At 37.1% G+C, this 72,089-nt stretch overlaps 2 protein-coding genes and 2 pseudogenes across 2 annotated transcripts; 2 read left to right on the top strand and 2 right to left on the bottom strand.

Annotated features, from left to right (window-relative positions):
- Positions 1-2,973: 2,973 nt before the first annotated feature.
- LOC143690614 (olfactory receptor 6C3-like) lies at positions 2,974-3,921 on the bottom strand. Its single transcript, XM_077168256.1, has one exon. It carries the CDS (start codon positions 3,919-3,921, stop codon positions 2,974-2,976), a length of 948 nt encoding a protein of 315 aa, XP_077024371.1.
- A 17,189-nt stretch (positions 3,922-21,110) lies between these two features.
- Positions 21,111-22,046, top strand: LOC143690030 (olfactory receptor 6C3-like; annotated as a pseudogene).
- A 12,312-nt stretch (positions 22,047-34,358) lies between these two features.
- On the top strand, positions 34,359-35,291 carry LOC143690029 (olfactory receptor 6C2-like). Its single transcript, XM_077168038.1, has one exon. The coding sequence runs from the start codon at positions 34,359-34,361 to the stop codon at positions 35,289-35,291; it is 933 nt and encodes a 310-aa protein (XP_077024153.1).
- A 20,105-nt stretch (positions 35,292-55,396) lies between these two features.
- LOC143690613 (olfactory receptor 6C3-like) lies at positions 55,397-56,339 on the bottom strand (annotated as a pseudogene).
- Between the last annotated feature and the right edge of the window lie 15,750 nt (positions 56,340-72,089).

Genomic DNA, 72,089 nt, shown 5'->3' with positions numbered 1-72,089 from the left:
AAAAATCTGTTCCTTAACTTTGCATTTGATACTGTAAAAAATATATTACAGAGTGTATTTTGCTTCATATTTATCCTGTTTGGTGTTCTCTGAACTTCTTGAATTACCAATTCACATGTTTTGCTAAGTTTTTGAAATTCTCTATCATTATTTCTTTGACTAGTCCTTCTGACACTTTCTCCCTTTCTTCTTCTGGAACCCCCATAATACATATATAAGTGTACTTGATTGCATCCCCTAGCTGACTTTGGCTATTTTTGCTTTTAATATTTCTTTTTCTTTCTACTCCTGAGCCTGAATCACTTCAAGTGTCTTGTCTTCAATTTCACTGACTCTTCTGCCAGCTCCACTGTGTTCTCTAAACTGTCTTGGATGTTTTTCACTTTTGTTATTGTGGTTTTCAACTCAAATAGTTCTACAAGATCCCTTCATAATTTACTATGTCTTCACTTAGATACTCATATGTTCATTGCTTTCTGAGGCCTTTCTTTGTACTTTCCTTCATCTCTATGATCGTTTTTTTATCATATTTTCAAAGTTTTTGTTCAGTGTGTCCACATTTTTGTCTCCTTCATTGGTGTTTTCTATTTTTTCTTTTTTTTCCTTTTCCTTTGATGGGTCAAGATTTCCTATTCCTTCATCTTGTACTCATTTATTGCAGTGTATATTTTAATATTTAAAAATGCTAACTCTGGGATTGATTTGTTGGGTTTTTCATTGTTGGTTTTGTAATCTGCCCATGATAAGACAGAGCTTTTCTTGAGCTTCAGCACACCTATTAGGAAAGTACGCCCAGGTGAATGCATTGTGTAGGATTTTCCCTCTATTTCTGAGCCTGTGTCTTTGTCCCAGCAGTATTGGAGTTCTCCTATTTACCAGAATTTGTTTGCCCCTCTGTTTCCCAGAGGACAAATCACCTCCTCCTATGTATCTGAAGCCAGCAGACTATTGTTCTAGACTCTTCACCCTTCTATTTTCTTACACTCCTTTCATTGTCTCACACTGCTTATGCCTGGAGGGCACATTCTTGGATGATAGTTACCACAGAGAGGATTTTTCTAAGTTGGTTTCTCTCAGCCAAAACAGTGCCAAGGAACGCTGAATGGGGTGCAGAGTAGGCCTATGGGTCCTTTGGGGGTTTCAGGAACAGTGCTTTCTTAGTTTGAAAGCTGCCAGAATGTGATACACCAGACCAGGAATGGCTTTAAAAGTGAAATTTAATAACTTACAACTTCACAGCTCTATGCCTATGAAAAATGTCCAAACCAACACATCCAGATACCTCAATTCAAGAAAAGCCAATGTGTCTGGGAAACTTCTGTCAGCTGGAAAGGCACACTGGTCCCTTGCCAGGTCCTTGCTCCTGGGCTCCATTGCTTTCAGCCTCTGTTCCTATGGGGGTGCCTCACTTTAGGTAGCACAGAAAGTTGTTGAAAGGGTTCAATGTGTTATTCTCACAAGCAGTGTAGACAACCAAAGCTACAGGCTGAGTCCCCAGACTTGGGGGTTGTTCATATAAAACTTAACCCCACAAAGGATAGGTCAAGCCTACTTAAAATTAGGCCTAAGAGTCACCCCCAAGAGAACCTCTTTTGTGCTCAGATGCGGCCTCTCTCTCCAAACAACACAACAAACAAACTCACCACCATCCCCCTGTCTACATGAGACATGGCATCCAAGGATGTGGACCTTCCTGGCAATGTGGGACAGAATTCCTAGAATGAGCTATGACTCAGCATCAAGGGATTGAGAAAAACCCTAGAATGAGCTGAGATTCAGCATCAAGGGATTGAGAAAACCTTCTTGACCAAAAAAGGGGAGCACAAAATGAGACAAAGTGTCAATGGCTGAGAGATTCCCAAGTGGAGAGGTTATCCTGGAGGCTATTCTTATTCATTAAGTAGTTAACACCTTGTTGTTCAACATGTAACTGAGAGTCTGAAGGGAACTGCCTCAAAATGTAGAGCTGTGTTCCAGCAACCATATTTCTTGATGATGATTGTATAATGATATAGCTTTCACAATGTGACTGTGTGATTGTGAAAACCTTGTGTCTGATGCTCCTTTTATCTACTTTGCCAACAGATGAGTAAAACATCGGAATGAAAATAAATAATAGGGGGAACAAATGTTAAAATAAATTTAGTTTGAAATGCTAGTGATCAATGAAAGGGAGGGGGTAAGGGGTATGGTATGTATAATTTTTTTTCTGTTTTCATTTTATTTCTTTTTCTGAATTGATTCAAATGTTCTAAGAAATGATCATGATGATGAATATGCAACTATGTGATGATATTGTGAATTACTGATTATATATTCAGAAAGGAATGATGATATGTAAAAAAAAGGGTTCAATGTCAAATGTAAAGAAAACAATTACAGGTCTGGAACTCAGTTATGTTGAAAAGAAGGCTACTCCGTTTTCACCTCCTCCTCTTCCTTTTCTTCCTCCTCCTCATTTTTATCATCATTATAATGAATATGTTTTAAAATCTGAATACATGATTTTCTAATCCTTTAAAAACATTTATGTGGATATTCACACATTATCCCACCCCCTTGCATTGTGATTATTTGATTTTACAGAAATGCTAAGTGAAATGAGCATTTCCTACTAGCTTTATTTCTATTACCTGGTAAGAATAGAAGTATAAAAAGTCCATACCAATTTTAACATGCTTTCTATAACAATAAATGCCCCATGTCTCTTGCCAAGAAAATCACTTCTATTCAAGCCCATAATCCTAAACCCAGATTTGTTTACTTCATTCAAATTCATTTGAATAAAATATTTGAATTTGTGAAATATTCAGAGACAATATTCAGCAGAATCAAATGCATTGAGTGCAAAGTGTGAAGAATTTTAATATGGAAATGGAAAAAGGAATAAAACATAACTGAGGTGAAGCAAACAGATTTAGGAAGACATACATAACAGAAAACATTAGCAAGAACTTTATTCATTTCATACTACTAATACTTTAATTTAGCAGAGAAAAACTTAACCTTTTGGATAGTGGCCTTAAAGGCTTGCTTCACTTGCTGGTTTCTCAGAGTATATATGAATGGGTTCATCATAGGAGCCACAGAAGTATTGAGAATGGCTACTCCTTTGATCAAGGATGCCCTTTCTGTGGCTGAAGGGTTGGCGTACATGAATATGCAGCTTCCATAAGAGATGGAAATGACAATCATGTGAGAGGAACACGTGGAAAATGCCTTTTTCCTCTGACTGGCAGAAGGGAGTTTCAAGATTGTTCTAATGATGAACATGTAGGAGAGAATTACTAATGCCAATGTAAAAAGTAGAATCACTATTGCAGAATAAAAACCAATCACTTCCAGGAGCCACGTGTCTGAACAGGATAATTGCAAGAGAGGGAAATAGTCACAAGCAAAGTGATCAATGACATTGGAGCCACAGTAATCTAACTGAAGAAATAAAATAATTGGTGGGAAAATATTTAGAAATCCTGCCAGCCAAGCACAAAGTACAAGCAGCGTGCAGACTCTCTGGTTCATGATGGTTGTATAATGCAGGGGTTTGCAGATGGCCACATAGCGGTCATAGGACATGGCTGTTAGAAGGTAAAATTCAGTTGCACCCATGAAGATGGAGAAAAATAGCTGAGCTATACAATTATTATATGAAACAGTTTTGTCTCTGGTTACAAATGTGCTGAGGAATCGAGGGATACAGACCGTTGTAAATGATATTTCTAATACAGAGAAGTTCCTGAGGAAGAAATACATAGGGACCTGCAGATGGGGATCCACCAAGGTGAGCGTGATGATGGTTACATTTCCAGTGATGCTTAATATATACATGATCATTAAAAAGAGGAAAATCACAGCCTGAAGCTCAGGGTCATCTGATAGCCCTAAAAGAATGAATTCCCTGGGTACTGTGTGGTTTGTCATTGCTGATATATGTATTTTATATACATGTATATTTTTTTCTTTAGAAAACAAGAGGATGAAATTGTTTAGATATCCATGATTATTAATCTGTGAAATCAAACAATGCATGTTCTTTTCCAGCAATCCACTCTAATCACAGTTACCTGTCGTTTAAGCAAAAAATAAATAAGTATTGATGTCTCTTCCTTGAAAGTATCCTAACACACTAAACCATGGCTAAAAATTTCTGTTACTAACATTTTTAAAAAAGTCAGTTCTTCTCATATTTGTTTAAAAATGAAGCATCCAATTATTCTTAAAACATTGAGTTCCTTTTGTAAAACATGTGAAAATGTGCTGATCAAGATTTTTTCCTTTTCCTCTATATTATAAAGGAGAACTTACATTCTAGAAAATCTAGGTACTGTGTTTGAAAGGACTACAGATACTATTCAGTCTTAATTCCACATTTTATATTGGGGAAACTCTGACCAGGTAGTTTAGGAAACTTTCACAAGGTCAAACAAGTTGTCATCTAGTAATGGTATCACTTTAGAAACCACATTTTTATCTGTGAGAATGATGCTTTGACATTCTCTCTTATTATGTAAGGGTTAAATTGATACTGTCACACACACCAGACAGGCACAAATGCATATGCATGTGGAGGGAGTATATTTTTCTCCTTTTCTGATAAAAGATAAAAAGAACAAGAAAGAGAAATTCCCTGTACTAAAGTAGATCATTGTATAGAAAAAGTTTAATTCATACAATGGAGCAATAGGTTTTAAAAGTATTGCTATAATAAATAAACAAATAGATGGTCAAAATAACATTTCTGTGGTCTCACTGTTACGAAACAATTTACGGAAGCAAATTCACAGAGAATCTCAAATATGGGTTACTGGGGTGCGGAAGGGGTAGGAATGAGGAGTTAAAGTTTCTACTCTGCAGTTTCTATTTGGGTTGATCATAAAGTTTGGGTAATCACTGGTGGTGATGGTAGCACAACATCGTGAGCATGATTATACCCTGAATTATACATGTGAATGTGGTTACAAGGGGAATCTAACTTATATGTATTTTACTAGAAGAAATTTTTTTTAAATGTTCATAAGCAGTGAACCCTAAATGATGGACTACAATTAATAGTACAATTATAAATATGTCCTTTCATGAATTGTTAGAAATACCAAACTAACCTAATGTGTTTGTAACAGGGTTGTATATGTGAACAGTATTTTATGCATTATTTTTGTAAACCTAATTTTCTAACAAAAAAAGACATTTACTGTTTAACAATCGTTCATATAAGGTTTGCTTTCTTATAAACCTATTTTCATCACAGCATAATGTTTAAATTTAGAAAAATATAAATTTAGAATACAATACTTATTGCTGTGCTCCTGCTTTGGGACTCCTTAATAGTGATCTCGGCAATAAACATTTATTTATCAATATCCAAAGGGATTTAAGTCCACAGCAATAGCACAAATAATATTTTATCATGTTCAAAATAAATGAAATACATAAACATATTGAAGAATAATACACTTACTTACTTCCTGTTCTTCTTGATGATTTAGCCAGAATCTGTACTGACTGCCTAACCATGCATATAATTCCAGAGCTGATTAGATGAGTTAATAATTTATTTATTCCCACATTGTATTCTCAATATAAGTATGATAACTAAGCTTTGCATTAGTTTTCAGAGCTTACAGTTTGTCTTACTTCTATATTCATCATATTTGATCCACACTATTCTGCATTCCTGATATTATAAAATTGTTTGAGCATTTTAATATGGCACAGCTCATTCCTGGTTTCCCTTCTTCACCTAAGCTCCATGTACCAACACAATACTTTTTTCCCTTTTTTCATATAATAAACAAAAAATTGATTGGAATGTTTTCTTTGCATTCATTCAGGCATTTTAAGTAAATATTATAATTCTGTGATTATACATTACTGAAATAAAAGTAATATATTCCTTAGGTTTCAGATGGAGACTGCAAATGTTGCTTTGAAAAATATAAATTGAAGACTGTTGTTCCTTGTGTGTCTCACACAAATGGAACTGGGCTTATTTGCATCTCTCTTTTTGGCTCAGGGGAATTCATTAAGTAAACAAAGACTGCCAAGAAGAGACATCATTAAAAAATGCTGAAGAATCATTAACAGTGATCTTTTCTATAAGTACTTTTAAGAAAATGTGATTGTTAAGGACAATGAGACAAATGTATAAATCATGTGACACAGTGGTATTTGCTTGTAGTAGGATGTGGCATTTGTGTTTTCAATAACTGAATAAGGTGTCCACGTTTAAGTTTTAGAAATTCAGCCCCTGTCCTTTCTTATGTATGTGTGCATTGGATGCCAGAAATGCGGGTCATTGATCAAACTGAATGATGAGAACTTTTGAAAGTGAGGTCAAAGTAATAGGAAGAATGAGCAAAACTTTGAGGTTGTCTGTAGCAGCATAAAGAAACAGGAGTTTAATGAGTTTGTAATTGACATAAGATTAAAATGGCCACTGAAAATATTTGTTCAACATATTTTAGTAGTTATGGTAATACTGATTTTCCATATATGAAAATTATATTCCTTATTTAGACTTGAATAGTCTAAATAATTATTGTTTGGGCATTTTATTTATTTATCTGTTTAACAACAATACATATAGCAATATTTGAAAAGATTTTATTGCTTACCAGATATTGAGTAAACACAACTAATAGTATCTCATTTGTGACACAGAAAATATGAGTGAAGTATACTGTACTGATAAGGATATTGAGGCAAGAAAAAGTAAAGTGTCTTGTCTCAATCATATGTATATTTGTAAGCAATGTCGTCCTGCCAAATTTTTCTTAGAGGCAAGAAGGTTGAGTTTACATTATTTGAAATGTCCACATTATTCATGTTTCTTTTCCACAAAATCTTTAATCAAACTCAGAGATGCTAAATCTCTTGTCTCTCTTCCTCAATCATTCTCTCACTATGTTTTTACCTTTTCGTCTTGATCCCTGCTTCATATCACCTCTCTAGCTTTTCTTCGGGCCTTCCCATATTCCATATTTAGTTTGGAGTAATTCATCTCTGGCACACACCTGTGTACAAGCTAGTAGGATACCTGTTTATTTTTAATAATATATTCAATTATTTTCAAGGTATTTTGAGAATGGTGAGTGCTTATGCTTTATCTAATGAAATGTAATTCAGCTGCATTTCAATTTTAAGTAATTTTGAATAATTCAAAATCCAAAAATAAAGTTTATTAAATTGAAATGGTTAAAGACCCAATTATTTTAAGTCTTTCTTGTGGACTGCTGATTTGACATCATGCTATTAAGAATGTTCAGTGTTTGTTTCTAATTGATTCTAGTGATATTTTGTCACTCCACATTGAAGATGTCAATTAACCCTTTAATTATGGAGGCTGTTCATTTAATCACAATACTATTATTGTTGTTATGCAAATTAAATTTGATATCTCCGAATTGGAGCTTATTGGCAAGTTTTATTGGGCCTTATATAGTGTTCAGGTATGAGCCAAATAGTTAAAAAACATTTAGAAATGATTAAATTACATTTTTACAATTGTAGAAAGCTTTGTATCTTTGGAAAGTTTTACTCTTATATGGAGTGAATTAATATGTATTGTGTCCTAGGAATATAATAAGCTCAGGCACATGCTCATATGCACCTGCTCAGAACCTTTCACTAAATGACCACTTTATTACATACATGGTACAAAGGCACTAAAATCAAGGGAAGAGATTCCATCATGGTGGGTCTCCCAGGGAGGACAACTACTTGTCAGAGGCAATGGATGGCAGTTCCACACACACCATTTCCTGTTGGAAAGTAGAGTCAATTCTGCATTGCCCAGAGAATGTGGATTTTTATAATTCCAATAGGAGGGGGCCCTGCCATGGAGAGTTCCCATCTTGAGAATCAGCAGGGGCTACTTGTTCCCAGTTTCAAGGTTAAGATATTGTCAGGTCATTTCCTTAGACATAATGCCTCCTGTGAGTGGAATGGCACCAGGTTGAAACATCTGCATACAATAGAAAAAGGGGTGGATGTGTAGCTGAGGGCTGGGTGATAGCCCCTAGGTATGACCCTTATAGAGCTCAAAATGAAAATCTTAATAATATGAGTTATTACTGATATTATTTACTTCATTAAAACTCTTCACACACCAAATACAAACAGTGGCCAAACAGCCTTATGTAAAGAAAAAATAGAAACCCTCCTAATTTAATGTTTAAATTAAAGTGATGACCAAGCTCGATTTTATATGTAGTAATTTTTTGCTTTTGATAGCTACTTTATTTATATTTAGTTATGATTGTCACTTCATTAAGCACATAAATTAATGGGTTATATGCTTTGTTATGTTAACTTTCCACATACATGAGAAAGTTATAAAATGTAGCCACTTACTATTGGAAGGAAAACTTCACAAAAACATTTATTCAAATATATCACTGAGCCACAGAAAATATCATATCAAATATCTACCAACATTCCTTTCTTCATGTGTTTATTACAAATTGGTATTGAGTATGTGGTAATTTTGAAATCCCACTAGCCAATGCCAGAAGTCTCTGTGATCAGATTATTTTGATTGCTGCTTTGAGTCAGCTACCCGTTATTGTGACTACACTCACTTTCTCTATGGTGATTAACTGTCACCACTTGGTGTAAACAAATTTGAGATCCAATCATCTCACTGTGTTTAAAGATTCTAGCCCAAACAACTGTAGTTCTAACAGTAATATTTGACCTACAGAGAAGGTGTCTACAGAGCTCTCCAGGAATGAAGGAATTAGTCTCACAAATTTATTTTTCAAGGTTCTATTGAAAGGTGTGTATTGGACATTCTTCGGGTGTGTGAGCAGATCTTCCATGATAAATCCACTGTAATACTCTAATCTCTCTAAGCTTCTGGATCTCCTCATCTATGTTATACTAGGGTAGTTCTAGCATTTTGATCTCAGGTAATATTGACCACATTGTGTTTGGTTTTTGTTTTTTTTTTTTGGCATAAGCAGGCTCCTGGAAAGGAACCCAAAATGTTGGCAACCTTTTCATACATGTTGCCAACAATCTAAACAAACTATTAATGCCCTTTCTAATCTCTTGAGCTACAACAATGAATGCACAATCCCTGCTTAGTGGGTTATATCTATAAATTCAGCTTGTTTTAATGTTATATTCCATGATTCCCACACATATTCCCCTGATTTCTGTTTATATGGATTGGAAAATCATGCAGTTCTTTTGAAGTATAGTGTACCTCTTCTTGGGTCACATTTTGTACCTCACCTTTCAGGGCCTGTTTGGACTTTATTCTAATTATAGATTTTGAGGAAAAGAGGGGAGGTGTGTATGGATCATGAAAAGAAATAGAAGTGTCTTTCAAGACAATTACCTCAGGGCATTCCATTGCAGTTTGATTTGATGAAACAGGATTAGTCGACCCAGACTGAGGAGTGAGGGCTGTTTCCCCAGGGGAAATGGTTGTAGGTTTAGCAGGTACTGAAGGGTTAGTATCATTAAGTGCAGGTTAGATGGCAATCTCCTCTAGAGAGCTTAGAGACCAGGTAGCTGTTTCCTCAAGGCATGCTGGATGCTGGAAATCTCTTTCTTAGGCCACCCATTATGGGTCTATATATGAAAGACTCAGCAGATTCCACAGATCTGGTCTCCTGATCACCATGATTATCAAGCCACACATCACCCATGTTTCAGGATCTCATTTTTTTCCCATCAGAGTCCTTACTTTAATAGCAGAGACTATACAAAGTTGAAACTTTAGTTTACATTATAAATCTGCTACTTGCACAATAAGATTGTGTCTGGTTTTTAGAGATCTCAGGTCTGAGGCCACAGAAAATCAGATTTCCTTACAGGGCTTACAAGGAAACTTTTGCATTGTTCATATGGTGGTTCAAATATGAAGACTTAAGCTCATCCCCTTCCCTCATTACTGTATCCAGCATATCTAACAACAACCAGACAACATCATTATACCTCACAAAACTCCATAAAGACATCAAAAACAGTCTCAGCCATAGCTTTGCCTCATATAAGCAAACATTTAGCATGATCTAATAATGATACTTTGGGTATGTCTTTTGCCAACTAACCCCATGAACTGTCAGTACCATCTTGATTAGGGAAAAAAGTCATTAGGGCCTTTTAATCTAGTCAGACTAGATAACCAATTGGAAAAACCAATTTTTAGATTCTGTTTCTCAAGAAACACCCCACTCTCCATACCAAGCTGTGTTACTCAAGGTTCCTTAGAGAAACAGAACCAACAGGAAAGATTTGTAAATATGAGATATTTTAAAGCTGTTTCATGCAACTGTGGGAATGGAAAAGTTCAGAATCTGTAGAGCAGACTGTGAAGTGGATGGCTCTGATGAAGAGTCTGTACACACTCCATAGGAGAATCTCACTGGCTGAAGAAGCTGTGAAAATGTCTCTTCTCTCCCTAAAAACCTCAATTGATTGGATGATTTCTTTGTGGGGGACATTCCTTAGTTGATCAGAGATGCAATTGGCCACAGATGCCATCAGCTGACTGATGATTTAATACACCAGCCTCCTGGTTTATTAACCAGCCATGAAATATCCTTGCAACAATGGCCAGGCTAGTGCTTGCCTGAACAGACCACTGGGTATAATCACATAGCCAAGTTCACACCAGAAACTAACCAGTACATATGTCAACCTGAATCTAAAAAAGTGCACCACCCCTTAGATTCCATCCTAAATATCTCCCTTAGTTCTTAGATTAAGGAAACAGATTTGAGATTGCCTCCTTTCTCCCTGCCAGTCTACCACATATTTAAGCTCTTTTTTAAAATTCCTTCTGTTATGCTATTGGTTTCTGTGGATATCGAGCAGCAAGTACATCTCTTGGTATGCCTGTTTGAAAGGGTTTATGTATGCTAAAAAAAGTCATGTCAGATCTTTCCATCAAGTCTTGTCAGCGCAACCATTTCTTTTAATCCCTACTCAATAATGTAGATTGGAAATGTGATTAAGATATCTCCACTGAAATGTGATTTGCCCAATTGCGGGTATTAGCTTTTCATTAGAAGGAGCTGTGACTCCACCCATTCCACATGTCTTCATTAGTTCACTGGAATCCTTTAAAAGAGGAAGCATTCTTGGGGAAAGTGTCATAATAATGGGAAAGGAACAGAGCAGAGTCACAAGAACAACTAAAGCTTCAGAGACATGAGAACTTCAGAGGTCACCAGGCAATGACTTTTGGAGATGAAGGAGAATGTCTCTGGGAGAGCTTCAGCAACAGGCCTGAAGAGGAAGCTAGAAGAGGTTGCCATGTTCACCATGTGCTTCCCAGTTGAGAGAGAAAGTCTATCTTCATCAGTATTCTTGAAAAAGTTACCTTTCCTTGGATGCATTAATTTGGAAATTTTTATAGACTTACTTTAATTGGGAAATTTTCACAGCCTATAACCTAGTAACTTAATTAAATTTCCCTTTTAAAAGTCATTTCTGGTATATTGCATTCCAGCAGCCAGCAAACTAGAACACTTGGTAACATCATTCAGGAGATGCAAACAAATCTTTAATCAAAAGCAACTTCTAACCAGGTGTGATGTTGGTAATTACATATACAAACTCTAAATTGGTGAGATTGTGGAGAAATTGAAACCTTCACATGTTGCCATAAAAAATGTAAAATTGTGTAGCCATTTTTGGAAAACAGTCTGTAAATTCCTCAAACACTAAACACCAAGGTGTCATTGGTAAGATTGAAGAGTAAGAAGTTCCGAATGCATACCACCCAAAAGAAACATTGATAAAACATTCAGTAAGTGTAAGAACCTACTATCTGAGATCTCTGGCAAACAGTCAACAGTGCACAGCAAGCAAGTGGATGTGGATTCAGGAAAAAAGGCAAGGCAAAAATAGTAGGAGAGTTGCATGGCCTTTTGATTTCTCTGATACCACCTCTTTCCACCATCTGTGGGATGGCAGCCTATGTTCTCAGTGAAGGGCCCTGGTATCTAGAATGAGCAAAGGACCTGAAATCTGTTTTTTTGTGTGTGTGTTGACCCTTGAAAAATTGATTCACAGCACTGGTATTTTTCACTAAACCCAGAACTTAACCTGGAATATAGAAACAGTTTGGAGAAGTAGCATTGAACTGAAGAAAGTGCAGCCACCAGAGCTGAAAGATTTCAGTTGACGCATACAATGGAGCATCTGTGGTTCAGGAACAAAAAGCTGGGGAAAGAGTTTTTTCTGGAAATTAGGAATTGAGTAATATTTGGTATGGTGGGGAAGTTTCACTTCCCTGTTAATGCCCAGACCAGGGGATCTAGAAGCTTATTATCAGCTGGAGTCAGCTTTGAAAGAGAGCCCGTGCATAGGGTCAACTCCTGAGACTGGGAGAGATTTGGTTTGCTAGTTGGATGTTGGTTGTTGTTGTTTCCGAGTTCGTAATATTCAAGGTAATCTCAGTTGAAATACTAGCTGAATACAGACTAAAGGAACAGAGACTTCAGCAAGCAATCAAATGATGCAGAATACAGACTTTGCAAAGATAGTTTAGTAAAATTATGAATATACAACTATAGCCTTAAACAGTTGTAAAAAATAAATAAATAAAGGAATTTCTGGAGAAGGGCAAGAAACTCATTGAACCTGATTGCAAGGTTTAACACATCAAAATGTTCAAATGTCTGTAATCAACAAAAAATATCACAAGGCATAAAAAGAAAGGACCCTTTCAAAGTAACTAAATAACCTAAAAATTCATGCCTAAGAAGGAAGTGTATACTCTGGAAGTGCTAACTAGAGGTGTTAAGTTGAATCCCTTATAGGAATACATGGTCAAAGAACCAAACAAAATCAGAAAATAATACATTATCCAAAGATGAAATTCAATAAAAATGTCTACATTTTTAAGAGAACCAAGAGACATTGTGGAGCTTAAAGTATAACCGAAACTTTAAACGACACTACAGCTGGACAATGGCAGATTTGGGCATTTAGAAAAAAGAATCAGAGAGGTGAATATATGAAAATTGATTTTTTTCAGTCTTAGAAGCAGGAATCAAAAAAGGCTTTCAAAAATATGAATAGAATGAAATATAAAAATCATAAAAATGGACATGTAGGACAGTATAACACACATTAACATATATGCTATGGAAGTCCAAGAAGGGAAGAGAAACCAGAAGCAAAAAGAATATTTGAAGAACTAATGCAAAAGTCTACCCAAACTTGATGGAAAGACATCCTATGAAAATGGAAGAAAATAATTTCAAGTCATATATGATCAGTTTAATTTCCAAAATGTATAAAGAACATCTACAACTCAATAACAAAAAACAAACAACCCACTTAAAAAGCAGTTAAAAGGGAACCAAAAGCAGCCAGTAAAGGAAAATTAAATTTGAAAAAATAGCATCAAAAGACTTGAATAGATATTTCTTTACATATGGCCAACATACACATGAAAATATGGTCAACATCATTAATCATTAGGTAAATGCAAATAAAAACCACAGAAAAATACCACTTCACACCGATTAGGTTTATTATTATTAAAAAAAAAAGATAAAGGAAAATAATACATTGAAAAGAATGTGAAGAAATTGGAACCCTTGTACATTGCTGGTGAAAATGTAAAATGATACAGCCACTAAGAAAAACTACATGGCAGTGCCTCAAAAACTTAAACATAGAACTGTAAAAATGACATGGCAACCCCACTCCTGGGTATAGGTCCCAAATAATTGAAAACAGGGATTCAAACAGATGCTTGTACACCAAAATTTATGGCAGACCTTTTAACAATAGATCAATTTAACAGATGTATAAAGGATGAATAAGAAAAAAATAAGTGGATAAAATAGACATTTCACCAAAGATGATATGCAAATGGCCAAGAAGCACATGAAAAGATGCTGAACATCAGAGATATAGAAATCAAAACTTTAAGAGGTAACTCATACCCACTAGGGTGGCTATAATCAAAAAGTCAGATAACAAGTATTGTCAAGTTCATGGGGAAGTGGGACCTTTATGTACTGCTGGTAGGAAAGTAAAATGGTCTGGCCGCTTTGGAATATAGTCTGGCAGTTTTCCAAATTATTATGCATAGACATCATATGACCTAGATTTCCCCTCCTAGGTGTACACATATGAGAAATAAAAACATATGTCAATGCAAAACTTGTATGTGGATATTTATAGCCACATTGTTCATTGTTTCCAAACGATGGGAACACCCCAAATGACCATCAATTGATGAATGGACAAAAAAATGTGGCATTGCCATACACTTGAGTATTATTTAGCCATAAAATGGAATGAAGTATTGATGCATGATACAACGTGGATAAATTTTGTAATTATACTAACAGAAAGAAGCCAATCACAACACACAAAAATTATCTGATTCCACTCATATGAAAGTACTAAATAAGGAAACCTATGAAGAACATGCACTATTGAGTACTTAGATTATGGGGGTGGTCATATAAGGATGGTAGGTAATAGTTAAAGGATACTGGGTTTTCTTCTCGAGGTGATAAAAAATTCTAAAATTTAGCTTGGTGATGGTTTCATAAATCTGTGATTATAGTTAAACCACTGAATTGTACACACAAATGTCTGAGTTGTATGGTATTTAAATTATACTTCAATAATACTTTTAAAAATGAAAACTCTTCCAGCTAATTAATGAGGAAGAGATGATAGATTAAAAATATAATGATTTGAGGTACCTAATGAATTAAGGTATGCTTAATTAATGGATGCTTGGATCAAAAATGTATATTAAAAAGCACCTCCTGTTGTAGGTATAATATTTCAATTTATGAGAAGTCTTGAAAAATCAAATAACTAAATCCAAAATTTGATTAATCTTCTAAGTTTAGTTAGCAATTATGAGAAATCATGAGGATAGAAAAATACATTGGGTGAAACAATGGGGTCCAATAAATAAAATCCAAACTGTGGGCAAATCTCTAAAGACAAATGACAGGTTTGCTGGTGAAAGAAAATGGCAGTGACTAACGAAAACAGATGAAAAGAAATTATAAATCAAACCCATTTATTAAGCAATGAGAATGTATGGGACATATTGGAATTTTAAATCAAACCAATTTAAAAATACTCTGGTATTTATGAAGCAGTGGGGAATTCACCACTTATAGAATAATTGAAAGTAATTATTGCTACAGTTAATTGCAGTAATGATGTTGATGCTATTTTAGAATACTTATTTTTCAGAAATTGTTGCTGAAATATTTAAAGATGAATTTATATAATCTCCTGGATTTAAATAAAATAACATTGGCTGTGAGGGACTAATTATGTATATAGTTGAAGAAATATTGTCAGAAGTTGGTAACATGAAATATGTGGGTTCACAATACCATGGCATCCCATTTTATTTATTCTTGACATTCAATAATAAAAGCATAAAATAAATTATTTTATTGAAAAAGTGAATTAGGTAACAACATCAGTGAAAAAACAAATGAGAAAAAATAACCGAAAACATTTCAGGCATTTAAAATACTATTTCCTTATAAATTTAAGATGTCCACATTTGTGTGATTCTGGAAATGTAGAAAATTATTATGAAGAAAATAATTACTCAGAACTCTACAGCCAAGGAGATAGGCTAAGATAACATTTAAAAATATTTATGCGCACATTTTTTAAAATGCATTTCTTTTCCACCGTATTATATATATGCAATGTACCCCAAAGTATATGCATAATTAATTTTTTATTTATAGGCATAGCAATAAAAAATCAGTGCTTTTATCACATACCTTGTTAAAAGTTACCTTTTCCAAGAATTGCAAAGAATAGCATTTGAATACATCTAGAAAAGTGGTTATTGAAAAACTTCAATGTAGAGCATTCCAAAACACAATTGAAAAACTAGGAAGCACATTTAAATAAAACAAGATATCAGTTTAGGACATGAGGATATTCCGAATGACATAGTGAAATAGTCTACATTTAATTTTAATGCACCATAATCAAAATAACGAATTGTCATTTTGAAACCCTCTCTTTTGTAATTCAGCTGAAATGCTAGATGTCCACACTATCCTCTGCAGAGACAGGTCATGCAGCAAAGTTCTGAAAGATGAAAAACTTCATGAAGAGAAAGATTAAGTGGAAAAGAGCCAAAGCTCCACCGGTTAGTTTTCAATTGAATACAGTTGCAAAAGGAAACAGAATTGAACAGAGTCCATGCAGAATTAGGAAAGATTTAAATTATTGTTTTTTTAATCATTAAGCTTTGGAGTGGTTTATTACAAAATCTAAAAACAAAAGCCCTGGCTTTGGAAATAGGCAGAAAACAGTGGCTGCAAAGACAGCAAGCATATTGTTACTGAAGGAGATTAGATGCTAAAAGCTGGAGGAAGAAAGTTCCTTTTTATGTATTAAGCAAAAACACAGTGAGATTGTCATCTGTGGAAACATGGAAGATAGTAGAAAATGTGCTTAAGAAATCTGTGAATCTAACAAAGAAAAATTTGAACCAGGACATTGAAATTGCCAATTGTCTTTTTTTAATAGCATAAAGTGAAAATGATTAATAATGATGAAAATCATGAACTGAGGAAGAGACTATCCAATTTGTAAGAAGACTTTAGAGGAATTATTTTTAGCAGCACTATTGACCTTACTGAGTTGAAAAATAAAACTTTTTATCAATTCCTATCTGACCAGACAACAAAACAAAATCTTCTCAATATAAGACGTGATCTCAGGGGAAAGTCAAAATCCTGGGCAGCTGGTAAAATGTAGCCTCATGGTAAAGAGTAGTTTAAGAATTCCTCAGTAATGCCTTATGTTAAGCACTCAGAAAAATTTAAAAAGAAACCCATAGATGCTTTGAACAAGACAAAATTCTTTCAAGAATTTTAATGGAATTAAAATAAAAATTTCTACTGCCCAAGGTAGAAAAAGACCTGTGGTGAACAGATCTGTGGGAGTTGTTTTTGTAAATTGAATGAGGTATAAAGTTATATTCATATGTGATATTTTGATATTGAGAAGACAGAGTTCAAAATAAAAAGGAGTTCTGGACCTCTAAATTTCTATAGGCAGGAAACTGACTGAAAAAATTCTCAATTGTTGAAAAAAGAAGGGATTGCTTTAGTTTAAAAAATGCTGTTGGAATGTGATATATCAGAAATGGAACAATTTTTAAAAAGGGAATTTAATAAGTTATAAGTTTACAGTTCCAAGGCCATAAAAATGTCAAAATTAAGGTACCCAGGAAAAGATACCTTGACTCCAGAAAGGTTGATGGCTCCAGAACACCTCTGTCAGCTGGGAAAGCACCTGGCTGGTGTCTGCTGGTCCTTGGCTTCTGGTTTCAAACATCTTTCCCTGGAGCATGTTCTTTCACATCTCCAAATATCTCTGTCTGTGTCAGCTCTCTAGCCACTGTTCTCCAAGCATCTGCGTTTCCTCCAAAGTATTCCCCTTTAAAACGTCCAGAGTAAACTAATCAAGACCCACCTTGAATCAGTGGAGTCAAATCTCCATTTAAACAAAAGATCACACCCACAATCAGGTGTGCCACATATCCATGGAAACAGTTTATTTAAAAGGTCATGCTCACAACTGAGTGTATCACATCACCATAGAAACAATTCAATCACAGTTTCCACCCTAAACAATAACTCAGTCCACAAGAGATTAGATTAGAAATGAAAACATGTCTTTTCTGGGTTACCTAACAATTTCAAACCAGCACAGGAAGGGATGCTATTTCTTATAGAAAAAGAACATAGACTCAAGAGGGCAGAACCAATAATCCAGAAAGAGGATCCAAGAGCTTCTATATGGGATGATTTCTCATTACAAAGAGAAAGTTGGGTTTTCATCTCAGAACATTCCCAGCTACCAAAGATGGGAAGGGAGCAAAATATGCCTGCAGGATTTCAGCATTACTGAAAATCAGTGACTACGATGTGTATATGGACATTTCCCCTTTTTGGAATGGAAAATACATTATGGATATACTGTCTAGGTTCCTCCATTATATGTTGGTTACATTAGGAGAAAGAAATTTTGTCCTTTTGGTGCAAAAACTTTGCTCCTGAAGAACTCAACTGCAAAGTTTGGTCTACATAAAAATGGATGTGATTTTGATAAGATTGAGCTTGGTTCCATAAACTGCTACCATGCAAGCATAAACTTGATAAGCACGTGGTTACTTACGATTCTGTATTTGGAACATTTCCTTTTGTAATACCCTCCCATGCTGTGAGAACATCTAAAACAACTGCCTGGAGAAGAGGACATTGTGGGGAGCCCATGTAGAATGAGAAATCATTTGGAAAGAGAAGTCAGGTGAAGGAGAACTGAGGCTTCCCAGATGAGCTCCCAATCAAATCCCCCCAATCAAAAAAAATGATATATCACTGTTATTTTAAGCCTTCATGCTTTGGGTTTGTTATTGATCCATACATATGTAAAACAATAAGCAAGATGATGCATGGTTTTCATCAGAGAAGTATTATGATTGGTGAGACGTTACTGCACATTTGCCTTCCATGGATAGTGATAGTATTTCCTATTGCTTATTAACTGGGTTTTTGTGTTAAAGCAAAAGATTATATTACTATTGCTACAAAACTGACCTTTAAGAATGATGTAGACAAGGTAATGATATGCCCTATGATAAAATGCCACTTCTGCCAAAATAGTCCTTTCCTGGGTGTTAAGTAAATATGCGTTATATATACAAAGTCCCAGATTTGAGTTATGCTCATACTTTTCTTTGATTTTCTCCATTCTCTTCTAATTCATCTCTTTCTTTCCATAATTAAAAAAAAAGCTTGCATCCCAGACGTGATTTACTTATATGATTTTATAAATCCATTATTTAAGTGTATATATGAAACAACCATTTATTTTATGATTAACAATATAAAGAACTTAACTTACATCAAGCCATTTTACTGATTAATGTCTAGTTTACCTAATTATATACTCAGTATAAGGTTTGTTATTATCTGATTACTTATTATTCTATATATATACATTTATTGCTAAAATATTTCAAAAATAAAAAATAAAGAACTACAGTCCCATTATCCAGAATTTCAAAGGAAGAAATGCTTAATGTTTGGTGGTATTTCTCTCTAGAATTGTAAAAGAGGTGAATAAATTTAAATACCAGGAAAAGGACACATAGACAAAATTGACACTGCAATTAAATATTACTTATTATAAAAATGATTAAATGAATTAACTTATACAAAAGTGTTTTCTTAAAATTTGTGAGCACAATATGTACATTATGATACATGTAATTTCAACTTAGATTTATTAAATAACTTTCACTTTCTTATGACCCAGCATTTAACAGAGCATTAGGGTCATCAAACAACGAAAAAAACACATATAGAAAACTTTTATATTTCTAATGCCGATAATGAAATACAAATTAGATGATACATTCTACTTCTGTAAGAAAGCATATTTTGTACATGTTTTATTACTTATGGTATATTAAGCATGGAATATTAAGTATGAAGTATTAACTGATTTTTAAGATTAATGATAGCAAACATTATGTGTAAGTAATAAGTTTAGGTTCTCTGTGGGATACTAAGAGGAGCATAACTCTTTTCAAGGGAGGTCTACTGCAGAAAGGAGTTTACAGGCTACTGAGAAATTCAAGGATGGCTTCCAGAAATCCTTCATGCTCTAAGAATAGCAGAGGGGTGACTGCCTTGTTCTCAGGAGTTCACTGAACAATCTGGGCCCAGATTAATACAAGCAAGGCTTGGAGAATTTGAGATATATAATATAATATATACACAACCAGAGGGAAGCCAGATTCTAATTTAAAAATCCATACATGTAATATATAACATTGTCATATCTCAGACTTCTCTTTAAATATTATTTTAGTTCTTGAACTTCTAGATCTACATTAGTAATGGGAGTATGGTATACTTCCACATCTTCTATAAGTTTCAGATATTTCATTTTTCCTTCTTGAAGCTTTTCCCTTGAGTAATCTTAAAATAAAGAAAAAATTAATCAAATTTGATTAGTGCAAACTTTCCTAGTTTTTGGCAGGACAAATGATTTTACATTCTATCCTTCTCAGAAAGAATTTGACTATCTAAAATCTGGGGGTGTGTATTCAGATTTTAGTAGACTCTAGAGAACTATAATCCAGCAGAGTGCTTGAATATCTGGGACTAATCGAGTATGTTAGGACAAATGAAAGAAGTTATTTCTTTTTATTTCTGGAATATCCTCATAGATGTGTGGCATCATGTAAAATATAAATGTGGGATAGAATTACAAGTGAATAATCATTTATCTAAAAGTTTAATAATATTTAAAGGGGGGCATTCATATGGAAAATGCTCTGGTCTATAATTTGTGTGACAAAGAGATTCTAAATTCTCATGTAAAATGAAAGTAGATAATACTTCATCTCTTGATATATATAATTATATGCATTTCTAGCCATCCATATGAAATGTCAAACATCAAAGATTTGCATGCAATACTATGACTAAGTGAATATGTTCCCTATTTGCTTAATAATTAGTTTACACATTCTATCTTATAGTAATTACATTCTATATTTAATGTTCTCATATTTGTTGGTAATTAGAATCATAAACGTTAGTACTAAAGTTATTTATATCATTTACTAAGTAAATCATACCTTGAGTTCTTCTACCATGGTGATAATAATGAGTTGCTATTTCAGTCTTCTAAGTTTCACTTTTGTCTTTTGATGGAATTAAGATAACACGTTTGTATTTTGAGGAAGGAGTATGACTTAATATATAACTGAAAAGAAAGAAAGATACATTTCCTATGACTTTTTCTAAATTAATAATATTTTACATAAACTGGACAAAGAGTGTTATTGATTTTATCCAACATCTCAAAATGATATGGTCTATTGAGCGAAGATTCCCTAACTTCTCCTGCTAGATTACAAGAGAAATAAAAAAGGATTATTTATGAAAATGTACTGAAATGTAATGCCAGCAAGATATTCAAAGTAAAATAACATTGACATTGATGACATAATATTTTAGAATTGTATTGATGAAGATGATGCCTATCTTGGTGAATTTCCCTTTAAAATTTTAAATAACTTTAAAGAAGGCAAAAGAGAGAGAGAAATGAACAGCCACATAGTGATCACACAGTTCATCCTTTACAGCCTTCCTGATGGTCCTGACCTTCAGACTGGGCTTTTCCTCTTTTTATTCATCACGTATGTATTAAGCATCACTAGGAACCTGACTATCACCATCCTAACCTTGGTGGACTCCCATCTCCAGACTCCAATGTATTTCTTCCTCCGGAACTTCTCCTTCTTAGAAATCTCATTTACAACTGTATGTATTCCTAGGTTCCTGGGAACAATTATCACTAGATAAGACCATTTCCTATAACAATTGTGCAGCCCAACTCTTTTTCTTTATCTTCCTGGGAGTTACTGAATTTTACATTCTAATAACCATGCCCTGTGACCGCTATGTGGCCATTTGCAAGCCCCTTCACTATACAACCATCATGAACAACAAGGTCTACATCCTGCATGTGCTCTGTGCATGGCTGGGAGGGTCTCTGACCATTTTCCCACCCCTTATGCTTCTCCTTCAGCTGGATCACTGTGCTTCCAACATTATTGATCACTTTGCATGTGACTGTTTTCCCTCTTTACAGCTCTTTTGCTCTGAAATCTGGTTCCTAGAAGTATTTAGTTTTTAGTTTGCTTCAGTAGCTTTGTTGTTCACTTTGGCCTTAGTGATACTGCCCTATATGAACACTGTCAAGTCAAATTTGAGATTCCCATCTGCCAGTCAGAGAAAGAATACTTTCTCCACATGTTCCTCTCACGGGATTGTCATTTTTATCTCTTATGGAAGCTGTATATGCATGTATGCTAATCCCTCTGCAACAGAAAGACATTGTTGATGAAAGCAATAACTATTCTCAACACCTCTGTTGTCCCTATGTTGAATCCCTTCATTTACACACTCAGGAACTGGCAAGTAAAACAAATCTTCAAGGACATGGTCCATAAAGTAGTATTTTCTGCAAGTAAGTGAAATATTTGAGGGGAAAATAAAGAACACTGTAAACAGCAATTAACTAAAACTTGAAACTCCTAAACTATGCACTTGTAGGCTTGTTCTTATGTATTTTCTTTCTTTTTGATATTACAATCAATTTGAACTTTTCTCCACCTCTTTCTTCTAATTCCACTTTGTATTAGTTTGTTAAGCTTCCAGAATGCAATATACAAGAAACAGTATGGCTTTTAAAAAGGGAATTTAATTTCATTTCTTGTGCCCCCAAATTTGCCCAAACTAAGGCATCTTAATTCAAGAAAGACTGATGTTATCTGAAACACCCTTGTCAGCTGGGAAGGCACATGGTGGGCATTTGCTGATTACTTGCTCTTGGGACCCATAGCTTTCAGTTTCTTGAATGAAGCAAGACCAGATATGCCTAAAAGATAAACAACCAAAGGTATGTGGTAAAGGCCTGTTCCTGTTTAATAATCCTTGGCAGTACATTCAACTGCACATCAAAAGACAGCAGTGTGTCAGAACCCTAGGGGTTCCAGAAAAATAAATGATTTTTGAAATCTCTAAATGTTAATCTGAGTTACATGCATGAGAATAGATTTTAATAGTGTGGGGCAATGGTGGAAGGAGCATAAACCTGGATCAAGCTGAATTTATTAATATGGGTTCTCTAGGTAGAGATTTTGTGTGAATGATTTAGCTCAAGACTTTAGAAAGACCTTTAATAGCATGTTTGATTAGTTTACTGAATCATGGAACAAAAGATAGAATAGAATAAATGAACTTGAAAGTGCAGAACTCTCTTGTGGTACAAAGAGGACAGCATCCAAGACTCAGGGAAATTATACTGCTAGAGTGGATTACCATGCAAAACCTTCTCAATCAACCCCAGAGAGTCCAAAGAACACACCTTTCACAAAAATTGTGAAAAACATAATTTTAATGAGAGGCCCAGGTCCTTGAAGAGCTCTCTATTTGCCCTATTTTGTAGCTCAAAACTACATGGAAGGGTAATACTGTCACTGTATTGTGAGCTTTAAATGCAGTAGGGATGATTAGGGCCTAGGGCAGCAGGTTCCAGGGAGTAGCACTTAATCACCAAAGACAAGGTGGTCATGGTTACCATAATGGATAACCGATCAAGGCAGTATTCAGATTCTGACCCTCAGAGATCTACAATGTTGGATAGTTGATCATGATAACCCTAAAAGAAAAATAAATGGGTAGTCCATGGAATTCTTTCTTAACCTATGTATGGAGAAGAGTTGCTGGTCAAGAAAAGAAAAGTCTAACTGGACTCATGAAAACAGTGAGTCATGACCCTTCAATTAATTCCCGGACTTGAGGCAGTTTAAACCCAGGCATACAGGGAAGGATAAGTCTCCTTCAGGAAGGGCCTCATGAAACTGAAAAAAAATTCATATTATTAATCTTTCCCTCATTCTTCTCCAAAAGAAATTACAACTTTTTTCCAGGGAAACTGTGCACTGAGGGAAAGAAAATGATCATAATTTTCAGGAATTATTGCATGCAAGCTCTGAATTGGCATTAATTCCAGGAGACTCACTGTGGTCCACAATTATAGTTAGGGTTTATGGAGGTCAAATGATCAACAGAGTTTTAGTTCTGATCTATCTCACAGTGGACTTCATGTGCCTGAAATAACCCTGTGGTTATTGCCTCACTTACAGGATGCATAACAGTAACTGTAACATATGTAATATATGCAAATTTAATTATTATTATATATTATATATGCTGGCAGAATTGTAGGAAATTAACACATCCTCTAGATCTAGGATTCGGAATTGATCTATTGCTTCTTTCTCCATACCTGTAAGTAAAGGTCATCAGAAGCATTATGTATTACCTGGTGCTTTAGTGTGCTAGCTGCCAGAATGTGGTATAACAGAAATGCAACAGCCTTTAAAAAGGGGAATTTACTAAGCTGCTATTATACAATTCTAAGGCCATGAAAATGCCCAATATTAAAGCAAGGCTATACAAATATCCAATCTGAGGCATCCAGGGAAAGATATCTTGGTTCTAGAAAGGCAATGAAGCTCAGGGTTTCTCTCTCTATTGGAGAGGCACATGGAGAATGTGGCGATGTCTGCTAGGATTCTCTCTAGGCTTCTTACATCGTGGAACATTCTGGGGGATATTTTTCTCCTTCACCCCCAAATGTTTCCAGCTGTGTGGGCTCTGATAGCTCTTGTGGTTCTGAAGTTTTTCCAAAATAGTTCCCTCTTTTAAGAGAGAAATTTTAAGAGGGATCTTTTAAGAGGGCTCCAATAAGCAATCCCACCTTGTGTAGGTGGAGACACACCTCCATGGAACCCATCTAATCAAAAGTTACCAGCTATACTTGGTGGGGGTCACATCTCCATGGAAACAATCAAAAAGCTGCCACCCAACAATATTGAATGTGGATTAAAGGACAGGGCTTTTCTGGGGTATACCATGGATTCAAGCCAGCGTATTCTACCCTTTGGATCCCAAAAAAGACATGTTCTTTCCTAAAGCAAAATGCATTCTTTCAGGTCTTAGAAAAATAACTTTACATGGAGAAGAAAATTTTGACCTGGGGGGTCCTCAGCATCTTTTGTAGAACCAGAGTGGGAATAAGATAAACAATCACAAGGTTTACAGTGAAGGACCTTTGAGAGCCCCAGACATGCCAATGCCATTCCCACCAGAAAGTGAATGAAGCAAGACCAGATATGCTTATAAGATAAACAACTGCAGGTATCTGGTGAAGGCCTGTTCCTGCTTGGTAACCCTTGATGGTACATGCAATCACACATCAAAAGGCAGCAGTGTGTCAGAACCCCAGCACAAATCAGACTATAAGCCAACAAGCCCCCTATCCAATCAAGGAACAGAACATCATCTAGTGGACCTTCTCCCTTATCGACACAGTTTTCTTTTTAAAAATACAGCTCTCAGAAAGAGAGCCAGATCCATTTTCTTTCCTTTTGCTGGCTCCCGCCTGCTTTCTTCTTGTTTTCCCTGTCAATAAATCTATTATGCTTTGGCTCACCGTCCTGCACAGATTCCTTAATGATGCCGACCCAACGTAATCATTCCATAACAATATCAAAAAGTCTTAAACCATGCCAGTAACAGTAAAAATACAATACAAAGTCAGAAATAGTACAAAATCTCATCAAGGTCAGTTACAGGCATGGTCTGTCCTAAGGCAAAATTCTCCCCTGGCACTGGCTCTGCCAAACTCAGAACAAGTTATTTGCTGCCAGCATATGAAGGAGGGGCAGTCATAGGATAAATACCCCTATTTCCATAAGGAGAAGTTGGAAGGAACACAGGGGATACTGGGCCCAATATTTTCAAAAACTTCGAGGGCTAATTCCATTAGGTTTCTAAGTCTGAGAGTCATTTATTTTCAGGGCTTTAGAAAGCAGCAGTCCCAACCTTCCCAAGGGCCTACACAGCAGATCCACCTCTCTCTGAATGCAACCATGGGGGACACTGGGGAAACCACTTTTTTTCTCAGCTGTACCCTCTCCAAGCATTGGGGAGCTGCACTTGGGTTCTCTGCCATCTCCAGGTAAATACACTCAACCCTTCCATGTGGTGGCAACCAGGCTCTCTCCAGTCCCCAAAGAATGTACTCCACCCTCTCCAAGGCCAGAGGCAACACAACTCTTTCACTGCAATGAGGTAGCTAGCCCATCCTCTGTCTTCAGTGCAAACCCACCCCCTTCAAGTACTTGGGTGGGTCCTGCTCTCCTGGCTTGAGATTTCTTGACTTCAGATCCCAGCATCCATGGTTCTGTTTTACCATTACTTTGCCCCTTTTTTGAGTCTTTTAATCCAGAGTGGAAGTAGTTCTGTTTATGCAGGCCCCTCAGCACTCTTGTTGGTTTTCTATGTAGCAAAGCAAGGATCATGCCCATCAGACAGAAGGAGTTTCCACAAGTCCTTCCTGGATAAGTCCACCTCTAATCCTGGCTTTCTCTGAAATGGCTGACTGGTTACACATTTGTCTTAATCCTCATATGGGGCACCATTCTCTGGAAGATTCACCTTTCCTAGAAGCCCAGAATTTTCCAGACCATCAGTTTCTGGTTTCTTTATACCCAAGAATTCAGTTCCCAGCTTATCTCTTTCCTATAGTATTTCACTATAAGTTACAAGGATAATCCAGGAAGTACTTTCCACATTGAATTTGGAAATTTCTTTTGCCAAATGTCCAAGCCCATGACTCTTAAAATTTACCTTCCAGCCAAAGCCATTAGTCAATTTTGCCAAATCATCTGCCTTTTTAAAACAAGGATCACTTTCCTTCCAGATTGCAATAACACACACCTCATTTCTATCTGAAGCTTCGTCAGAGGTATCTTTGGAGTCCACATTTCCCAACAATCTCTTCAAAGCATTCTAGGTGGTCTCTATCAAGCTCCTTAGAACTCTTTCAGAGTCTTCCCTTTATCCATATAAAAAGGCTCTCTAACATGTTTGGAATTCATAAACTGCAGTAGCGTCCCACTCCTGGTACCAAAATCTATTTAGTTTGCTAGCTGCCAGAATGTGATATACCAGAAATGGTATGGCTTTTAAAAAGGGGAATTTATTAAGTTGCTAATTTATAGCTCTAATGTCATGAAAATGTCCAATATTAAAGCAAGGCTATAGAAATGTCCAATCTAAGGCACCCAAGGAAAGATATCTTGGATCCAGAAGGCTGATGATATTCAGGCTTTCTCTTTCAGTGGAGCAGGCACATGGTGAACATGGTGTCATCTGCTAGCCTTCTCTGCAGGCATCTTTCAGGAAGCTCCCTGGATGACATTTTCCTTTCCCATCTCCAAAGGTCTTTGGCTGTGTGACTCTAAAGCTTTCTTCAAAATGGTTCCCTCTTAAAGGGTTCCAGTAAGCATCCCTACTTTTAATGGGTAGAGACACAACTCCATGAAAACCATCTAGTCAAAAGTTACATCTCCATGGAAACAATCAAAAAGTTCCCACCCAGCAATATTGAATGTGGATTAAAGGGCATGGTTTTTCTGGGGTATACCACAGATTCAAACTGGCACACTTGTCAAGGCCTGAAATACAGTTTCGCTATCATTCTTCAGGTTATATTCATTCTCCAATCATCTGGTCTGCAGCCCTTCACAAAAAATATCATGTTGATAATGTGATATAATTTTGAAACGAAAGTAGTATCTGAAAATTAATTCCAGTGGAAAGGCTTCTTTTGTGTTGTTTTTCTTCTTTTCTTCTCTCAATGAGTATGCAATTAATGAAATGATAAAGCAACTCCTGCTTCATAAAAGTATAAAATTAGTAGTAAAATATCTCCATCTTTAGAAAATATGGTAACACTGTTTATGTGAGACATTCCTAAACTCTTTTCTTTGTCAGCTTTCAAGTATAAAGAATGTAATAGATATCCCACTGATATTCATTATCAATTAATATGAAACTAAATTGATTTAAGGAATGGATTTGTTAGAGAATTTATTTTTTTGATAGAAAATAAAAAGTATTATAATTTACAATACAATGTCATAAGTAGTTAGTGAAGGAAATCCAAAGACTAAACTAGGAGTATGAAGGTGGAGGTAAATAAAACCAGTTCAATCAATAATCAGATAGAAAAATGAGACCTATAAAATATGTGTCATCAGTCATCATCTTAGATAGAATGGTTGGGTTGTTAATATAGTTTAATAACATTAAAAAAAAAAGTACAAGTCTAATCTAAAAGAACCAAAACAAATGTATTATCTTTTCTTTCTTTAGGTGCATGGTCGAGGAATCGAGCACGGATCTCCGGATGGAAGGCGAGCATTCTGCCACTGAACCACCCATGCACCCTGTATTATCTTTTTAAGGCAACGGAAAATTATAGAGGAGTGCATGGGCCTGTGCAGAAATAAAACCATGATATTTCCTGCAACTTTGAAGGCCCAGGTTAAGAGTCAGCAAGAGATTTACTAATATATGAGTTTTGCAAACTTAATTTTGATCACATTAATGATATCTGGGCAGTTATTTGATAAATCACTTCCTGTGCTCTGTCACCCACTAAAAATGAAGAAAGCACCATGGAGAAGACAGGTACGAATACCAAAAAGTACCTACTCCCCAGGCCCAGGCACATAAGCACTCCCTTGATTTAATCTGGATCAGGATCTCAGCAGTATTCACTGCCTTCACTGCAAGCTGAGCAAGATGACAAGCAGCAGTCTACTGCTAAGGGAGATAGGTTAGGTATTTAGAGTGAATCTCTGTGACACAGTTCTGTGAGGACAACTGAAACTGAGAATACAGCAGAAACACAGAAAAAACCCACTGGCACACTAGCCTATAACATGAAGAATAAAGCAAAAGCAGCCCTTCAATAAATTGATTCAATTCTGTGATTCAGAAAGAGTAGCAATAGAAGCAAACAAACAACAACAACAAAAAATGCAAATCATACTCAATTGTTGACTAAAGTGACCCATCACCCAGCACTAACAGTCTGATAATAGAAGCAAACATGTTAATTTCCACATTTCAGTACTACTTATGTCAGTTTCTAATCTTGTAAACACAATTTCTAGCAATAGTAAAAGAGAGAAAGAAGGATTCTTTGCAGGATATAAAGCAATCATCGGCCAGAATCAGAGAGGATACAGATGATGGACCTATTAGAAAAGGACTTTAAAGTAACTGTGTTTACTATGTTAAAGTATACAATAGAAAAGGCTGTCACATATGTTAACAGAATGAGTATTACAGCTGAAATAGGGAAACAAGAAGAAAAATGAAATAGAAATACTAGAAATATATTATATACATAAATAGATGCATATGGGTATGTAAAGAAGTATGTAAATGTTCACACACTTTGTGTGAAATACATGTATACACACACAAGTTGGTCAGTAGAATGGTATGTAAGTCAGTAGAGTAGTCCAAAGGAAAGAGAGAGAAAGAGAGAAATGAAGGAAGGAAGAAAGGAAGGAAAAGAAGTGAACAGAAAGAAGGGAAGAGAGGGAGAGAGAAATGCAGGGAAGGAGGGAGGGTAGGGAAACAGAAAGAGGGAAGGAAAGAAAGAAATGAATGAAAAGAAAGGAAGGGAGGGAAAGAAGAAGGGGGAAGGGAAAAGGAAGGAAGGAAGAAAATGATGAAACAAAATAGATTATCTAGGATAACACAATGATTAACATATATGCTGTTAGAGTCTCAGAAGCAAAAAAAAAAAAAAAAACAGAGAACAGAAGAAACTAGGCACATCATATTGGAATTTCTGAAAACCAAAATCGAAGAAAAACCTTCAAGATGCCCAAAAATTGGGTAAACACTACACGAAAGCAAGAAGAAAAGAATCATAGCAAATTTCTCATCAGAATACACAAAAGCCAGACAGCATTTTTAAAACTGAAAGGAGGTATTGTTACCAAAAAATGAAATACTTTGTTAAAATATTTTTAAAATATTTTTTTCAAAAATGAATGCGAGGGGTTGAGCACAAAGGAAATATGGAATGAGTTTTGGAAAAAGGTGTTTATAATTATCTTTATGACCTTGTAACCAGCTGCAGAAATTATACAAATAATTGATTGGAGTATTTCTTTATTATTGTGTCATGAAAATTTACATGAATGTACATTTATCTGCAGTTATCTATTTGTATAAAGATTTTTTGAACTATCAAAAAAAAATGAACGTTAGGGTTCATGGTGATTCAGCGGTAGTATGCTTGCCTTCCCTGTAGGAGACCAGGGTTCGATTCCTGGACCATGCATCTTTCCCCAAAAATGGAATTAAGGTGAAACAAAGGTTTTTTCAGAAGACAAAAGTTCAGAGAATATATTTTCATTCAACCTGTATTACAACATTAATACAAGAAGTTCTTTGGACATAAGGATTGATAATATCACACAAATATCTGAATTTATATAAAAATAATGTGAGAATTTATCAAAATGAAGTTAAATATAAAATGCATATTTGGCACTATTTTAATAACTTAAAAATATAACAGCTGGCACACTGGGCATTGTGGATAGTTGGCAGTGTGATCACAGGACTCAAGAGCAAAGGGTGGGTACGCAGCAAAATGCATCCAGATCCTGCATTCCTGGAAGGCAGAAGGACAGCATTGAGTTTAGAAAGATCCCTTTGAACTAGAAATAACAGAGAAATTAATACCTGAAAGCCATTTTTTCCCATTATGATAGGGCCATATGAACGATTTGATTAATAAAAGAACTAAAGAATAATCCAACCAATCATTGAAATGAGATGATTTATAAAGTAATAATCAGATGCCCTACATGGGATGTTTTGATTAGAACATATGCATGTGTCCTATAAAGCAGAAATCATCACATACTCCCTAATATATTCTCATCTAGTTTTCTCTAGATTTTAAATGAAGAAACCATTAGACAATGTAAAATGAATGTGGTGATTTTCACTTTATCATCTAATTTTTCCTTTGCTGCACCTGATGGTGTAATTATTCCATTTCTTGCCTCTGTGGACATTGTTTCAAATGTGCCAATTAATTTTTATTCCTTTTTTATTATTGTTGCCAAAATTAATTTCATGGTAGATTCATTAGTGGTTTGAATAGGATCACCAAGGATATTTTTACTTTCTCAGATATTCCCTGGGCACCTGGGCAGACTGAACCAGTAAAACACATCATTTCTGTTCATGACAGTTTATAAGGCGATCATTTTCATTGAACAGAGAGGTCAGACCATCTTCATTTCCAAAGCCATGGAGAGATGCTGCATTCTCTTGCCATTGTCTGACCATTGTTTGAACTACATAAAAGGGGGAAATATTATCACTAGTTATAAGATCTCTGATCAGACACCATTCTAGACTTGGTGAGGGTATAAATGGGGCTGGCCTCTGTGCTTCCATGGCCATAGTGACCTTGTGACTCACCTTGTGTTAGCAGGCACTGTTACCTGAAAGAGCGTGGGCAGCTTAAATGTATGTCAGTTAATGGAAATAGAGCCACTAAGCAACCAATGTTTCACAGGCCCAAGAAGTGATGTTGGGTCACATGGCCCAAAATTGATGGAAAACTACCAGAAAGTAAGTATGAAATGCATGTCCTATCTATGCCTGAAAGTTTGGCAGGTAGAACCATGGAACTGTGCAAAAGTAGTCCTTAGGTAAAGGAAGTGAGCTTAGATCTATCTGCTAGAAAATTTGGACCCAAAAAGTACATTCATGCTCAGGGAGGTTTTTGAAAAGAAATCTCTGAATTGCCATTTTATTCTATATAATGTGACAACTGAATCTGAACATGACACTTGCATAGTTAAGGAATCAGGATTAAAGGAGGAGAACAGTAGTGTATACAAATGGATAATGTGGTCACCTGTGCAATATAATAAGAATGGCCAAAAAAGGATATTGAAAATTATTTTTCCCTTCTTCATAGAAGCCTAAGAGGAGAGCCAGAAAAAGTTTAAAAACACTCCTAAACAGTTAGTTTTTAAATTTATACTTGAATATTTCCATCTGTCCCTTGGCCTTTCTGAGTCCTAAAATAATCCAGAATAATTAAAACCATATAGATTAGGTTAGATTACATTCTAGCATTTGGATCCTATAGAGTAAAAGACTTGGTTGTTCTTTTACTGGTGTTTATAGTCGTTATTCACATAAAAATGTTCGTTAAGTAGGTGTTTTTTTTAATGAATTTATAGCATTCCATGGCCAGGGGAATGTGATAATGATAATTTGTAGTAAATGTGCTTTTCACAAATAGCCACTAAGTGTGCAGATAGAATAAAATATTTTATCACACTTAAGAGAATAATCTAGATAAAATAAATATCACTTAGTACTATCTTAGTAGCAAAAAAAAATATCAAAAATATTACCCATATAATAACACCCAAAATCCCCAAGGCTTTAGAGAAAAAAAAAAGTCAGGGACTGATGGGAATATATGCACGGACACATTTTTAAAGGAATACTTTAGCATAAGTATCAAAATAATTTTGATTAAGTATTTCTAATATTTTTTCTCTTAAATAAGTCATTCAAACAGAGATGCAAATTTATTTGCAACTTTCAATCCAGTTGTTTACTCAGAATTGAGGAGATAAGACTATATTGTTTAAATATATGACAGAAAAATTTAGGAAAATTTAGTACTATCTTAGTAGCAAAAAAAAGAAAAATCTAAAATATTACCCATATAATAACACCCGAAGTCCCCAAGGCTTTAGAGAAAAAAAAAACCCTCATGAACTGATGGGAATACATGACATCCATGATGTTAATTTGGCCAGCATGAAGGCATCAGGGTTTTACAGAGTCTGGTTTATGAAAGAAGAGGGAGCCAAAGAGAACAGTAGAGGGACTAAATGGAAACCTGTGTGGCTACCAGTAAACACTGATTTTTAGTCTAGTAGAACTGGCTCCCTGTGACCATACTTTACTAAACAGCTGCCAAAATGCAGAAAAGCAGTTCTCTCATAGTCTACCTCACCAAACTTTTTCTTTGAGGATGTCTGACAACTCTCCAAAACAGAAAAGGAAAAAACACATTTCCTACGCTCAGTGGACAACAACACTTAGGTTATTTTGTGAATAATGTCATAACAATATGACATAAAAGTCATTCATATTGCAAAGGATTGGTGCCTCAGAGGAGATTTTATTCTAGGCACTGTTGAAGAAAGTCAGATGCTCAATATATTTTCTGTGGCTGGGAAAGATTTGAAAAACTAACATTGTGATTATTTAGATTATTATATCATTAATTATCCAGTTATGATGTATTATTAATTATCTAGTGATTATTAGAATTGACTAAAGTTGAATGATTGCCCCAAATCCTGAAATTACAGTTTTCCTGGAAATTTTATAGTTTAGGATCCAGTTTGATGAGGGTCATGGTGTACCTCTGACAGTTAGATATGCGATATTCCCTGATTACAGAGTAGCTAACTGACTGCAGAGGAGATGTAAGTAATCAAAAAATTATTCCAGGGCTTCCTGGGAGGTGGTGAAAGTTGAATTCTTTTATATGATCCTCAGAAGGGGCAGCAACACAGAGAAGCAGTTGCATAGATGACCTCATAAGGATGGATTGGATTTGCTAGTTTAAGAATATCTGTAATAAACAGCCAAGTTTAATTTATTCTCCATGTCATACTCAATCCATATTAAATATTAATTCCAACTAAATTGGAGGAATAAATAAACACTGAATCCATTCTACAGAAAGAGTGCTATAGTATAGGACCCTGAGGCAATGAAATACAGGGAGAAATGCTTAGTAATATTCCCATGAGCAAGGCAAATCTTTTCTTAAAGGAATTCTAAGTCTTTCCCCCTGGAGGCACTTTCCCTTTTCTGCCTATTGTGGAGGATATAAATTTTATATCATTAAAGGAAATTATAGGTATTTTCGGAAGGCATTTGGGAAAAGAAATATCTACCAACAGGTCCCCACCAAAAATCATGGTAGTCTAAAGACATGATTCTGTTTTCTAGGAAAGATGAAAAGAAAATTATGTTTATCACTATTCTGGGAAGGGAAGGTCTGTGTGGGATGTTAGATACCAGATGGATAGTGAAACAGGAATTCAGCAGAGGAAACTGAGTCAAACAGATACATAGGAGGGACACAGGTTGGAATATATCAATGTAATAATATAAAAAGGATGCAAAGAAGAAATCGCTGGAAGAGTATGGGATTCAGGGAAATTCAGGTAGTTCTGGGACAGAACAATGATGCCAGCCAAACAAAAAAGGCTTTTTGAGGGATGGTGTGGGTGAGAACACATAGGGATTATCTGAAAGGAACAAATGGTGCAAAGCATGGGAAAATATACAGCTAAGCCATTGATTGTATTTTATTATCATGGGGGATGAGAATGACGTGATGTACTATCATGACGGAGAAATAAAAATTTTGATACACATTTCTTGTTTCTATTTAACCTACATTTATAGAGTCCCTACTGTGCATTGACAATCAGGATACCATAACACCTGTGCTAATGTGAATGGCCTAACATATCTTCATCCTACTTTCTTTCTGCTTTAACATTGGTCCTGTAATTGGAGTAGAAGTCAAGCTTCAGATGATATTTTCCAATAACCCAACTTTAAAGACCTGGCTAAGGCAGAACCCAGAGAAATAGCAGGAGGCAATCATTTCTACCTCAGCATTATTGATGATCAAGTGAAAAGAAGGGGTGGATCTTCACACCTTATTGGGACTTTTACTGCATAGTACATTGAAATATTATTTTTAAGTCTATTATTCAGATTCAAAGTTTATGATTTATTAAAATTTGTTCCTTTATACACCTGAAGAGAGTGATGAAAAATTATTCTACAATAAGATTCATCTTGCTAGGACTAACAGATGATAAACGATTACAGGTTATTCTGTCATTATTTCTGTTTCTCACTTACATTTTCACAGTAACTGGAAATCTAGTCATTATCCTCCTCACACTGGTGAGCTCCCAACTCAAAACACCTATGTACTTTTTCCTTCAGAATTTCTCCCTCTTAGAGATAATATTTACAACTGTCTGTGTTCCTAGATTCCTGTACAGCATGGCAACTGGGGACAAAGTCATTAGCTATAATGCTTGTTTAACTCAATTATTTTTTATCATCCTTATTGGAGCAACCGAATTCTTCCTTCTAACTGCCATGTCCTATGACCGCTACGTGGCCATCTGCAAACCCCTGCACTACACCACCATCATGAGTGGCAGAGTGTGCACCATGCTTGTCCTCTGTTGTTGGCTGACTGGGTTAGTTGTCATACTCCCACCTCTCAGCCTGGGAGTGCAGCTAGATTTCTGTAGCTCCAATCTCATTGACCATTTTGGCTGTGACGCCTCTCCTCTTTTGAGGATTGTATGCTCAGACACGGAATTCATAGAACAACTTGCTTTAATCATGGCTGTGCTGACACTCATAGTCACACTAGTGTGTGTGATTGTGTCCTATACATACATCATCAAGACCATTTTAAGACTTCCTTCTGCTCAACAAAAGAAAAAGGCTTTCTCCACCTGTTCTTCTCACATGGTCGTAGTTTCCATCACCTACGGGAGTTGCATATTCATCTATATCAAACCAGCAAAGGAAGGGGTGGCCATTAATAAGGTGGTGTCATTGCTCAACACCTCAGTCATCCCTTTTTTGAACCCCTTCATTTATACTCTACGAAATAAGCAAGTCAAACAAGCTTTCAAGGAGGCAATAAAAAAGATTACGTTTCTCTCAAAGAATTAGGAAACTGAGTTTAAATGTTAAATTAATGTAAATATACATCTTCTTTTGCTAAGCATTCTAATGAAAATATATATTATACTATGTTTAACCACAGAAGTTTCTTTTTTATTATTTCTAGGACCACAGATTGATATAATGGTCATGGCCTTATTTCAAATAAAACTTTATCCATAATGACCTATTTTCTTATATGGACATCAAAATACATTTCTAATTTTCCAAGGAAGACTTAATCATCTTTGCGTCCAAAGCAAAAAAAGACAGTAGCAAAAACTTGAACTCTTTTCCATCCATTCACTTATTTAGATTACTAGTTTTTCAAGTAAAAAATTATTCCTCTAAGGATTTCTTCCTTGTCTGGGGTACACCATTCCAAGAAGAATGGGTGGAGGTGATTTATTTCTCCTTTTTCTTTTTTGTAATACAAACCAGCATGTTATAGGGACCTTGTAAAGCTGTAAAACAGACTTCAAAGCTCTAACTTTCTCCATAGACTAACATGGATGTATTTCAGCCCACTTAATTTATTATTAAACATGAGCTTCAAGCATTTCCAGAATGGTTAAAAAGTAAGGACTGCACCCTCAATATTTTCCGAACTCAGCATATTCATAACACAGCAGTTAGGGCAAAAGAATAGATACTAGACAAAAAGCTAATAACAAACTAATTTTGTATATAGGACTTATAAAGGTAATTGACAAAACCAGTTTTCTTTGTCTTATACTTTATAGATACCGGTTCATTTGGCAAATGAAATGTCTTCATCTTTGGAAGGGGGAAATGATCCAGTAGTGCTGGTATTTAGAAATCCCTAGAGGTATCTTTGTATTTGTAGTTCTAGGTTCAAAAACCTAGCATATTGGGCAGGCAATGGTGGTAGAGTGGGATTGTTCTTGCCTGCTATACCTGGGGTTGAGTTCCAATGCCTGCCAAGTAAAAAAAAAAAACTAGCATATTCTTACTTGTTTTGTATCTAACAGAGTTCTATACAAAAGAAATCTTCTAACAGACCAGGTATTGGTCTCTTCTAGAGTGAATAAAGAACTTAGTGTTGGGAGGAGTGGGCAAAACACCATAGAATCCTACACAGTTTGGTTAGTGTCAGTTCATACAAACTGATAGCTGAAACTAAAAGTCATGAGTCATGGGACCATAGTAGAACTTTTACTTCCAAGGTTTAAGCTAGTGTCCTAGGATTGAATATTTCACCATGAAGCAAAATAAACCAAAAGAAAAGATTTATCATCTCCCAAACCCTCCTTAAAACACAAATAATCTGATATCTGCATTTTTAGGTATTTTTAATATCTCATACCCAATGGTCTCAAAATTGAACCGCTATAGTTAGGCTTGATTCCTGTGGATTTTTGGAATTGTTGTAACCATCCATGTAACCTCATCCATGAGGTAGCCTAGTGCCACAGGATTTCACTTTCAGTCAGTGTTTCAAAAAACTTTATTTGAAAACCACCCAGAAATCTTATTAAAATACAGATTCTTTTTCAAGTGAGCTGGGTGGAACCTGAGGCTGCATTTGACAAAGCTCCCATGTGACACTGATGCAACAAGTCTAATGATCACAAGGTAATGATGGGAAATGTCAGGTATATTGTAGAGATTCCAGTAACCAGTTCCCTTCACCATATTAGGTGAAAATATCTGTTTGTAAGAATGCCTTGGTGCAAACTTGATAATGTTTCATAAATAAGAGCCATCTACTCTAAGTATCAGCACACTTTTCCATGGGTACCTTGCCATTTTCTTGTCCCTATGTCACAAGATGCAGTGAAAGACAGCCTTACTCTTCTACAAAGTAAAGTACAGGGCCATTGGATGCCAATATTTGTCTATCTGGCATCAAAGATTATGTGAATTGCAATGCATAGTAGCCTTAATTTTTGCAGTATCTTTAATTGAAAATCAAATTTACCAGTAACTGTAAAGATGAGAACCTGCACGTATTAAGGAAAGAGGATATGGGAGAGGCAGAGAAATTGTAATCAAACAAAAATTATCACTAGCAATAATGTGGCAAAATGGTAGCCACTGATAGCTGTTTCTCCCTTTCTAGAGACCAGCTATGTATTCATTTTATTCACAACTTATTCAGAGCCATACTCAATTCATAAAATTAATCAGGAAAGACAAGCAATGCAAAAATATAGAATTTCTGTGCTTTCACATTTTTATATTTCTAAACTATAAGAATATGTGTATTAAATAAAAAATAAAACAAATGATATATGCCTGATGTTCACTACCACAATAATTGCATTAAATTATAATTACATGAAGGACATACCCCTAAATTATCCTCCTGAGGCATGATATTGAGATTCCTGTATTTTCTTCTAGTGGTAATTTTCTTTCCACATGTAAATTTGGGATTTACCAAAATTCAGTACTGTGGTACTAAAGAAACAGCAATATAGATATTATCTATGTTAGATAATACAAATTATTTAGTATTTCCAGAAAGAACAGGATTGAAGTTCTTGTCATATAGAAAATATATCTGGTGAGACCTATGATCGTTACAGCTTTCTGTCTGAAGGTAAATCTTGCATATGGTACTGAAGACATAGCATAGTGGTTTCACTGAGTTGAGAAAGTAGGGATTGTAGCTCAAGATGGGTGAGGGTATTGCAATTTCTGTGACAAAATTCCAGAGAAGAAAAATTTGAAAAAAAAAAGGGCTCTAAAAATGTGCCTACAAATCCTTTCGAATCTGAAGCTAAATACTGGGTTGGATGGACAGAGTTTGAAACTCTACAATGTGTGGAAAAAAGGAGGAGGACATGTCAGGTAAATATTTCAGGATATACCACAGATTTAAAGTGTTCACCTTCTGAATGGCCATCACTGAAAGCCATTTTAGATATGGAGACATGCAGTGAAAATTTCATATAATTCATGCCTTTGTAATAAGCCTAAATTGGATCTAACCTAAAGTCTACCCCACAGCACTTTAAAAACTAAACCTTTAAAAACAATCCACAAGAGATCAAGTTGAGCATCAAGTAGCTGGTTTGTCTACCAAATATACCTCAAATATTCAAACGAAGGTAACTGATTCCAGACACTCAACAATGTAATACAATAATCTCTGTCACCCCATTGAAAATTACAAATCCTGCAAAAAACAGTAAAGTGTGATCCATAACCTGGATAAAATTCAGTAAAAGAAACAAACCAATAAATGACAAAATTAATGAAATTAGCATCCAAGGCTTTAAAGTGCTTTAATAAATATTCAAGTGTAGCTTAAGATTTAAGAGAAAGCATAAAAGCAATCAAGAGAGGAATTGAAAATATTTTTCAAAGACAAATGAAATTTACAGACATTAAAAAAGTTCAATAGCTAAAATGAAAGAATCACTGGGAGGCATTTTAATGTAAGAGACAAGAAAAGTCATTGAACTGGAATTTCAATACCAACTATGCAATTAAGAATCAGGGAGAAAAAAGTATTTTTAAAAATATAGAGATAGTGATGTATTGGAGAGAAACAAATATTCAAATATGTATGTATAGTGATGTCACAAAAAAGTATGAGAATTTAGCTCCAAAGCACAATTCTTCCACAGGAACATAAAAATATTAAGACAAAACAGTGATAATCAACTTTGTGAGAACTCTGGAAAACCACTAAAGGTTTTCAGCCAGCAAGCAAATGCAGAATCAAGAAACTTTGTGGCTTAGCACTAGCCTTTGTCCAACTCCCTCCCTGGCACAGCAGCAGTCTTGCAGAGGACCACCCACGTCCCACTGTGGGATGCTGTTCCAGAGGGAGTGGAGTGGACTTTATTCTCAAAGAATTAGGTTTGTCTGCAGACTACAGCAGGTGACCTGAGCGATGCAAGGTGCAGGTATTTTTTTTCAACTAATTCAGAACTCAAGGCCAAAAACAGACTGGCAGTCCAAAAAAATCATAATACAAATAACAAAATATTAAAATAGTGTCAAACAACAGAGTACCAAAAGACAAAAAGTGGAGCACCAACAACCTTGGGGAAAAGTTGACAAGATTGTCTTTTTAAAGTAAGGGTTTTAAAATTTGCCCACGTATCCTGGATAATTTTGAAAGCCTTACTCATACCTAGAACTAGACACATCCTTAGAAAAGATCTGAGAAGACAATAAGTTTTCATCTCTGGCTGACTCCAGACATAGAAAAATATAAACTAAATATTTAATTTCAGCAAGTCAAAAAAAAAAAAGAAAGAAAGAAAAGAATAAGCAACGCAATTTAAAATTAGGCAAAGGTCTTGAATAAGCACTACTCCAAAGATATGTTTTCAAGCCCAGACCAAGTTAATGAAAAGCATGGGCTGGTACTGCCACAAGACAAAACAAGCCAGGCTCAGAAGTAAACACAGATGTATTGGACTTATGAAAAGGAAAAATTCTCACAGTAGATGCCACTCTGCAGGGATAGTGCTCCTCATGGCAAGAAGTGCAGGGGAGAATATGCATATGATTTTAGAACAACATATAATATGAGGACATCAAGCCTATAGTATAGTGGTTAAAGGGTCTGATGTTTTACCAAGATTATTGTTTAAAACTATGATTCAATCAATGTTGTTTTATATCTGTGATTACATTGTTTTCCTTCCGGGGAGGTTGTTTAATTTCTTAACCTTTGTTCTGGTCAAAGTAGGCAGTTACATGCCTGGGGTCTTATTCCTGCTTATGAGGGAGCTCAGGCCCTAGGCCACCATAATCCACCCTCATACCACAAATTGTATTGACTATAGGGACAGGAATTGCAGCCATATATCACAACAACAATATAAAAGATGAGAGAGTAATAATAATCCATCACATATGGCAGATAATCCTGCTAAGAAACATCACCAAGCCTGGAATAAGAGAATTAAACCAAGTAGAAAGGGTGTTGGTGGATATTTGATTAACACTGTGTTGATGCTCTTGCATAGGATTTAAAGCTTGTAAAATATTATGTGAATGATAACAAATATATCCAAAATCCTGCATGTTCTGTAGTGTTCTGCTTTGTGCCACAGTTAAAATGTCTAAAGCCATTATATTTGGCAAGACTGCTTTCCATAATTGAGTGGTCCCATCAGCCATTGATAACCTTACCAACTTAGATTCATTAAGCCCATAAATTGTATGATTACCTAAAATTGTTATATGCTTTTCTGTAACCATGGCAGTTCCCTCAGGGGCAACAACAGTGAAAGGATAAAATCACAAGGGTATGCTTCCCTTGGGATACAGATTTAATCATTTCTTAATTGGTAGAAGTGTGTGGAAAACAATCTTATAATATGGCAGAACCACACAGCTGCCCCCATGTACAGTATTCTGTCCAGTTGTAAGGTAAATAGGGTCATCCATATTGTGCAAAGGTCCATAGCCACCCCATGGGGGAAGGAATATGTTCCATGTATTTTAGAGGTTCAGTACCAGTGGATAAAACTATTATTTTCTAGCTTAAGGGTAAAATTTCTCACTTCTAAGGGTAAGCACCCCATAACTTGGTTCTCATGAAGACATTCCATACATTCAAGGGGCAATATTGGCTAAGGTTACTCCTTCTGCTCTCAGCCATCTTACTCCATTATGTAGAGCATATCCTAATATAGTCCATGGCTTATGTATTTGTTCCCTCATGAGAGAAAAAATGTAAGCTCAAGTCTCAATATAAGATGTTAATTGTATTATGGTGTTAAAAGATAAAAATCTCACTCCAGATTTGTCAGTCTGTCAAGTTCTGCCATATAAATCTGGCATTCCACATAGTTCACTTGGCAGGAGGTATGGTCCAGAGATGGCCAGTCACACCCAAGCATGTCAATTCTGTGCAAACATTGGGTTTCATTGTGGGAATTAGTTACTGTAAAGCTCAATGTAAAAGTTGTTTGCTAGGGCACTATGGGTGAAAAGAAAGATGTTCATTAAGAACAATAAGAGGAAAATATGTTTTATTTGACACATGCAAGAGTTCCTTTGATAACTACTAAGGTACCAGGCAGAAGGATATTGTGGAGGATGGATAGTAAGGTACCTGGCAGAGGGGTGTATACATACAGTCCTCCTGTAATTCTTGGTAATCCTCCATTGTGACATCAATCATTAGTCTAGGCACAAGAAGGGTCCATATAGTTATACACAAGTTTTCCCAGGGAATGGAAGGACCCATATTGGTGAAGAAAATTTAACAACAATCTTTTTGTATAAATTATGGCCGTATTATATTGTTGTGGGAGACACTTATTCCCCATGGGTTTAAGATTATTAACCAAAGTGGCTGTATAGACCAACACCAAGACCAAAGAACCTCCTTTTCTTTCCCCCATTTTTATGGTCTGAGGCATAAGCAAGAATAAACTATTATTATTACTGCTTTTAAGCTGTAAAGTGACTAACCTTTAATTTGTATCCTTAATGCTTGCATGGGCCCTTCCATTAGCATTTTAATAGGTGGTGGGGCTACAGTTGCTGGTGAAGATTTTAGGTGAGTTAGGGTCTGATCCGATATAGGCTTTTAGTCCATTGTTATAGGGATTTCTTATCATCTTTCAACTCTTCCTTTAAAAGGTCATTCATTCTTTTTGTAAGGCCTATGCCTATGGGGTTGTAGGTAGTTGAAAAGACCACATTACATCATAGTCCATAGCCCATACTCATTTGTCCCATGAAAGGAGTTCTTCAATCCCTGTTCGTGTAAGTATCCTGTAGAGGGTGCTTATCTTTTCTAGGCAGTATATGGTTGCTTGGTGATTAGCCTTCCCCTCCAGAAACACTAATAGAAGCCCTTTGGCAGTGTCTGCCATGGTGAATGCATACCTTGCCCCTTACAAGAGCAGAATAAGGCTGATAAAGTCCATTTACCACCAGGTCACTGGAACTGTGAACACCTGATGCTGCCCATTTAGGAGATAATTGGTGTGGTCATCACAGGGAGCATAATAGTCACTTCTGCCTGATGTTTTTAATATGTTCATGCATGATGGGTATCCAGAACTGTTGGACTAGATGTCAAAAGGTTTGATATTCTCAGCATTCACTCTTTCAAAAAGTCACTCACCACTTCTTACGTTGCAGTGCTGTGTCTCCAGATTTGAGCAAAAGTGTCTGCTTCAATGTTCCCAGGTAGTGTGTTAGGCATGTGGGCAGGGACATGATAAACAGTTACCTTTCTTTCCTGGCAGGCATCCCTGGGATCTTACCACCATTCTCATCCACATAGTGGGTGAGCCATGGCCCTCCATTGTTCTTATTTCCAGGTTACCAAGCAGGCCACGAGCACTTTGTAAACAGCCTAGTTATTGGTACGGATAGTTAGAACTTCTCCTGGTTCATGCACTATTATCATCTATACAGCTCTTAACTCAGCCCATTGATTGCCTTGCACAGTGCCAGTATCCCACCATACCGTGTCAGTACTGTGTTGTATCCCCTGGCTGTCCATGAGGGAGGCTTCCACTAGCAGTTCTACCAGTATACTAAGTGAACTTGGAAATTGTCCTTAGGTCTTCTATAATGTGTACCTCAGCAGCTTTTTCAGGTGTGGCAATTTTAGCTATTAAACCATCTAAATGTGACACTAACCCTAAAATCATGTACATCTTGGCACTAAGAGTATGGAAAACAGCTGCACTGCAAAAAGTAAGCTTTCCAGTTTGTTAAGGCACTAAATTTTGAACCACCTTTATTGGGCAATTTGGCAATGTACTCCTTTATAAGGGGGGCAGTCCTCAAGTTGATGAGACATTTCTGTGTTAAATCTTCCACTTGTAGTAGATCATTATATGCAGCATTCAGTTGCTTTAACCAGAACCCTAGGTCTCATCTGGGAAAATCTGATTGGAGTCTATAATATCTGAAGAGACCCTTCACAAAATAAAAATAAGACTGCATATGGGGAAGGTGAGAAAAATAAAAAGAAGAACTGGAAATTCTTATCTGTTATATAAAACCCATGGTAGAGGTCTAGGATAAGTTGAACTGAATGTCAAACATATAGAAATAAAGGCAACTAGCAAGAAAACCCTAGGTAAAAGAGTGAAACAACCTCCGGAATAAATGATTTAGGAAAGTGAAATGCTTAGACGCCTCCAAAAAATAACAAATCATACCAGGAAAATAGAAGATATGGCCTAGACAAAGGAACAAACTAATACTTCAGATGAGATTAGGAGTTGAAACAACTAATTTGGAATGTGCAAACAGACATGAAAAATCTCATCAAAAATCAAATCAACAAGTTGAGAGAGGGTATAAAGAAGACATTGGGCAAAAAAAGAGAAGCACTTGAAAGTTTGAAAAAAAACAAGTCACAGAACTTATGGGAATGAAATTCACAATAGAAGACATGAAAAAACAGTAGAAACTTACTAAAAAAATCATTTGAAGAGGCAAAAGAAAGGACTACTGAGCTAGAGGAATTGACATCTGAAATCTGACACACAAAAGAAAATATAGGGAAACAATGGAAAAACATGAGGAAGTTCTCAGGGAAATAATGACAACATGAAGGATGCAAATATAATTGTGTGGGTGTCCCAGAAAGAGAACAGAAGGGAAAAAGAGAAGAAAGATTCATGGAAGAAATAATCACTGAATATTTCACATCTCTTGTGAAAGACATAAATTACAGATCCAAAAAGTGCAGCATACCCCAAGCAGAATAGATCCAAATTGACACAGTCCAATACACTTATTAATCAGATTGTCCAGTGTCAAAGACAAAGAGATCTTGGAAAGCAGTAAGAGGAAAGCAATCTATCACATACAAAGAAAGCTAAATAATACTGTGTGTGGATTTCTCAGCAGAAACTATGGAGTCGATAAGGCAGTGGTGTGATTTGTTTAAGATTCTAAAAGAGAAAAACTGCCAGCCAGGAATCCTCTACCCACTAAAATTATCCTTGAAGTTTTAGCATGAGGTTAAAATATTTTCAGACAAACAATCACTGAGAGAATTTGTGATTAAAAGATTATCTCTGTAAGAAATACTAAAGAGATCACTGCAGGCAGACAGAAAAGGACAGGAAAGAGGGGTCAGGAGAAGAGTGTAGAAAGGAAGACTATCAGTCAAGGTAAAAAAGAGAGAAAAATTAGATATGACATATAAAATTCAAAAGACAAAATGGTAGAAGAAAGCATGGTCTTTATAGTAATAGCATTAAATGACAATGGGTTAAACTCCCCAATTAAAATACATGGATTGGAAAAATGGATTAAAAACAAGATCCAACTATAATCTGTATGCAGGAGACTCACTTTAGACTCAAGGATAAAAATAGGTTGAAAGTGAAAGGTTGAGAGAAGATATTCCATTCAAACAACAATCAGTTATACTAATAACTAAAAAATTAGACTTTAAATACAAAATAATTAAAAGAGATAGAGCAGGGCACTATGTATTAATAAAAGGAAAGAATCGACAAGAAGACATAACAATCATAAATAATTATGTACCAAGCCAGGGTGCTCCAAAATACCTGGGGCAAACACTGAACAGAGAAGTAGACACCTCTACCATAATAGTTGGAGACTTCAATTCCCAGCTCTTATCAATGAATAGAACATCTAGACAGAGGACAAATAAGGAAAGATATTTTGAATAATATGATTAATGAACTAGACTGGACAGACATTAACAAAATATCATGCCCCACAATAGCAGGATACACATTTTTCACAAGTGCTCATGAAACATTCTTAAGGATAGACCATATGATGGGTCACAAAGCAAGTCTTAATGAATTTACAAAGATTGAAATTGTATGAAACACTTTCTCAGACCATAATGGGATGAAGTTGGAAATCATTAACAGGCAGAGATCCATAAAATTCGCAATTCTGGGAGGCAAACCCACAGACTCTTAAACATTCAGAGATTCAAAGAAGAAGTCACAAGAAAAATCAGTAAATATTTCAAGACAAAATGAAAATGAAAACACATCATATAAAAATTGATGGGATGCAACAAAGGAAACATTGAGAGGAAAATTTATTGCCTTAAATGTTCATATCAAAAAAGAAGAATGAGCAAAATCAAGAAATTAAAAGTTCACTGGGAAGGGCTAGAGAAAGAACAGCAAATTAACCCCAAAGCAAACAAAAGGAAAGAAAAAATGAAGATTAGAGCAGAAATAAATGAATTGAGAATATGAAAACAATTGAGAAAATCAACAATGCCAGAAGTTGGTTCTCTGAGAAAATCAACAGAATTGATGAACCCTTAGCTAGGGTGACAAAAAAAAGAGAGAGGGTGCAAGTAAATAAAAGCAGAAAATGGAGGAGAAGACATAACAACTGATCCTTTAGAAATAAAGGGGGTAATGAGAGGATACTATGAACAACTATATGCTAATAAACTAGACAATGTAGATGAAATGGACAACTTCCTAGAAAGGCATGTACATCCGACATTGACTCAAGGAGAAATAGATAACCTCAACAAACCTATTACAAATAAAGAGATTGAAACAGTCATCATGAAGCTCCCAAAAGAGAAAAGTCCAGGACCAGATAGCCATACATTTGAATTCTAAAAAAAAAGACAAGAAAGAATTAGCACTAATCTTGTTCAAAGTCTTCAAAAACATTGGAAAGGAGGAAAAGCTACCTAACTCATTCTATGAAAGAACATCACATTATTACCAAAGCCAGACATGTAAACTACAAGAAAAAAAAATGCAGACAAATCTTTAATGTACAGAGATGCAAAATACTCAACAAATTACTTGCATATTGAATCTAGCATCACATTAAAAAATTATATGCCATGACCAAGGGAGTTTATTCCAATCATGCAAGACAGGTTCAACATATGAAAATCATATAATGTAGTATACCATATCAACAAATCATAGCAGATAAACCACATGATAACCTCAATTCATTCAGGAAAAGCATTTGACAAAATTCAACATCCTTTCTTGGTGAAAGCACTACAGTGGATAGGAATAGAAGGAAAATTTCTCAACATGATAAAGGGAATATAATAATAACCCACACCTACCATCATCCTCAATAGGGAAAGACTGAAAGTTTTCCCACTAAGATCAGGAACATGACAAGGATGCCACTGTCACCATTATTATTTTTTTTAATTTTACTAGAAGTTCTAGCCAGAGCAATTTGACAAGAAAAAGAAATAAAAGCCATCCAATTTCTAAAGGAATAAGTACGCACTGTTTGCAGATCGCATGATACTTTATGTCAAAAATCTACAGCAAATCTACTAGAGCTAATAAATGAGTACAGCCAAGTGGCAGGGTAGGAGATCAACACCCAAAAGTCAGTGATGTTTCTATACATTAGTGGTAAGCAATCTGAGGAAGAAATCAATCCAAAATTTCCATTTACAATAGACCAAAAGAATAAAATATTTAGGAATAAATTTTACTAGGAATGCAAGAGACCTATGCATAGAAAGCAACAGAAAGTGCTAAAAGAAATCATGGAAGACCTAAATAAGTGAAAGGGCATACCATGTTCATGGTCATAACACTAAATAAAGTTTAGATGTCAATTATACCCAAATTGATTTATAGCTTCAAAACAAAACCAGTTAAAATCCCAATAACTGTGGGTTCAAGGGTTCAGTGGTAGAATTCTTGCCTAACACGTAGGAGTCTTGGCTTTGATTCCCAGTCCATGAACTTCCCCCCAAAAAACCAAAAAGACAAAAATAAAATTCAATAAATATTGCTGTAATAATGGGATACACATATGGTAAAATAATAAAATGTGAGCCCCGTCATACAGCATACAAAAGAAAAAAATTCCAACAAGTTGTTTTGCAGAAATAGAAAAACCAATAGCCTAATTTATTTGGAAGGGCATGGTACCTCAAATAGCTAAAAACATCTTGGAAAGAAAATGAAGTTGGCGGTATCACACTACCTGACCTTAAGCCATGTTATGAAGCTACAGTGGTCAAAACAGCATGCCACTGGCATGAAGATAGATATGTACTGAACAATGGAAATTAATTCTGTGTTCAAAAATAGACCCTCTGATCTATGCACAATTTATCTTTGATAAGGCAGTCAAGCCAACCCACCAAGGAGAGAGCAGCCACTTCAATAAATGGTATTTGCAGAACTGGATATCCATATGCAAAAGAATGAAAGAGGGTTCATATTTCACAGCTCATACAAAAATTAACTCGAAATGGATCAAAGCTCTAAACATTAGATATAAGTCCATAAAAACTGTTAAGAGAAAATGTAAGGAAATATCTTTAAAAATCTTGTAATAGCATGTGGTTTCATAGACTTTACATCCAAAATGTGGGCATTGAAAAAACAAATAGACAAATGACATCTCCTCAAGACACATTTGTGCATTAAAGAACTGACAGGAAATTAAAAAGTCAGTCTATGCAATGGGAAAAATATTTAGAAATATCATATTATATATCAAATGTCAAATATGATATCAGATAAGAGTTTGGTATTCTCCCATGTGGGAGACCTGGGGTTGCTTCCAAGACCTTGAAACCCCCCCAAAAGTTGCACAAAATATATGAAAAGACACTTTTTAGAAGTGGAAATATGAATGGCTAAATGGCTCATGAAAAGATGCTCATCTTTTCTGACCTCTAGGGAAATGCAAATCAAAACCACAGTGAGCTATCATCTTACACCCACTAGAATGGCCATATCAAACAAAACAAAATAAACCAAAAAACAGAAATTGAGAAGTGCAGGAGAGGATGTGGATTAAGAGGCACACTTATCCACTATTGGTGGGAATATAAAATAGTACCACCACTCTGGAAGATATTTATTGGTCCCTCAGGAAGGTAAATATAGAATTGCGATAAGATCCAGTGATCCCATTACTGGATTTATTGAGAGAAACTGAAGGCATGAACACAATCAGACATTTGCACACTGATATTTATAGCAGCATTATCTACAATTACCAAGTGATGGAAACAGCCCAAATGACCACCAATGGATGAGTGGCTAAACAACCTGTGGTATATACATATGATGGAATATTACACAGCTGCAAGGTAGAATAAAGTCTTTAAGCATGTAACAAGGTGGATGAAACTTAAGGACATTATGCAGAGTTCAACTAGACAGAAACAAAAAGACAAATACTGTATGGTCTCACTAACATTACTGAGTGAACTTTGATAATTGAAGTTAAGAACAGAATTTATCAGGAGGTAGAAATAAGGTAGAGATTGGGCATTTGGTACTAAAGGAATACAGATTGTGCTACAGGGCTGATTGTAAATATTCAGAAATGGATAGCACAGTACTCCCTAATTGAGGCACAATAATATAAGTACACTGAATGAAGCTCAATGTGAGTAAAATTGAGGGAGAATGTCTGGGGGCTTGTATGAAAGCAGAAGGAAAGATAGAGGATAAAGACTGAGATGGTATAATTTAGGAATGCCTAGAGTGGACAATGAGGGGATTAAATGGACAAATAAAAAAGCCTTTTAACATGAGGGAGAACAAATCAATGTCAACATTGCAAGGTACTGGACATGGATGTTTTACAGGAAAAAGGACAATCAATGCAAGCTAGGGTCTATAGTCAACAGCATCATTGCAATATGATTCCACTGAATGTAAGAAAGGCATTATGCCAAATCAAATGTCAACACAAGGGGAAGCATGGGGGAAGGGATGGAAACTTTGTGGAAATAAATGAAATCACTTCATACAGGACATGATGGTGAAGATATGTCTATTTAGTTAGGTTGGATTGTATGATGTGTGGATGAAAATGTTTAAAATGAACAGAGAAAAACAAGTTCTAGAGGAAATGTAGAGAAAGAGTTCCCATATAGGAAGTGTTTATACAGTTGAAAAAGGGATCATACTTTGACTAGAGATATGAATGAAGCTGATCTGTATAGGGCTGAGGTAGATCAGAATACAGGGTAATTGATTACATAGTCCATATTTTAAAACTTCAACTTCTGTGTGAGATCAAAGGGAGGAATGTTTATTTGGTGTAAAACTTATATTTTGTGTAGTGCATTACCTTATTTAACATATGGACAGTCTAACTGAACACCATGAATACATGGAATCTTGAATAGGATATAAGATCTTGTTGTTTTGACTAGTTTAGTGTGATGACCTGCTATAAACCAGAGTAATTTTGTCAGTGAATAAGGAAATATTTTCAATGTCCCCTTAGGGGACTGGAGATAAAGGAGGAAATATTCAACTTCCACATTTGTAGAATTCCTGATTTCTCTCAAACAGGGGAGACAACCAATTCAATAGTCTACACCCTTTTCCTTGGAGTTCACCCTTATGAAACATATTCCTGCAAAGGATAGAATAAGCATACTTAAAATTAGGCCTAAGGGTTACCCCCAGAGGTGCTCAGAGGTGGCCTCTCTCTCTAAGCCAACTCAGCAGGTGACACACTGTCCTTCTCCTATGTGGGACATGACTGCCAGTGGTGTAACTCTCTGTTCTAGTTTGCTAGCTGCCAGAATGCAATATACCAGAAACAGAATGGCTTTTAAACATGGGAATTTAATAAGTTGCCAGGTTACATTTCTAAGGTTGAGAAAATGTCCCTATTAAAAAAAGTCTATAGAAATGTGGAATAAATGGTATTCATCCAGAGAAAGATACCTTGGTTCAATAATGCTAATTAAGTTCAGGGTTTCTCTCTCAAGTGAGAAGGCACATGGTGAACACAGTCAGGGCTTCTTCCTCAACTGGAAGGGCACATGACAGACAAGGAGTCATCTGCTAGCTTTCTCTCCTGGTTTCCCATTTCATGAGGCTCCCTGAGAGGCATTTTCCTTCTTCAATTACAAAGTTCGCTGGCTCGTGGACTCTCTGCTTCATGATGCTGCAGGTTTCTCTGCTCTCTCCGAACCTCCTTTTTTCTCCAAAATGGTTCCTCTTTTATAGGACTCCAGAACTAATCAAGACCCATCCAAATGGGTGGAGATATGTCTCCAGCTAATCTAATTTAACAATCACTCTTGATTAAATCAGATCTCCAGGGAGATGACCTAATTACAGTTTCAAACATGCGATTCTGAATAGGGATTAGAAGAAATGGCTGCCTTTACAAAATGAGATTAAGATTAAAACATGGCTCTTCTAAAATACAATGTATCACTTCATCCCAGCACATTCCACCCTCTGGACCCTAAAAAGGACATGTTTTTCCCATATACAAAATACATTAATTCTATCACAATATCAGAAAACGTTAAAGCATTTTGGTAACAATCAAATGCAATACAAGGTTAAAACCAGTACAAAGTCTCATCAAAGTTAGGCACACACGTGGTCTGTGCTCAGTCAAATCCTCCTCTGTCTCTGGACCTTTGAAAACTCATAACAAATTATTTGCTGCCAACATACAAAGGAGGAACAGTTATGGGATACTTACATACATTTCCATAGGGATGAAAGAACACAGGGGTCACTGGATACATACAGTTTCGAAAATCCACAGGGCAAAGTCCATTAGATTTCAAAGTCTGAGAGTCATTTATCTTCAGGGCTTCTGAAAGTAGCACTCCCACCCTTTCCAAGGGCCTACACAGAGGCCTGCCTCTCTCTGAACACAACCTTGGGGGACATTGGGGAGACCACCTTTTACTCGGCTCCACCCTCTCCAAGCATCAGGGCTGCACCCGGGCTCTCTGCCATCTTTGGGGCACATGTTCATCCCCCCATATGGTGACAGCCAGACTCTTTCCAAATTCAAAGAATATGCTTCACCCTCTTCAAGGCCTGAGGTGGCATAGTTCTTCTACTGCAATGAGAGATGGAAGGCCCATCCTCTGTCTCTGGGGCAAACCCACCCTCCCTACATGCTTGGATGGGTCTGCTCTTCTGGCCCAAGGCTTCTTGACTCTAGACCTCAATGGCTCTGCCTATGAGGTTATTTTTCTCCAATGTGTCCCTTCTCTGAACCCCCCAGTCCAAACTGGCAGTGGCTTTGTTTATACAGGTCCCAGAGTACTCTCATTGACTTTCTATTCAGTAGCCTTGGATCATACCCATCAGACAGAAGGATTTTCCACAAATCCTACCTGGATAACTTCATGTCTGAGTCTGTTTTTCTCTGAAATGGCTGGCTGGTTCCACAGTTGGTTAAATCCTCACATACGGCAGTTTTCTCTGAGCTCTCCCTTTCTGGATGCTCAAAATTTTCCAGAACTTCCATTTCTGGTTTCTTTCTATCCAAGAGTTCAGTTCTCAGCTTATCTATTTCCTGTCGCATTTCACTATAAACTATGAGGAGAAACCAAGCTGAACTTTCCACATTTAATTTGGAAATCTCTTCTACTAAATATCCAAATTCATCTGCCTTCCAGCCAAAGCCACTAGTCAACTTTCCCAGATTATCTGGCATTTTAAAACAAGGGTCACCTTCCTTCCAGTTTGCAATAACAAGTACCTCATTTATTTCTAAGGACTTATCAGAAGTGTCTTTAGAGTCCACATTTCTACCAACAATTTCTTAAAAGCATTCTAAGCCCTCTCTATCAAGCTCCTCCAAACTCCAAAATCTTTCCTTTATCCATTTAAAAAGCTGTTCCAACATTTTTGGTATCTGCTAACTGTAGCAGCAGCACTCCACTCTTGGCACCAAGTTGTATTAGTTAGGGTTCTCTAGAGAAACAGAATCAACAGGGAACACTCACAAATATAAAATTTATAAAAGTGTCTCACATGACCATGGGAACACAGAGTCCAAAATCTGTAGGGCAGGCTGTGAAGCCAATGATTCTGATGGAGGGTCTGGATGAACTCCACAGGAGAGGCTTGCCAGCTGAAGCAGGAAGAGAGCCTGTCTGTTCTGAATCCTCCTTAAAAGGATTCCAGTGATTAGATTAAGCACCACTCATTGCAGAAGACACTCCCCTTGGCTGATTGCAAATAGCATCAGCTGTGGATGTAGGTGACGCGATCGTGACTTAATATTATGAAATGTTCTCATTGCAACAGACAGGCTTGCACTTGCCTGACCAGACAAACAGGTACCACCACTTGGCCAAGTTGACACTTGAACCTGACCTTGACACTCTCCATGACAATGTGGTACAGAACTCCAAGGATGAGCTGGGATCTGGTACCCTGGGATTGAGAAAGTATTCTTGACCATAAGGGGGGAAAGAGAAATGAGGCAAAATGAAGTTTAGTGGCTGAGAGCTTCCAAACAGTGTCAACAGTTTGTCTTGGAGGTTATTCTTATACATTATATACATATCCCTTTTTAGTTTATGATGTATTGGAATGGCTGAAGGGAATTACCTGAAACTATTGAGCTGTGTTCCAGTAGCCTCCATTCTTGAAGATGATTATACAATGATATGGCTTTTATAATGTGATTGCATAATTGTGAAGACTTTGTGTCTGATAGTCCTCTTATCCTGGGTATTGACAGATGAGTAACAAAATATGGATTAAAAATAAGTAAATAACAGGGGGGATAAAGGGTAAAATAAATTGGGTAGATTGAAATACTAGTGTTCAATGAGAGGGTGGGGTACGGGGTATGGGATATGTGAATTTTTATTTTTTCTATTTCTTTTTCTGGAGTGATGCAAGAATTCTAAAACTGGTCATAGTGGTGAATACACAATTATGTTATGATATTATGAGCCATTCATTGATTGTACACTATGTATGTACCATATTTGTGTGAAGATTTGTCAATAAAAATATTTTGTAAAGTGGATTTTGCATGTAACATGAAAGTTTCAAGCCAGTACACCATATGATCTTGAAACTTCATTTTCAGGTATATACTTGGAAAAACTGAAAGTAGGGACATCATTAGACATATGCATACTAGTGTTTATGGTGGTAGTAATTATGATCTACTGTGTTTCATGGGGGCCTAAGGGTAAATCCCTCATTTTTGAAAGAAAGTCATGCTCGATATAAACCTTTTGGTAGGCACTTGCTTTCCTCCAGCAATGTAAATATTTTAATCCAATGCCTCATTTCTTCCATGGTTTTACATGAGAAATCAGTCCTCAATCTTATTGGGACTCTCTTGTATATAACACATTGCTTTTCTCTTGTAGCTTTAAAAAAATTTGTTCCTTTACTTTGCATTTGATAGTGTAAAAAAATATATAATGGAGTGTATTTTGCTTCATATTTATCCTGTTCGGTGTTCTCTGAACTTCTTGAATTACAAATTCACATCTTTTGCTAAGTTTTTGAAATTCTCTATCATTATTTCTTTGACTAGTCCTTCTGACACTTTCTCTCTTTCTTCTTCTGTAACCCCCATAATACATATATACATGTACTTGATCGCATCCCCTAGCTGTCTTTGGCTATTTTTGCTTTTAATATTCCTTTTTCTTTCTGCTCCTGAGCCTGAATCACTTCAAGTGTCTTGTCTTCAATTTCACTGGCTCTTCTGCAAGCTCCACTCTGTTTTTTAAACTTTCTTGGACATTTTTCACTTTGGTTATTGTGGTTTTCAACTCAAATAGTTCTACAAGGTCCCTTTATAATTTACTATGTCTTCACTTAGATACTTATATGTTCATTGTTTTCTGAGACCTTTCTCTGTACTTTCCTTCATCTCTATGATCGTTTTTTTAATCATATTTTTAAAGTTTTTGTTCAGTATGTCCACATTTCTGTCTCCTTCATTAGTGTTTTCTGTATTTTTTTACTTTTCCTTGAATGGACCAACATTTCTTATTTCTTCCTCTTGTACTCATTTATCGCAGTGCACATTAAGATACTTAAAAATGCCAACTCTGGGATTGATTTGTTTGGTTGTTCATTGCTTGGTTTTGTAATCTGCCCTTGATAAGACAGAGCTTTTTTTGAGCTTCAGCACACCTATTAAGAAAGTATGCCCAAGGTGAATGCTCTGTGTAGGGTTTTGCCTATCTTTCTGAGCCTGTTTCTTTGTCCCAGCAGTATTGGAGTTTTCCTCTTTACCAGAACTTGTTTGCCCCTCTTTTTCCAAGAGGACAAACCACCCTCTCCTGTGTATCTGAAGCCAGCAGGCTATTGTTTTAGACTGTTCACCTCTCTATTTTCTTACACTCCTTTCATTGTCTCACGCTGCTTATGCCTGGAGGGCAAATACTTGGAGGATAATTACACAGAGAAGATTTTTCTAAGTTGATTTCTTCAGCCAAAACAGGGCCAAGGAACCCTGAATTGGGTGCAGAGTAGGTCCAATGTGTCCTTTGAGGGGGTCAGGAAGGGTGCTTTCTCAGTTTGAAAGCTGGCAGAATGTGATACACCTGACCTGGAGTGTCTTTAAAAGTGGAATTTAATGAGTTACAACTTTACAGTTCTATGCTTATGAAAAATATTCAAACCAAGGCATCCAGATACCTCAATTCAAGAAAGGCTAATGTGTCTGGGAAACCTCTGTCAGCTGGAAAGGCACACAGGTCCCTTGCCAGGCCCTTGCTCCTGGGCTCCATTGCTTTCAGCCTCTGTTCCTGTGGGGGTTCCTCACTTTAGGTACCGCAGAAAGTTTTTGAAAGGGTTAAATGTCAAATGCATAGAAAACAATTACAGGTTTGGAACTCAGTTATGCTGACAAGAAGGCTACTCCATTTTCACCTCCTCCTCTTCCTTTTCCTCCTCCTTCTCATTATTATCATCATTATTATGAATATGTTCTAAAATCTGAATACATGATTTTCTAAACCTTTAAAAACATTTATGTAGATATTTACACATTATCTTATCCTCCCCTTGTGTTGCAATTATTTTATTTTATGGAAATGCTAAGTGGAATGAGCATTTCCTAATAACATTTATTTCTATTACCTGGTAAGAAGTATAAAAGTCCATACTGATTTTGACACACTTTCTATAACAATAAATGCCCCATGTCTCTTACCAAGAAAACCACTTCTATTTAACTCCATAATCCTAAACCCAGATTTGTTTATTTCATTCAAATTGAATTGAATAAAATATTTGAATTTGCATAAAATTCAGAAACAATGTTCAGAATAATCAAATGTATTGAGTGCGAAGTGGGAAGATTTTAATATGGAAATGGAAAAAGGAATAAAACATAATTGAAGTGAAGCAAGCAGATTTAGGAAGACCCACATAACCGAAAGCATTAACAAGAACTTTATTCATTTCATACTACTAATACTTTAATTTAGCAGAGAAAAACTTAATCTTTTGGATAGTGTCCTTAAAGACTTGCTTCACTTGCTGGTTCCTCAGAGTATATATGAATGGGTTCATCATCGGAGCCACAGAAGTATTGAGAATGGCTACTCCTTTGATCAAGGATGCCCTTTCTGTGGCTGAAGGGTTGGCATACACGAACATGCAGCTTCCATAAGAGATGGAAATGACAATCATGTGAGAGGAACACGTGGAAAATGCCTTTTTCCTCTGACTGGCAGAAGGGAGTTTCAAGATTGTTCTAATGAACATGTAGGAGAGAATTACTAAAACTAAAGTGATAAGTAGAATCTCTATTGCAGAATAAAAACCAATCAGTTCCAGGGGCCACGTGTCTGAACAGGATAATTGCATGAGAGGGAAACAGTCACAGGCAAAGTGATCAATGACATTGGAGCCACAGTAATCTGACTGGAGAAATAAAATAACTGGTGGGAAAAATCTTTAGAAATCCTGCCAGCCAAGCACAAAGTACAAGCAGCATGCAGACTCTCTGGTTCATGATGGTTGTATAATGCAGGGGTTTGCAAATGGCCATATAGCGGTCATAACATGGCTGTTAAAGGTAGAATTCAGTTACACCCATGAAGATGGAGAAAAATAGCTGAGCTATACAATTATTGTATGAAATAGTTTTGTCTCTGATTACAAATGTGCTGAGGAATCTAGGGATGCAGACAGTTGTGAATGATATTTCTAATACTGAGAAGTTCCTGAGGAAGAAATACATAGGGACCTGCAGATGGGGATCTACCAAGGTGAGTGTGTTGATGGTTACATTTCCAGTGATGCTTAATGTATACATGATCATTAAAAAGAGAAAAATCACAACCAGAAGCTCAGGGTCATCTGATAGCCCTAGAAGAATGACTTCCCTGGGTGTTGTGTGGTTTCTCATTGCTGACATATGTATTTTATATACATATATTTTTTCTTTAGAAAACAAGAGGATGAAATTGTTTAGATATCCATGATAATTAATCTGTGAAATCAAACAATACATGTTCTTTTTCAGCAATCCACTCTAAGCACTCTGTTACCTGTCGTTACAGCAAAAAATAAATAAGTATCGATGACTCTTCCTTGAAAGTATCCTAACATACTAACCATGGCTAAAAAATTCTGTTTCTAAAATTTAAAAAAAAAGCCAGTTCTTCTCATATTTATTCAAAAATTAAGCATCCAATTATACTTAAAGGATTGAGTTCCTTTTATAAGACATGAAAATGTGCTGACTGAGATTTTTTCTTTTCCTCATATTATAAAGGAGAACTTAAATTCTAGAAAACCTAAGTACTGTGTTTGAAAGTCTTAATTCCACATTTTATATTGGGGAAACTCAGACCAGGTACTTTAGGAAATTTTCACAAGGTTAAACAAGTTGTCATCTAGTAATGATATCACTTTAGAAATTACATTTTTATCTGTGAGAATGATGTTTTGACATTCTCTCTTATTAAGTAAGGGTTAAATTGATACTATCACACAGATCAGACAGGCACACATGCTTATGGGTGTGGAAGGAGTATACATTTTCTCCTTTTCTGATAAAAGATAAAAAGGATCAGAAAGAGAAATTCCCTATACTAAAGTAGATCATTGTATAGAAAAAAGTTTAATTAGTGCAATGGAGCAGCATTGTTATAATAAACAAATAGATGATCAAAATAACATTTCTGTGGTCTCACTGATATGAAATACTTTACAGAAGCAAATTCATAGAGAATCTTGAATACAGGTTACTAGGGTTGTGGAAGGGGTAGGAATGAGGAGTTAATGCTTTTATTCTGCAGTTTCTATTTGGGTTGATCATAAAGTTTGGGTGATCACTGGTGGTGATGATAGCACAACACTGTGAGCATGATTGTACCCTGAATTATATATGTCAATGTGGCTACAAGAGGAATTGAACTTGTATGTATTTTACTAGAACAATTTTTTTTTAAATGCTCATAAGCAGTGAACCCTAAATGATGGACCACAATTAATAGCACAATTATAAAAATGCCCTTTCATGAATTGTTAGAAATGCCAAACTAGCATAATATGTTGATGATAGGGTTGCATATGGGAACTGTATTTTATGCATGATTTTTCTGTAAACCTACTTTTCTAATAAAAATGACATTTACTGTTTAACAATCTTTCATATAGGGTTTGCCTTTCTTATAAACCTATCTGCATCAGAGCATAACATTTAAATTTAGAAAAATATAAATTTAGAATACAATACTTATTACTGTGCTCCTGCTTGGGGACACCTTAACAGTGATCTTGGCAATAAACATTTATTTATCAATATCCAAAGGGATTTAAGTCCAAAACAATAGTGCAAATAATATTTTATCATGTTTGAAATAAATGAAATACATAAACATATTAAAGAATAACACATTTACTTACTTCTTGTTCTTCTTGATGATTTAGTTTGAATTTGTACTGACTGCCTAAACATTCATATAATTCTAGAGTTGATTAGCTGAGTTAATAATTTATTAATCCCACGCTGAATTCTCAAAACAAGTATGATGACTAAACTTTCTTTAGTTCTCAGAGCTTATAGTTTGGCTTATTTCTATACTTATCATTTTTGATCCACACTATTCTGCATTCTTTAGGAGTGTAAAGAAACATAGGAGTTTAATGAGTTTGCAATTGACATAAGATTAAAATGGCCACTGAAAATATTTACTCAACATATTTTAATAGCTATGGTAATACTGATTTTCTACATATGAAAATCATATTCCTTATTTAGGCTTTAGTAGTCTAAATAATGATTGTTTGGGCATTTTATTTCTTTACCTGTTTAACAACAATACATATAGAAATATTTGAAAAGGTTTTATTGCTTACCAGATATTGAGTAAACACAACTAATAGTATCTCATTTGTGACACAGAAAATATGAGTGAAGTATACTATACAGATAAGGAGATAAAGGCAGGAAAAAGTTAAAGTGTCTTGTCTCAATAATATGCGTATGTGCGAGCAATGTAGTCCTACTGAATTTTCCTTAGAGGCAAGAAGGGTGAGTTTACATTATTTGAAATGTCCACATTATTCATGTTTCTTTTTCACAAAATCTTTAATCAGATGCTGAGATGCTAAATCTCCTGTCTCTCTTCCTCAATCATTCTCTCACCATGTTTTTACCTTTCCTCTTGATCCCTGCTTCATATCTCCTCCCTAGTTTTTCTTCAGGCCTTCCCATATTTCATATTTAGTTTGGGCTAATTAATCTCTGGCATACACCTGTGTACAAGCTAGTAGGATACCTGTTTTTTTTTAATAATTTATTCAATTATTTTCAAGGCATTTTGAGAATGGTGACTGCCTATGCTTTAATCTAATGAAATATAGTTCAGCTGTATTTCAATTTCAAGTAATATTTTGAATAATTCAAAATCCCAAAATAAAGTTTATCAAATTGAAACGGTTAAAGACCCAAATATTTTAAGGCTTTCTTGTGGAATGCTGATTTGACATCATGCTATTAAGAATGTTCAGTGGTTGTTTCTAATTGATTCTAGTGATATTTTGTCACCCTACATTGAAGATGTCAATTATCTCTCTAATTATGGAGTCTGTCCATTTAATTGCAATATTATTATTGCTGTTATGCAAACTGAATTTGATATCTCAGAATTGGAGCTTATTGGCAAGTGTTATTGGGGCTTATATAGTGTTCAGATATGAGCCAAATAGTTAAAAAAAAAAACATTTAAAATGATTAAATTACGTATTTACAAATGTAAAAAGCATTTGTATCTTTGGAAAGTCTTACTCTTATATGGAGTTATTTGTTATGTGTTGTGTCCTAGGAACATAGGTTCAGGCACATGCTCATATGCACCTGCTCAGAACCTTTCAAGACCATTGATTACACACTTGGCACAAAGGCACTAAAATCAAGGGAAGAGATTCCATCATGGTGGGTCTCCCAGGGAGGCCAACTATTTGTCAGAGTCAAAGGATGGCAGTTCCACACACCCCATTTTCTGTTGGAAGGTAGAGTCGATTCTGCATTGCCCAGAGAATGTGGATTTTTACATTTCTAATAGGAGGAGGCCCTGCCATGGAGAGTTCCCATCTTGAGAAGCAGTAGGGGCTACTTGTTCCCAGTTTCAGCATTAAGGTATGGTCAGATCATTTCCTTAGACTTAATGCCTCCCATGGGTGGAATGGCACCAGGTTGAAACGTCTGCATACAATAGAAAAAGAGGTGAGTGAGTAGGTGAGGGCTGGGTGATGGCCCCTAGGTATGACCCTTACAAAGCTCAAAATGAAAATCTTAATAATAAGAGTTATTATTGATATTATTGACTTCATTAAAACTCTGCACATGTCAAATAAAAACAGCAACCAAACAGCCTAATGTAAGGAAAAAAATAGAACCCCTCTTAATTTAATGCTTATATTAAAGTGATCACCAAGCTCAATTTTATATGTAGTAATTTTTTGCTCTTGTTAACTGCTTTATTTATATTCAATTATGATAGTCACTTCATTAAGCATGTAAATGAACAGGCTATATGTTTTGTTATGTTAACTTTCCACATACATGAGAAAGTTATAAAACTTAGCCACTTGTTGGAAGGAAAACTTCACAAAAGCATTTATTCAAATATATCACAGAGCCACAGAAAATATCATATCAAATATCTAGTGACATCTGCTTCTTCATGTGTTTATTACAAATTGGTATTGAGTGTGTGGTAATTTTAGAATTCAACTAGCCAATGCCACAAGTCTCTGTGATCAGATTATTTTGACTGCTGCTTTGAGTCTGCTGTCCATTATGGTGACCACACTTACTTTCTCTATGGTGATTAACTGTCACCACTTGGCGTCAACCAACTCGGGATCCAATCATCCCGTTATGTTTAATGATTCTAGCCCAAACAACTGCAGTTCCCACAGTAATATCTGACCTACCAAGAAGGTGTCCACAGAGCTCTTCAGGGATGAAGGAATTAGTCTCACAAATTTGTTTCCCAAGGTTCTGCTGAATGATGTGTCCTCTGGACATTCTTCAGGTGTGAGATGCAGGTCTTCCATGATAAATCCACTCTATCACTCTAATCTCTCTGAGGTTCTGGATCCCCTCAGCTACATTTTACTAGGGTAGTTCTAGCATTTCGACCTCAGGTAATATTGACCACATTTTTTTTTTCTTTTGGCATGACCAGGCTCCTGGAATGAAACCCAAAATGTTAGCAACCTTTTGGTCCATGTTGCCAACCATCTAAACAAACTGTTAATGCCCTTTCTAATCTCTTGAGCTACAGCAATGAATGCATAATCCCTGCTTAGTGGGCTATACCTATAAATTCAGATTGTTTTAACGTTATATTCCTTCCACCATTACTCAACCCTTAATAACCATTCCCACACATATATCCCTGATTTCTGTTTATACAGATTGGAAAATCATGCAGTTCTTTTGGGGTATAGTGTACCTCTTCTTGGGTCACACTTTGTAACTCACCTTTCAGGGCCTGTGGGGACTTTATTCTAGTTATAGATTTTGAGAAAAGAGGGGAGGTAGGCACGGATCATGAAAAGAAATAGAAGTGTCTTTTAAGACAGTTACCTCAGGGCATTCCATTGCAGTTTGATCTGGTGAAATAGGATTAGTTGACCCAGACTAAGGAGTGAGGGCTGTTTCCCCAGGGGAAGTAGTTACAGGTTTAGCAGGCACTGAAAGGTTAGTATTATTAAGTGTAGATTTGATGGCAAAATCCTCTGGATGGCTTAGAGGCCAGGTAGCTGTTTCCTCAAGGAAGGCTGGACATTGGAAAGCTTTTTCTTCAGGCCACCCATTAAGGGTCTATATACCAAAGGCTCAGCAGATTCCACAGATTCCATCTCCTGATCACCATCCTTATCAAGCCATATACCACCCATGATTCAGTATCCCATTTTTTCCTATCAAATTCCTTACTTTAATAGCAGAGAGTGTGCAAAGTTGAGATTTTAGTTTACATTATAAATCTGCTACTTGCACAATAAGATTGTGTCTGGTTTTCAGAGATCTCAAGTCTGAGACCACAGGAAATAAGCTTTCCTTTCAGGGCCCACAAGGAAACTTTTGCATTGTTCATATGATGCTTATGGTTCAAATTTGAAGATTTCATTCAACTCATCCCTTTCTCTCATTTCTGTATCCAGCATATCTAACAACAACCAGACAACATCATTGTACCTCACAAAATTCCATAAAGACATCAAAAACATTCTCAGCCATAGCCTTGCCTCATATAAGCAAACATTTGGCATAATCTAATAATGACATTTTGAGTATCTCTTTCACCAATCAACCCCATGGATGGTCAGTACCATCTTGATTAGGGGGAACAGTCATTAGGGCCTTTTAATCTAGTCAGACTAGAAAAACAATTGGAAAAACCAACTTTTTAGATTCTGTTTCTCAAGAAACACCCCACTCTCCATACTAAGCTGTGTCAGTCAAGGTTCCTTAGAGAAACAGAACCAACAGGAAAGATCTGAAAATATGAGATATTTTAAAGCTGTCTCATGCAACTGTGGGAATGGAAGAGTCCAAAATCTGTAGGGTAGACTGTGAAGCAGACGGCTCTGATGAAGAGTCTGTACACACTTCATAGGAGAAACTCACAGCTGAAGAAGCTGTGAAAGAGTCTCTCCTCTCCCTTAAAAGCCTCAATTGATTGGATGATTTTTTTGTGGGGGACATTCCTCTGTTGATCAGAGATGCAATTTGCCACAGATGCCATCAGCTGACTGATGATTTAATAAACCAGCCTCCTGGTTTATCAACCAGCCATGAAATATCCTTGCAGCCATGGTCAGGTTAGTGCTTGCCTGAACAGAACACTGGGCATAATCGCATGGCCAAGTTGACACCAGAAACTAACCATCACTTACATCAACCTGAATCTCAAAAACTGTCCCACCCCCTTAGATTCCATCCTAAATATCTCCTTTAGTTCTTATAACAAGGAGACAGACTTGAGATTGCCTCCTGTCTCCTTGCCAATCTACCTCACAATTAAACTCTTATTTTAAATTCCTGCTGTTATTGTTGTGGGGCGCACTGAAAGAGAGACCACACAATTCAAAACTGCAAGCCAATTTGGAGTCTTTATTAGCTGGCTGGCGACTGCCTCAGAGACCTCCAAGAAAGAGGATTCAGAGAGCAGCCCCCAGAGGTTTTCAAGGTGTGTTTATGAAGGCTAAAATCACACTGTGGTTTTTGCAGTTGCTAGCAAGCAAGCGTGATCATAGAAGCAGAAGAATGCCATTAGCTGTTGCCAAAACACGTCCCATTCTCTCAGTTTCCTAACATTGGTTATTATTTAACTCTTGGGGACATTTCACCCCAATGTTGTGGGGACTTTCCCTGCTTGGGCCTGATTGATTGCTCCTGCTTGGGCCTGATTAATTGCTCCTGGCCCTCCACAGTCCCCACTGGTTTTATGAGAGAATCAAATCATTGTTTCTTCATTTTGATTATAAATCTGCTAATATTGGATTCCAAGGACTAATAATTTAACAGTTTGTATTTTTCTTTGCATGTATGAGGTTAGACAGTTGATTACACAGGGTCCAAACATTAAGCCTAATAATATGAGAATTAGGGGCCCTGCTACAGCAGACAAGAGTGTGATTAGCCATGGAGAACAGGAAAATAAGTTTTCATACCAGTTGGTTTCAGTTTGTCAGTGTTCTTCCCACTCTCGTAACCTGCCATGGGCTAGGGATAGACTATTTCTAATTATTCCAGAATGACTGGCATAGAAGAAGCAGGTTTCTCCAAGGGCCATGCATCAACCCCCTTGTTTCAGAAATAGGAGATCTAAGTCTCTGCGGTTTTGGAGGATGACCAGTGAATTTAGGGAGTTTTCTAAATGACTGACAGAGCTTTCTAATTCACTAAGATCCAGATCAACTTGTTTGCTAAGGGTTTTAAAATTTTGGTCCCCTGTGATAAGGGTTGAAGTTCCAACTGCAGTTGATCCTGTAATGCCCAGTCCGACAAGGAGGGGCACTGAGATTGGGGCTCGCTTGGCCTGGTAAGTGGGTTCTAAATGTTCCCTACCTCCTTCCCCAGAATAATAATATACTTGGGGGATAATACAAACCAAAATACAAAATTCCTCCTCAACTGCCATGGTTGGGGGAGTTATACAAGGGGTAATGCTGGATGTGCAGGCAAGCCAAGTACCATCAGGGGCTACAAGGAGGCAGTCCCATCCACCTGGAGTTGAAGTTGAAATGCCTTTTAGTGACATGATGAGACCACAGGAGTCACTATAGGGGGATTTAGCTAGATTAAAATTCTCAGAATAAATACAGGTTCCCTGCCCTTGGAGATTCCCTAGGGTGAGTTTCAGTTCCTGTCCCCACCTGCATAGGTGTTGGCCTTGTGCTTCTTGGACTGAGAGGTTTCTGATACGGGTATCCATGAGGCCTAGGGAGATATTAGCTCCTATTCCTATGTAATAAGGGGGTTCAGGGTTTAAGCAAAGCCAACAGTCTTCAGTAATAAGTGGATTGGTTTGATTCAGAAACTGGAAAACTGAATTTAACACGTTGAGCAGGGTTTTTTTAGGGGAGGGAGAGGAATGTATTTGGGAGTTTGGGGTGGCCTAGGCTTTTGAGCTCAAGCCTACCAGAGTGGGATCCTGAGCCTGGGGGGCTGTGCCCATTTTATGCCAGGGTTGAGAGCTCGATTAGGTCCTATGGGATTGTCCGTTTTATGGGGAAGGAAACTTTGAATTGTGAAAATGGTGCCTGGGTTGTAATCTGAGGCATATAATCTCAAGCCCCCAATTTTTCCACTTGCCCAGGTTTGGCTACACCTGGAAGGGATAGTAATAATCATTGGGTTACAGGCGCCTTGGGTGCAACTGTTGGGGTTATGGGCTGGTGCCTTTGTTAAGGTTATGAATGGGTCTCAGTTAGTCCATTCTGCGATTGTTTCACAACCCCAATTGTCACAATAATATTGGCCTTTCCCTTGGCAGTTTAAACTTCCCTCTGCAGGACAGGCATAGTATTGGGTATGCCATAAGTCTTTTTCTTGTGGGGGGGGTGTAGCACACCCATATCTGATCATGTTTCCATAACTCTCGTTTCCTAGGTGTCCAAACAGTTGGCAGAGATTAAAGTGGAGGGTTGGTTGGGAGAGAGTGGTGGTTGTAGCCACCAGTACTCCATCCACCATTTTTGTGAGCTCCCAGGTGTAGTTTATAACTTGGTGAGGGTTTTTTCCCACGACCCCCACCAGGGATATTAAGAGGACCCAGAGGGATTTCTGGAAAGCCTTATCTTTAGTGGATCTTCGGTTTGCTGGATGGTCCATTTTTCAGGGATCTGGTTTGGGGTGGCCTTTTTTATCTGGGTGTGATGAATCCAGTGCCATTTTTCTGCAACTTTCACTGCCGTTGGAGTTGAGAGGATCACTGGCAGGGGTCCTATCCACCGGGCCTCCAAGGTGGCTGGCTGAAGTTACTTTATCCAGACTAGGTCTCTGGGCTGCACCTGAAATAGATCTTTTTTAGGGGCAGGATTTGTTGGTTCTGAATGGGCTGCCTTCAACAGTTTCCGAGTTTGCTGGGTGGTAGATTGCAGGGCCTGTAATGATTTTAGAAAAGAATGGTTATTTAATTCAGCTATTTTTTCTTCCCCCAATTTAGGGATTAGTGGAGGTGGTCATCCAAACATGATTTCATATGGGGTAATTCCCTTAACATAGGGAGTGCATCTAGTTTTTAGGAGGGCAAATGGAAGGAGACTCACCCAGTTTTTGCCAGTCTCGAACTTTAGTTTATTTAAAGTTTCCTTTATTGTTCTATTCATTCTTTCAACTTGCCCTGAACTCTGTGGCCTATAAATACAATATAATTTCCATTTGATATTTAATATTTTTGCTAACAATTGGGTAACTTAGGGGATGAAGGCTGGCCCATTGTTGGACCCCTTTGCAGTCGGGAGGCCAAATCAGGAGACAATCTCAGCACTATTTGTGCTGTCTCGGTCCTGGTAGGAAATGCCTCAGTCCATCCGGAGAAGGTGCCAATGAAGCCTTTCAGGTGTTTGTATCCATATGGACCAGGCAATATTTCTGTGAAGTCTATTTCCCACTGTTCCCCTAGGGCTTGTCCCCTCAGCCTGGTTCCTTGGGGCATTTCTCTCCCTCAGCCAGAATTTACCTGGACGCAGATGTGGCATCTGGAAGATATCTGCCAGGCTTGTTGTTGCAATCAGGGAATGTAGTAATCTCTCTGTAAGAGTTCAGTTAGTTTTGTACTGCCCAGATATGTACTTTGGTGAACCTGGGCAACCAAATTGTGCCCCAGGAGCTCTGGCACTAGGATTCTCCCGTCCAGGAGAATTTTCCAACCATCCAGATCTGTTCTGGTACCCAGAGTTTCACCCAGTTTAATTTCTTCCCTGGTATATTCTGGAGGGCTCAGCAGCACTCGCCTGGGTAAAACAGGAAGTATCTGCAGCGTCCCCACTGGTTTTGGGGCAACCTCTTTTGCTGTTTTATCAGCCAGAGCATTTCCTCTAGTGATTTGAGTTTCAGCAGTCTGATGACCTTTGCAAGGTATAATGGCTGCCCTTTTTGGTAACCAGATAGATTCTAGCAAGGTGGGTATTTCTGGTATATTTTTTTATTTCCTTTCCTTCCTATGTCAAAAGTCCCCGCTCCTGATATAGAGCCCCATGGACATGTGCAATTGTGAAAGTGTATCTGCTGTCCATGTACATGTTGACAACTTTCCCCTTTCCCCACCTTAGAGCCTGAGTCAGAGTTATTAGTTCAGCCTTCTGAGCTGAAGTCCTATGTCCTAGGTCCTGAGCCCAGATGACCTGCTCCACAGTTACCACCACTGTCCCTGCATACCTGATTCCCTCTGAGACATAACTGCTCCTGTCTGTATATAATTTTTAATCAGGATTTGGTCAGGGGTTGTCAGTGAGATCAGCCCTCAGGTTCATGAAAGATTCCAAGATCTTGCAACAGTCATGGATGGCCTTGGATGGGTCATCATCCGGAAGCCAAGTGGCAGGGTTAACAGCTACCATTTTTAGGAAGCAGATTCTTGGGGGATCCAGTAGCAATACCTGATACTGGGTTATCTGGGCATTTGAGAGCCATCTCTCAGGCAGGCTCCTTAGTAATGTTTCTACTGAATGTGGGGCCACTATGTGTAAGTTCTGTCCCAGAGTTAATTTAGATGCTTCTTTTACCAAAATGGCAGTGGTGGCAATGGCTCGGAGGCAGCTTGGCCACCCGGCCACCACACAGTCTAATCTTTTAGACAGGCAGGCAACTGGCTTTTTCCATGGTCCTAGCATTTGGATGAGGACTCCTTTCGCTATTCCTTGGGTTTCAGTGACATGTAGTTGAAAAGGTTTGTACAGGTCAGGCAAAGTTAAGGCAGGGGCACTCACAAGCACCTGTTTCAGCATTTTAAAAGCTTTTTGCTCAGCCTCGGTCCAGGTTACAGCTTCCTCTTTTCCCCCTGTGCTAGTGTACTGGGGTTTTGCTATTTCTGCAAATCCGGGAATCCAGATTCGGCAATATCCAACTGCTCCTAAAAACTCCTGTACCTGCCTTTTTGGTTTTGTTTAGGGTATTTTTGAATAGCTTCAATCCTACTAGAAGACAGAGCTCTTTTTCCCCCTTCTAATTCATACCCTAAGTATGTTGCTGAGCTTGTGCAGAGTTGGGCCTTTTTGGCTGAGACCCAATAGCCCAATTTGGCTAGTTCCTGTAACAAGTTTTTGGTTGCCTTTTTGCAATTTGACAGATTATTAGCTGCCAGTAAGAGGTCATCTACATACTGTAAGAGGGTTATCTCTGGATGATCTTGTCTAAAATGAACCAGATCCTGGCTTAAAGCCTAATCAAACAGGGTGGGAGAATTTTTGAAACCTTGTGGCAACAGAGTCCAGGTTAGTTGTCCAGAGAACCCCGCTCTGGGTCAGTCCATTCAAAAGCAAAGATGGGTTGTCTTACCGCAGCCAGGGGAAGTGAAAAGAAGGCATCCTTTAAGTCCAGAACAGTGTAGACCTGATGGTTGGGAGGTAACAGGCTCAAGAGCGTGTATGGATTAGGCACAGTGGGGTGAATAGTTTTAATTCCTTTGTTTACCTCTCGGAGATATTGCACTGGCTGGAAATTATCAGTCCTGGGTTTTTGGACTGGGCGAAGGAGGATGTTCCAGGCTGAATGGCAGGGGACTAGAATACCTGCCTCCCGGAGTCTTTTAATATGGACTGCAATGCCTCTTTTAGCCTTTAAGCTTATTGGGTATTGTTGGACTTTGATTGGGGTGGCGGTGCTAGTTAGCTGGACAACAATGGGGGGTCGGTGGGCAGCTAATCCTGGTAGGTTAGTTTCTGCCCATACACTTGGTATTTTTTCTTTAAACTCCCACAAATACAGGCCTGGGACTGGCAGCACCACCTCTGCAGTAAGTAAATCTTCTTCCGATAAGGGGTAAGTGAGGAGGATTGCTGAGGGGTTTGTATTGAAGGAGAGCTTGGCTGAATAATTTTTGAAAGAGATGGTGGCTTGTAATTTCTGGAGAAGGTCTCTCCCCAAAAGGGGGTATGGACACTGGCATTACAAGAAACAAGTGGGTGACAATTCCTTCCCCAAGGTTAGTGATCCTAGTCTTAGTCCATGGGTAAGACTTTGTCTTTCCTGTTGCTCCCTGTATGGGGATTTTTTCCCTAGATATGGGCCCTTCTGGGAGAACAGAGAAGGTCACCCTAGTATCCACAAGAAATTTTATAGGCTTGCCCCTGATTTCTAATGTGACTTTGGGCTCCCCGGGGCTCAACGGAATGAAGCACAGGCCCCGTCAATTTGCCTCTTCAACCAGAACAGGGGCCGGTTTCATTCCTTTAAGTCCTCTTTTAGGGCATTCATTTTTCCAATGTCCATTCTCTTTGCAGTAGACACATTGGTTTGCACCTAGGCCCAACCTTTTTCCTTGGTTTCCCTTTCTTTTTTCAATAGTTTCCCATCTTCCTTTTTTTTTTTATACATGGGCAGGCACCAGGAATCGAACCCGGGTCCTCTGGCATCACAGGCAAGCATTCTTACCTGCTGAGCCACCGTGTTCTGCCCTCATCTTCCTTTTTGTTTTTCCTGTTCAGCCATTGAGGATACTAAAATTTGGCTATGTTTTTAGACTGCATGGTCACGGAGTCATAGCTGTTATTAAGTCTTTTGGGCAATCTCTATCAGTTCAGACAGCCCTTTACCCTCAAATCCTTCTAATTTCTGTAATTTTTTTCTTATATCTGGGGATGACTGGGTGACAAATGCTATATTTACAGCTCACCTATTTTTGGGTGCCTCTGGATCTATAGGGGTGTACAAGCAGTATGCCTCAAGGAGGTGCTCAAGGAAAGCGGCTGGAGATTCGTCCAGCTTTTGTATAGTTTTGCTTACCCAAGACAAGTTGGTTGGCTTCTTGGCTGCCACTCATATCCCCTGGAGCAGAGTCTGGCGATACTGATTGAAAGCCTCCTTACCTCTATCAGTGTTGGGGTCCCTTCCGGGACAGGTGGAGGGGAACACAGCCCCTAATCAGATTGATTCAGTAGTAGGCTGTCCATCAGGTCCAATAATTAATTTCCTTGCCTCTCTCCTGACTCAATCTCATTCCTCGGAGGTGAAGAGGGCCTGGAGGAGCTGTTGGTAGTCATTCCAGGTGGGCTGGTAGGTAAAAAAGACAGTCCCCATGAAGGAGATGAGCCCCTGGTGCTTTTCAGAGAAAGAGAGATTCTGGTTTTTCCAATTATACAGATCACTAGAGGAAAACAGGACATAGACCATGAAAGGTGGACAGTCATCCCCCAGGGCAGGGCCAACCTGCCTCAAGGGTAAAATTGGAACTCCAGAGGAATCTGGTGATTGTGAACGAGAAGAAGGGTGGTAAACAGACCCACTTCTGGTATGGGGGGGGACTGAAGGGCACCTTCCGGCTATTAGAGGGGCTGGTTGCCGCCTCTTGGCCATTTCTCCCCTCTGGACTTAGAGGTGGTGGAGAGGCTGTTGGGTATGGGGGAGTTTCCATCAACAGCAGATCTTCTGGTTGTCCTGTCAATACTGGGATCCCATTAGTTTTTTCTTTTTTGAGAGGTTTTTATTAAGAGGGCTGTTTTGGCTCTGGGGGTCTTTCTTTTTGGGACTCCAGGTAAAACCATAACTACTTGGGTTTTTCTGTTAAAATTTCAACCAAAATTAGTATATAGAGGATTTGGTCAGGGTGGCCTAGATCACCAAAAATCATCCTTTGGACCTTATAAGCTATAGCTAGGTCTGTGGTTCCCTCAGGAGGCCACCCAGAACCAAAAGTTGGCCACACCCATGAGCAGAATTTTTCCAACTCGGAGGCCCTGACAGGGGCTCCATAGTCTCTGGCCTTCCACTGGAATTCCTGAAAATGTTTCAAAAAACATTGAAGTGGGGTACAGACAGATGATCTTGACTGACCCATGGCAATTATGACAAAAAACAACACAGAATGTGACGAGACCAACAATTGAGAAGAGGGACAAAACAAACCAAGACAAACAAAAGCCTTATCCTTAATAGATTCCTAACCAGAATCCCAGGCAATGTCTTGCTCTAGGACTGGACCTTGGAAGTAATGCTGCATCCAACCTTCCAGAAGTCCCCACTAGATCCAGTAACAGACCTGTACTCACCGGTGAGATTTCTATAAACAAATGACTCCACCAGATTTTGTATAATTTTGGAGGGTCCTGCTCCTGGTCCTTGCCTGGGTGGAGGAACATCTCTCCAAGGCCTTCCCCTAGTCTGGACCTCAGTTTTGGGGGGGATCCCCAGGACCTGTGGTCACCAGATGTCCCATTAGGGATGATCTCGCTGGGGTCTCCAAATGCAAAGAGAGAGCACACGAATCAAAACTGCAAGCTAGTTTGTAGTCTTTATTAGCCAGCCAGTGACTGCCTCAGAAACCTCCAAGAAAGAGGATTCAGAGAGCAGCCCCCAGAGGTTTTCAAGGTGTGCTTATAAAAGCAAAAATCATGTGGTTTTTGCAGTTGCTAGCAAGCAAGCGTGATCATAGAAGCAGAAGAATGCTGTTAGCTGTTGCCAAAACATTGTTAGGAAACTCAGTTTCCTAACATTGGTTATTGTTTAACTCTTGGGGACATTCTGCCCCAATGTTGTGGGGACTTTCCCTGCTTGAGCCTGATTGATTGCTCCTGCTTGGGTCCGATTAATTGCTCTTGCTTGGACCTGATTAATTGCTCCTGGCCCTCAAAAGTTATGGTAATGGTTTCTGTGCATATTAGGCAGCAAGCCCATTACTTGGTACGCTGGTTTGAAAGGGGTTATGTGCATTTAAAAAGCTATGTTTTAATCTTCATCAATCTTGTCAGAGCAACCATTTATTTTAATCCCTATTCAATAATGTAGATTGGAAATTTGATTACGTTATCCTAACTGAAATGTGACTTACCCAATTGCGGGTATTTTTTTTCTTTTTTTTTTTACATGGACAGGCATTGGGAATCGAACCTGGGTCCTCTGGCATGGCAGGCAAGCATTCTTACCTGCTGAGTCACCGTGGCCCACCCCCAATTGCAGGTATTAACCTTTCATTAGAGGGAGCTGTGACTCCACCCATTTCAGGTGTCTTGATTAATTCACTGGAATCCCTTAAAAGAGGAAACATTCTTGGAAAAAGCATCATAATGACAGGAAGGCAACAGAGCAGAGTCACAAGAACAATGAGAGCTGAAGAGACATGAGAATTTCAGAGTTCACCAGCTAACAACTTTGGAGATGAATGAGAATGCCTCCAGGAGAGCTTCAAAAAGCAACAGGACTGGAGAAGAAGGTAGAAGAAGTTGCCATGTTCACCAGGTGCCTTTCCAGTTGAGAGAGAAACTCTGATCTTCATCAGCATTCTTGAAAAAGTTACCTTTCCCTGGATGCATTAATTTGGACATTTTTATAGACTCACTTTAATTGGGAATTTTTCACAGCCTTAGAACTATAACCTAGCAACTTAATGAAATTTCCCTCTTAAAAGTCATTCCATTTCTGGTAAATTGCATTCCAGCAGCTTGCAAACTAGAACACTTGGCAACATCATTAGGGAGATGCAAACAAATCTCTAATCAAAAACAACTTCTAACCAGGTGTGATGTTGGTAATTACATATACAAACTCTAAATTGGTGAGATTCTGGAGAAATTGAAACCTTCACATGTTGCCATAAAAAATGTAAAATTGTGTAGCCATTTTTGGAAAACAGTCTGTAAATTCCTCAAACATTAAACACCAAGGTGTCATTGGTAAGATTGAAGAGTAAGAAGTTCCAAATGCATACCACCCAAAAGAAACATTGATAAAACATTCAGTAAGTGTAAGAACCTACTATCTGAGATCTCTGGCAAACAGTCAACAGTGCACAGCAAGCAAGTGGATGTGGATTCAGGAAAAAAGGCAAGGCAAAAATAGTAGGAGAGTTGCATAGTCTTTTAATTTCTCTGATACCACCTCTTCCCACCATCTGTGGGATGGCAGCCTATGTTCTCAGTGAAGGGCCCTGGTATCTAGAGTGAGCAGACCACTTTAAGCCTGTTTTTTTGTGCGTGT

The sequence above is a fragment of the Tamandua tetradactyla genome, chromosome 7, assembly GCF_023851605.1.
Source record: "Tamandua tetradactyla isolate mTamTet1 chromosome 7, mTamTet1.pri, whole genome shotgun sequence".
Classification (NCBI taxonomy): Eukaryota; Metazoa; Chordata; class Mammalia; order Pilosa; family Myrmecophagidae; genus Tamandua; species Tamandua tetradactyla.
The sequence above is the reverse complement of the archived record's forward strand: the minus strand, read 5'-3'. Positions and strand labels throughout refer to the sequence as shown.

Excerpts from the sequence above, each read along its gene's own strand:
- LOC143690029 (XM_077168038.1), top strand. The coding sequence starts at position 34,359 with ATGAAAAATTATTCTACAATAAGATTCATCTTGCTAGGACTAACAGAT.
- LOC143690614 (XM_077168256.1), bottom strand. The coding sequence starts at position 3,921 with ATGACAAACCACACAGTACCCAGGGAATTCATTCTTTTAGGGCTATCA.